Source organism: Quercus suber, unplaced genomic scaffold (genome assembly GCF_002906115.3).
Source record: "Quercus suber isolate HL8 unplaced genomic scaffold, Cork oak 2.0 scaffold_46, whole genome shotgun sequence".
NCBI lineage: Eukaryota > Viridiplantae > Streptophyta > Magnoliopsida > Fagales > Fagaceae > Quercus > Quercus suber.
This window is the reverse complement of record NW_027069511.1, coordinates 1,501,876-1,553,818: the sequence shown is the minus strand read 5'-3', so window position 1 is coordinate 1,553,818 and position 51,943 is coordinate 1,501,876. Positions and strand designations below refer to the sequence as shown.

The window sequence follows — 51,943 nt, the reverse complement described above, 5'->3', positions numbered from 1 at the left end:
CCCTTAAAAATACAAAAAAATAGAGTAAGGCTTAAATGTACGAAAAACAACATAAAAAAATAATTATAAAAAAAAAGGAGGAAACAAATATAAACCAAATACTGGAGAAGTGAAAATGTGGAGTACTGCTTATTTTGGAACCCAAAAAAAAAAAAAAAAAATCCGGTCCAAACAAGGTAAACTCCTTAAATAATAATATAGATGGTCATTGTTTTGGGGTTGATGATTTTTCTGAAAAAAGAAGTAATAGAGATAAGTCCATAATTTTTTTTGAATTATTTTTTTCAAAATTTATAGAGAGATAAGTCAAGAAGTAGAAAGGTGTTTAGGATAAATATAAATATTTATGTGTTTTGAAAGACTAATTTAAGATTATATAAGTGAATTGATGATGTGTCACCATCTTAACCATTTATTTTAAAAGAAATGTTAAGATTTTAAAAACTCTACATGGTAGGAAAGGTAGAAGATTTGAATCCTATTTTGATATGATATAATATAAAATTAAAAATAGAATGTATGATGTATTATTAAAGTGAAATTTTTTTTTTTGAAAACTTATTATTAAAGTGATTATATAAATTAAATAAAGAAGCTTTTTGGTAATTCAAAATAAATTTTTGGGAAAATTACACTTTACCACTCTAAACTATGCACTAAATTACATTTTACACCATAAACTATTAGACTGTACACATTGCACCCTAAACTATCACACTTATCACACTTTGCGCCCTCGTTTTATTTTTGCTATTATATTTAACTGAATCTTGCTGCATGTGATAAGCATATGCTTATTGCTTAAGTAAAACAAATTTAAAAGACTAAAATACCCTTTTTCAAAATCAGTTAAAACAAAATTCAAAATTTTCCACTCTCCCTTTGCAAGACCCAAGATATTTCTGTGACATGCGCAGATCAATAAAGCGACAAGGTTTAAGTCATTAATTATAAGAACATAATCAGAACTAATAAAAACAGTCATATATACCATCCATGAACCACCCTGCATTAGAAGAAATGTAGATCTTTGAGATTGTAAGATTGAGGTCTGTCAACACCTGTGCCACTTCAGGGAGGCCATGCTTGTTCACGCTATCAACCTACACCACATCACACAAGAGACCATGTTAATTAGCTTCGTGCATCGTACAGAGAGAGATTCTTCCTTTTCTTTTAAACTCATATACCTTGACTACTGTGCAATCATCCATAGTTTCATTGTCAATGTGAGACAGAAGTAGACGTGAAAAATTTTAGGTTTTGTCTTAATTGATTTTGAAGAAGAGCATTTCAGTATTTTAACTTTGTTTCATCTAAGTGAAGTATGTGCTTATAACATGTAGAAAAATTTTGTTGAATATAACAGAAAAAATAATATCAAGTGCAAAATATGATAAGTATAATAGTTTAAGGTGCAAAGTGTACAGTCTAATAATTTAAAGTGCAAAATATAATCTAATGCATAATTTAAGATAATAAAATGTAATTTTCCCTCAATTTTTTGCATGCGTCACTCCTCTTTTACTCTTTGGTTAATTTAAGCTTTTTTTTTTTTTTTTTTGGCCCAAAAGCCAAACGAAGACTCCAGCATTATCAAAATCACCTAAAATATCTTCAATTTTTTTTTTCCTGCTGTTGATAATCTAAAATATACTTCTTCAATTGTCCTAAAATTATTAGAAACCTTCCCTCTTTGCGGTTAATTCCCACAAAGGGAGAAATACAGAAGGGATAGAAGAAAAACGAAAAGCAAAATACTTTTTTCTAGGTTTGTCCACTGAAAGAGCATTTATGTACTTAAAATACAGCCTTTAAAACGATGAACATGTTGGCGAATTGGAATCATTAGCCTGCAGCTAGCTAAGATAGATAGGACAATTATCACTCTACAAGTAAAAAATCTTCTCCCCTAGCAAAAACAATCAGTACACCACCTGAATATCAAACGTCCTTCTTGGCCCATGGTCCCATATGATATCACACTCAATTAATTCATAGGTGAACGGTGAGGCACACCCTTTCTCCGGTTCAAAGCCACCGCAACCTCCGCCGTTGGCGAGCATTTCATCTGGAACGAAACTCGAGGCACCAAGTTTAAGCTGCTGCGTTTCTTTTTCACGAATTCAGTAGTGGTGGCAGTACAAGCTAGTGTCTTGGAACTCACTGCACCACCACAACGACTTGCATTTGCAGTACTTCTAGACCCGAAGAGAGAAACGCCCGAGTCAAGGACCGAGTCAGGGGTCGTTTGAACATCTTCTTCATTCCCCGAAACTGTAAGGCTCCGATCACTTCTCGCTTTGGCTGGTGAAATTGGTAAGAATTCACAGTTTCCACTACTGTTAGTGGTCACTAGCTGATGATGAACCTGTAACATATATTTATATATATATATATATATAGTGAAAAATAAGGATGACCCAGATGGTAAAATCGAGTTAAAATGGTGAAAATTTTGACTGGGAAAATGGAACCTTGCAATAGAGAGAGCAGAAGTAGTAAGGATCTTGAAGGCTACGGTCGCATGTAATGCAAAAGTTGCCTGAGCCTCTGAAGGGGCGGGACATTGGCCTTTGGTTCAAAAATACCACTTTTGCACTGTTTGTTGTGTATGGCTGAACAATTAAACAAAACCGAAGAACTAAAATTTCACAGCAAGAAAAGAAGAAAGTAAAACTACTCGGTATTTTTTAAGTTCATACTTACTTGAACAAGGGAACAATTCATCAATTTTTGAGCATCACTCAACCTTATAACATCATGATAAACATACCTTCTTATCTGAGACCAAAAAAGAAAATGATGAATTTTAAGTAAAATTAATGTGGTGCAAATTTGTACCTACAAATTTTAGTATTGGTGAATCTATGTGTTGGTTTAAGTATGGACCTGTAAGAGACGATGAGAGCGGTGAGAAGGCACGCAATGGGGGCAGATGCTGATGGAACAGTCCAAGCAAAAGATGTTCTTCTCATTCTTCTTTGCAAACTCGTGAATTATACACGGGTTAAAGAACTTGTCTCGCAGAAGAATCTCAAGCCACTGAGGAATTAAACTTACACCAACCTGAAAACCAAAAGAGTAAAATTGGTCCATGTAATTCTTTTGCTACAAGAGATAAGAAAGTTCAAAACTCAAATAGTGAGCTCACCATGTCTTTGAAGTAACTGAGAATTAAAAAGGGGTTGGGTATATATGTCAGTAATTATTAAGCCTGGAAATCAAAGCCAAAGGTCACTCCAAGGAGAGAGAGTGACAGAATGAATGTAAAGGAGAGAGGATGGCGTGGTGCAAGAAGAAAGAGTGCAAGTTAAGGAAAAGAGAGAGCAGTCAGCTGCAATAGCAATTGGAATTACTATTACTAGCAAAGGAGAGCAATAGCGGAGACTGAAGAGGTTGGGCCTCATTTAAAGCAGAGGGAACAAAGGCTCAACATTGTTCCAAGAGTAATGTACTTGTAGGCTTTTGAAACATCAAAATCAAATCTTTTCGCCGTTTTTGATCTAACCCTACTTTCCTACAACTTTTGAAAAGTCTGAACCCATCTTTAATACACTGCACGGAACAAAGTATGGATGGTGGTATCTTATATTTTTAACGTGATCATACTGTGCTAGACTGCCAAATGCCAGTGGCTGTCTAAAAGGCCCCTACCCCCTCTAAGACCCAAAACTACGGTGACTTTTTCTCGATTCTCGGTGAAAACAGAAAAACTTTTGGTAATTCTCATTGGTTAGAGCATCTCCGGTAGGCGAATAAATGTTCGACCCAATCTACGAACACGACACAAATTTAACACGGGTTTTTTAGGTTAGGGTTGAGTCTTAATGGGTTTGGGTCATAAACGGGTCGATTCGAAAGCGACACGATAAGAAACGGGTCAACTCATGTAACTTGTAATAAACACGTTTGACACGCTAATTTATTTGTGTCAACTCGAAATGACTTACTTAACACAACCTGTTTAACTCATATAACAAATAAAATTTTATTTTATTTTAAATTTGTCAAATACCTTTTATATCCAACATATATTTTAAATTTAAAAAGAAAAGTGAATAATTACAAAAATTTACAAAAGATATAATTAGAAATTGAAACTTTACAGACCTTAGAACTACTAATACTTTTTTTTTTGTGGCATAGAACTTACACAAATGAAATTTGATGAGCTTGTAGAAGATGTTATGAATTTGGACATCAACAAAGAATCTATGGATGATAATCGTGGTCATAGTCAGGATTAGTCTACTGTTTGGTCAAATTCTTTCAATATTGATACTTAGCATTTGGCGAGTTCCAAGAATATTATATTTTGTTGAACTATGTTATTTTATTTTGTGAAACTTTGTTATTTTGAATTTGGGTTGAAGTGTATGCACTTCTTTTGGAGTGTAAAGAATTTATTTATAGAATTATAGATGAATGTTATATTTTTGTTGAATTATATTATTTTGAATGTGAGTTGAAGATTTGAAGTGTATGCACTGCTTTTTGGGATGTAAAAATAATTATTTATAGATAGATGTTATATTTAATATTATGCAGGTTGAAATGGGTTGTGTTACATTCGTGTCAACTCAAGACGACTTGTTTATTAAGCGTGTCAAATGGGTTGGGTTAAGTCAATCTGCCTTATTAACAGGTCGGGTTAGAGTTAAAGGATCATGACACGATTATTAACTGGGCCGAATTAGGGTTGAGTCATTTAGTCGAATACCTCTACCTCGACACGACCCGAATTTGACACATTAACCCGAATTGACACCCCTAATCTCCGGCAGAGACCTTAAATTTTATCAAATGAATAGTCATATTTATCTTTTACCTATTTACTTTTTAAAATATACTTTTCAATAGATTCTCTATCTTATTTAAATATTTTTTATTATTTATTCTTTTTTAATCATCATTTTTAATTTTTTTAACAACTATATTTTTCAATGAGAAGTGTTATGTTTACAACAAAATTTACGTGGAAAGTAATTACTAGTTCTAATTTGAACTCACTACTAAAATTATTTTTTTACTCACTAATATTAACTAATAACAATCTGTTACTTAAAATTTATTATGAAAATATTGTAGTATTATTTTTCAATTAGGATTTTTTTATTTTTATATTATTTTTCTTTCTTTCATTTCATTTTCATCCATACACGTTTTATTTATTTTTTTTCTTTTTCTTGTTTTTCTCCTCCACACAAGTGTCCAGAGTCCACTCCTATCTCTATCCCCCCTTCTTTTATTTTCTTTTTCACCTCAAGAACATTCCAACAACCACATTTACTTCACATCACAGAGAGAGAGAGAGAGAGAGAGAGAGAGAGAGAGTGTTGGTCGTCTGTCGCCCCACCGCTAGTGGGGATCGAGGTCGCTGAAAGGACAAAGTCAGTGGAGATCAGCATTCACCATGCAACACTACCACATCCGCCGCTCATCCTCCTCTCCACCACCAGGCTGGGTCAAATCACCTTTTTTATTTATTTTTTTATTTTTTATATTTGCTTGTTCTGATTCAACTTAATTTTAAGAATTGGATTTTATTTTGTGTTTGGATTATTTGAGAAATTGAGAGAATAAGAGAAAAAAAGAAATCTGGAGGAGAGAGAGAGAGAATTGATATAATAGTAGCTGGTATAATTTTTTAAGCAGAAAAATTGATTTGGAGTTGTTATAGTGTTCTCTAGATTAAGAGAACTATTGTAGCAACTCCAAAAAAAATTGGAAAAGTTTTGTGTCTAGAGATGTTATTGGAGCGTGAACAGTGAGCTTTTTTGGAGAACAAGTAGAGATAGAGCATCTATTGGAGATGCTCTTAACAACTTTTATTATTATTATTTTAGTGTAGGCGATATGACATTTTTTTTTCTTCGATGTGATACCAATTTAAACCAGTCATTCATGTCCTGAAGAAGGAGAAAGAATATCATATTTCGGTAATACCAATTCAGCATTTGTTTTGGTATTTCCTACCCAATAAATAAGTGACACCTGTTTCAAAAAACTATATCAGACTATTCCAATAAATTAATCACAATCTTTTATACTATCGGGAAGATAAATTAATCATTTATTGGAGTAGTCTAATGTGATTTTTTGAAACATGTGTCACTTATTTATTGGGTAGGAAATATCAAAACAGATGCTAAACCGGTATTACCGAAACATAGTATACTTTCTTCTGAAGAAGATGAATGAGATGGGATAATAACTAAAGTAAAACTTTTCGATGCATTATTTTAAGTGCAATATATTAAGTTTTTCAATTGAATTCACACTCTTAGTTATTATTGATTAATAAAAAAACAAATAGTATTATTTTTTTAAAAATAAAAATAAATTCAATTCAATTTGAAATCTATTTAATAAGGCTATTTGGAGGCAAACCAATCAAGGCAACATCTTCAATTGATGGAGTTAGAAAACTACTCCCTCCGTCCCAATTTGTTTGTCCTATTTGAAAAGTCAAACTTGTTAAGAGATCATCATTTATGTCTTGTTTGCCTTATAAAAATGTATAAGTTTACAAAACTACCTTTAAATAAATTTACTAGCTTTTTAAAAAAGAGTTATTCTTAATGAGGCAACTAAAAAGGTGCCACAATTAAATTGATTTTTTAAAATATTAGTTAGTTTTCTTCTCAAATAGTTTTGAAAATAAAGTAGGGGTATAATAGGAACATTAGTAAACTAATAATTTTTATTTTTAGAAATAAGACAATATTTTGGGACATCCCAAAATAGAATAAAGGACAAACAAACTGGAACGAAGGTAGTATTTAATAAGGCCATTTTAATTTGTTTGTTACAGGCAACCAAGATAGAGATAAGGCTCTTAGTAGTAAGGGTTAATGGTAACATCATGCTTCAACATTAGAATCACCTCATAAATCTGTAACTTAACTCACTTTTCTTTAAGGTCATGTTTGATACATTGACTGAAAATTACATTAAGAAATAATTTTTATTATTAGAAATAAAAGATTTTGTAATGAAATAATTATTCATTTTCATAAGTTTAGTTGTTATGTGTGAAAAGTATGTAAAAGAATGATACATATGGAACGTTTGTATATTTTTGAAATATATTGATTTAAATTTTTTTTTATACAAGATAAAAATTTAAAATTCTACTTTACCTTATTCTAAGTGTATATGTGTGTAAAGTTCTATTTTGGAGACTTAAATATCGATCCTTGCCCTCTACATCACATAAGTACTTATATTTGTAAAGTGATTGTCGTGCCAAGAGTTCACAATGGTGATTTTAAATGTTATTACACGTATTAGGATTAAGTATTGCTCAAATTTTTTTTTTTTTTTTTTTTGAGAAGGAAGTATTCCTCAATTTAAAAAATAATTATTCATTATAATAAAGATGCAATAATGTAAAAAAATTATTATTATACCTGAATAACCGTTCCATTACCGTAGTATCAAACATGCAAGGTAGGTATGCATTAAAATCGCCCTACACTTATCTTCCAAAAAAAAAAATCACCCTACACTTCCTATTAGAAAGGTCCTGGGCCATGGCTTGGGCCAGATTACATAATCCCAATAGTAAAATAAGGAAAGTTGGGGATTTCCTCAAGAAAACGTTTAGAGAAAAGCATGCCCTGGGGCAACACTTGAAAAAGAAGAAGAATAAGAAGATCGTTCGCCATCTACTTCACAACGAGCAAGTATAAATGTAGAGAACATTTTCTGCTCACCATATCAGCCCTTAATAACTTGGGTTGCATTGCTAAATTTTCATACAAACACAATAATAATGAAAATAACATAAGAAATTGAATAAAATACTTCAAAATATTATTTATATGAGAAACAATACACAACACTATTTAGACTAAAGAGTGAGACTCGCTCTCTTTAAAGAGATTCAAGCATTTGGTTGGCTAAACTTTTTATCTTCCCCATGATACAACAACCCAACAAATGTCATATGACTAAAATATCCTCTGCACAATGTATTGAAACCTAAAGCTCCATAAAAAAGTACACCATTCTTTAACAAGAATCTCTCTATTGTTTAGTGTATTAAAATGCTTGTAATGGCTGTAACTTGGAAGTGAGTCTATTTATAGGCTCAATGTGCCTCACAAATTTGATTACCCAATTCAATCTGATTGATAGGTCCATTATTTTGATGTAGTTATAAGATTAATTGTTGGATATAATGTTGATGGGCTGGAGTTAGACAATTTAGTGGATCAGATAAGGAGTTTCTAAATAAATAAATAGGTCCAAACGACTAATCCATTAAGCATGTTAATGGCTCTTCATTTTCAGTAATAAAAACTAAGTACAAATTCAGGCACAAATTTATTACCCAAATCAATATGATTAATAGATTTATTATTCTGATGTAGTGAGAGTTATAAGATTAATTGTTGGATATAATGCTAACGGGTTAGAGTTACACAACTTAGTGAATCAGATAAGAAGTTTCTAAAGAAATAAATAAGCCCAAACAACAAATCCATTAAGTGGGTTAATAGCTTGTATGAACATTTTTTTTTTTATACAAAATAGAAATTCTACTCTAACTTATTCTAAGTGTATATGTGTGTGAAGCTCCCTTCTAGAGATTTAAACTCCGGCCCTTGTCTACCACACCTCACAAGCATTTATATTTGTGGAGTGATTACCGCACTAAGGGTGTATGGTGGTTTGTATGAACATAAGTGTATGAGTGTATGACTATTAATTTGAAATGAATATATTTCTATAATTTATGTTGTAGAAGCCTTAAAAAAAAAAAAAAAAATCGTATAAAGCATTTTTTAGATATTTGTGGAGAATAGTGTCATTATTAATTGAAGTATTTGACTAACGAGTCTTGTGGGGGGATGAACTTGGACATGGTCCGAGGATTCAGGCTGAGTGGTGGGTTACACCCAAGGAATGAGCCCGGCCCAAGTTACAATTATAGAAAGAATAGTTTTCTCTTCACAAAAGGTAAACCGTAGTTACCATCATGAAAATCCGAGGTAACTGCTCCCCCTACTACTCTTAACCGAGGTGATGTAAATTGTCTGCTCCTCAAGGTACTTAGGGAATCTTGGGAAATGTCCCTCTTTCTCGGTTATGATCTCCTACCTTATAAGCTCGCAACGAGGGACATGGATAGGAAAATGCAGAACCCAATGAAGCAATCACTTTTGCATTAATAAGATCCCTTACCTAATGTTAGTCATATTCAATGCTAAATGGCTGGCCTGAATAGTAGAAGCACCTCCAAAAGTCCTCCCTCACAATCAAAAGATAGTAGTGTAAAGGGATCGATGGGACAAGTATCCCTTAAATCTAGCTGGAGGAATATGGAAGGGGGGAAGATGGTTATAAAAGGAGAAGGGGGCAACAGATTGAGGGGTTGAGGAAATTAGAGAGAAAAAGTCTAGACAAGAACAAGAGAGGGAAGGATAAACTAGAGAGTTTTTAATCATAGTTTTTAACCTTTGAATCTCTCCCATGTACCTCGGGAACATTGTTCACTCATATATGAAAGCTTGATTTAGTAATTTTTCATCTTTAACTTACTGCTTAAACCTTTCATTGTGGATTTCTTCCCATCTTTAGAAATTAATTGTGTAGATCAAATATCATCATCACCATTTGTGTGCTAGGTGTTTTTGACCCCCACAAGTCTATTAAAGAAGAAATTTAACCAAAAAAAAAAGTTTATTAAAGAAGAAAGCTTTTATTGACATCATAAATCTCAACTTCCAAAATTTTCAAATCAGTTAATATTTTATTATAATCTTTGAAAATCTGAACGGGCAAAGAATCGAAAGAGGGTCATTTTCCCTGTTTTGATCGGTATATTTCATGGTTTTTAAGGTTTTGACAAACTAGATTAGGATCCGATTCCTAGTTGAACCGACTAGTTCGATTTTTAAAACCATGGTTATAATCTTTCAAATATTCAAACATAGAAATGGTTTCATAGTATTGGAAACGAAAGATTCACTCTTCCTTGCACCTTTTCAAATGGAGTCGGTTCTTCCAACTTTTACTCAAGTAGTTGTTCTTAAATTTTTGCCATAACTCCTTAGCATTTGTTAATTTGTTTTCTATATTACAAAATACTTTTAATTCTTGGTCAAACACCAACAGATAATGCCACTTATTGATTGATCTTCTCCTATTACTTCTCTTATATCTCTTTAGGTTTGTCTTTCAAAGCAAAATCTAACTCTTGTTGGATAGTCAATTCTTAAATTTACATTGTCACATGTTGAAGTTGTTTGTTCCATTAACTTTCTTTACCTCAAATTTAATTTGGTATTAAAGACAATAGCAAAATTTTGGTAGAGGATTCACAGTACATCTCTTCCCCCGTTACTCAAATCCATGAACCAAAACACAAAATCTCTAAAGAGACATATCTCAATGTCTAGAAAGTGAATCTTGACACTCACACCAATTTGTTGAAACAAGAAGCTTCAAAATAGCATTTCTACATTAAATTGATTTCTTAACGCTATTATTGTTGGGTGCACTGCACCATGAGTCCAGCCCACATGCTTTTTCAAGAGCTCATTTAATGAGCATGTCACTCTTGTCTTCCATGACTTGTGAGAAGTCTAACTTCCCTTACACGCTGAAGAAAAAAGAAAAGAAAGATGCAAAGGCGATTCGGCCTAAGGAGCAGAAGAAAGAGTTTTTGGTTAAAGCAAAGTCAAAGTAAGTGGCTTGCATTTATTGTAATTTGATGTCAAGAGTGTGAAAGGAAGAAAAGAAGGAAAAGATGAAGAAATAAATAGAGAGGCTATTCGGCCATTTGAAGATGTAGGGAAGAGAAAAGAGAAGTCCCAGCAAGTGAGACAACGGAGTGCAGTCTTGAAGAACTGCATGAAGTTTTGAAGAACTGCGTGAGTCAGAGCAAGTAAAAGAGGAGAAAAATAGAGGGAGTAAGAGAAAATAGTGAGAGATAGCAATGAGAAAGAGAGCAGTGAGTGAAAAGATTTTTTTTTTTTTTTTAATTTTTTATTCATTCCAAATAACATATGAACAAAAAATATTAGAAAGAAAAAGAGATAAAACCACATATAAGAGAAGAACATCGATAATTAATGTAGCTCGGCTTTAAACCTATGTCTATGAGTTACAATAAATTAATAATGAAGAAAATTTTCATTAAGAAATAAGAAGGATTACTCTAGTAAAAATGTAAAGTACAGACACTTCACAAAATTCAAATCCTAATTTCACCCAAAAGCTATTTCTCACAAATAACAAAGGTTACGGCTTTCGGAATATAAGTATATAACAAGAGCTAACTATTTTTTTTTTTTTTTTTTTTTTTTTGAAGGCAACTAAAAATTTTTATTTAACACAAAGGTTATCTAGTGGGTGAAGTGCCGCGCCAAGTTTGTATACAACATACAGGTCGCTTTTGGCATTCAAGCTGCAACACCAGTAGTTTCACAGGAAAGCAAAGGACTTCACGAACATTCTAGCTAAGGAAGGATATTCTCAACATGGGCCCTTTGTTACTCATTTTGATCATCGTAGATAAAAGTTTTCAGCGGATGACTGTTTGTGGAAATTAGGCTTTTTTCTACTCGTTTTGTTCAGTTGAAAAAAATCCTTGTCTCTAGGGACGGAGGAGGACTTAAGTTAAAGGGGGAAAAGTATATACCAAAAAAAATAAAAGTATGAAAATAAACATCAATTTAATTAGTATTAATAAACTGTTAACAAAAACAAAAAATCCAAAATCATTATTTATAAATTACAATGCAATCATTTAAGAAAAGAGAACTTGACGATGCGTTTTTTATGCGTGTGTCTAGCAAAATTATTTTGTTTTAAAATTTTTTGAATAAGTCAGGTTGTTTGTTTTGGATAAATTGATTAATTGGACTCATTTTCATGAGCTTGTTAATTTTATTTTAAATTTTAAATCTATGAATTTTTATGATATTTATAAGGATCAATGATAATGATATTGTTAAGGGATAGTCAAAATGTAATTTTGTTAAACTAAATTGTTANTTTTTTTTTTTTTTAATTTTTTATTCAAGTTGTATTTTTAAGTATTGTAATCTCTATTTAATATGGTGAAATTATTTAAAGTTTATTCCGTAGTTTTTCTCTTCAAAGATAAAGAGTTTACACGTAAATTTTTGTATTATTGTGTGGTTGTACTTCCGCTATATTTGCTGAAATTTACTCACAATTATATAGAATTTTTCCCAACAGCTATATGCTTGTGAAAGATCTCACAAATAAACAATATGAACAAAAAATATTAGAAAGAAAAAGAGATAAAACCACATATAAGAGAAGAACATCGATAATTAATGTAGCTCGGCTTTAAACCTATGTCTATGAGTTACAATAAATTAATAATGAAGAAAATTTTCATTAAGAAATAAGAAGGATTACTCTAGTAAAAATGTAAAGTACAGACACTTCACAAAATTCAAATCCTAATTTCACCCAAAAGCTATTTCTCACAAATAACAAAGGTTACGGCTTTCGGAATATAAGTATATAACAAGAGCTAACTATTTTTTTTTTTTTTTTTTTTTTTTTGAAGGCAACTAAAAATTTTTATTTAACACAAAGGTTATCTAGTGGGTGAAGTGCCGCGCCAAGTTTGTATACAACATACAGGTCGCTTTTGGCATTCAAGCTGCAACACCAGTAGTTTCACAGGAAAGCAAAGGACTTCACGAACATTCTAGCTAAGGAAGGATATTCTCAACATGGGCCCTTTGTTACTCATTTTGATCATCGTAGATAAAAGTTTTCAGCGGATGACTGTTTGTGGAAATTAGGCTTTTTTCTACTCGTTTTGTTCAGTTGAAAAAAATCCTTGTCTCTAGGGACGGAGGAGGACTTAAGTTAAAGGGGGAAAAGTATATACCAAAAAAAATAAAAGTATGAAAATAAACATCAATTTAATTAGTATAATAAACTGTTAACAAAAACAAAAAATCCAAAATCATTATTTATAAATTACAATGCAATCATTTAAGAAAAGAGAACTTGACGATGCGTTTTTATGCGTGTGTCTAGCAAAATTATTTTGTTTTAAAATTTTTTGAATAAGTCAGGTTGTTTGTTTTGGATAATTGATTAATTGGACTTCATTTTCATGAGCTTGTTAATTTTATTTTAAATTTTAAATCTATGAAATTTTATGATATTTATAAGGATCAATGATAATGATATTGTTAAGGGATAGTCAAAATGTAATTTTGTTAAACTAAATTGTTAACAATAAAATATATATTAGTATTTAAAAAAAAAAAGGGGTTGGGGGGAGGGGGATTGCCCAGTCAATGACTAGCTTGCCTCGTAGACAGACTAACTTGCCTCACAGACAACATGAAGACAATGCCAAGTACATAAAACGCCGGATTTTCGTTTTTGGGTAAGACATAAAACGTCGAATTTGTTGTTGAGTGGAGGCCGCTGTTTTATTATGTCCAATCCATCTAGCTCCTACTTTATTCTCAATTTGATTTCTCTATTGTTGAATTTTTGAATTAAGCCATTCGTTCCTTCGCCCAAAAAAGAAAAAGAAAAAAGAAAATATGTAAGCCATTTGTTACTTGGTAGGGATGATAGAAAATAGTAATATTATTGTTTTAAGTCGGATTTATAATATATTATATAACCAAAGTACAACTACAAAAGGGCCTAAGTTTTGTAGTTGTAAACTGAGGTTATAAACAGCGGATACTAAACACACACAACCAATGTAGGATAAACATCCTTATTTTTTTGAATAAACAGTAATACATATTAGAACACACATAAAAATAGTAATACTAGTGTTTTAAACTGGGTTTATAATATATTACATAATCAGAGTACAATTACAAAATGACTTAACTTTTGTAGTTGTAAACTGAGTTATAAACAGCGGACACTAGACACACACAACCAATGTGAGATAAACATTCCTCTTTTTTTTTTTTTAAAGTAAAAAATAATACATATTAGAACATACACGATGATAGAAAAGTAAGAGCACTAATAGGAGGAAAGAAAATGCATGAGAATTAAAAAATAAAAAGAAAAAGGAAAGAAGAGATTAATATTGAGTATTTGATAGGAGGGATAAAAAAAAATGTAGAGAAAACAAAGCATCTTATATTTATTATCGTGTGCGTTTGGATAGGGAGGCAAGTCACGGCACGTTTCAGCACTTGCGTTTTCTCTTTTTTTTTTTTTTTCCCTGCTGCAGTTGTTGACTTCGGGGGACAAAAGTTACTGTGCGTGCACTGTGCACGCACTGTTCATGCACTGTTCACGCAATATTTAATATTAAAAGTGGGTCCTACAACACTATTTACACATTTAAAAATTATTTTGCTACAGTGTTTTCAGCAACAATCAGTTTTTATCAACTTTCAGCAACAATAAGTGCTATCCAAACGGACCCATCATATGTATTAAATTGTTTTAAAAGATTGGAGTAGAATATTGTAAGGACTAGATTTGTACCCTTAGCCTAATTTAAATGGAAATAGATGATGGCCCAACAAGCTCAAAACAATATATTTGTTAGAGTATGGGTTTCATAGGTAAAAGACTTAGTAATTATGTCTAGGTCACAATGGATTGGATTTGTGCAAATAGGTAAGAAAATACAATTTGAAAGGAGTAATTCTCCTCAGTCAAGTCCGAGGATGAGAAGTTCTTATATTTATTCAAGTTTATTCAAAGTACAGAGTAAGAGAGTCAATATCGTACTGGAGGCTGTACCGGTTTGGCCAGCGGTACGATATATTTCGGATACCGGTCAATACCAGTGTACCATTTCGGGTTTACCGTAATTTTTTATATTTATAAAAAATATATATATATATATATATATATATGTGTGTGTGTGTATATATATTATAATAAATATAAAAGTTTAGCATAAAATATTTCCTCAATTTAGAATTAATTATTCATGATTTTAGACTTTAGTATCAATTAAAAGAAAAAAAAAACACAATATAAAAAATAGAAAGCTTAAAAGTTACCATTGCATACTAAGAAAACAAATAATACTAACAAGTTAATGCAAATAAGTTACCATTCTGCCCTAACAAAAATTCAAAAATTACAAAACTTAAAAAAAAAAAAAAAAAAACTTTTTTCTATACCGGCCGGTATTGCCTGAAATTAGCCGATATGGCCGGTATTTTTTCTGGTACGAAACAGGGGGGGTTATATGTACCTGTTTGCTTGCCGGTACGGTATATACTAGCGGTACCGGCCAGTATGATACGGAATCGACTCCCTTGGTACAAAGAGTTCTTCTTTTCTCTCCTAGATTCCATGCGTCCTTTTTCATGGAGGCCATCCCTTGTTATAATCTTCTTCTTTTTGACCTCAGCCTTTCACTTGTTGATTATATAGATGATTTCCTGGATGCCTGTCCCATCAGAACCCTCCTGTAAACTTTATGTGTAGTTGTAAAACTAGATATCACTGTTCAGGCGTCATTTCCACATAAATGCAGTCAGTTGGTTAAGTGCAGAACATTTAATGTGGTGGCAGCAGCCTTCTTCTCAGATATATTTTAGACTTTAGTATCAATTAAAAGAAAAAAAAAACACAATATAAAAAATAGAAAGCTTAAAAGTTACCATTGCATACTAAGAAAACAAATAATACTAACAAGTTAATGCAAATAAGTTACCATTCTGCCCTAACAAAAATTCAAAAATTACAAAACTTAAAAAAAAAAAAAAAAAAACTTTTTTCTATACCGGCCGGTATTGCCTGAAATTAGCCGATATGGCCGGTATTTTTTCTGGTACGAAACAGGGGGGGTTATATGTACCTGTTTGCTTGCCGGTACGGTATATACTAGCGGTACCGGCCAGTATGATACGGAATCGACTCCCTTGGTACAAAGAGTTCTTCTTTTCTCTCCTAGATTCCATGCGTCCTTTTTCATGGAGGCCATCCCTTGTTATAATCTTCTTCTTTTTGACCTCAGCCTTTCACTTGTTGATTATATAGATGATTTCCTGGATGCCTGTCCCATCAGAACCCTCCTGTAAACTTTATGTGTAGTTGTAAAACTAGATATCACTGTTCAGGCGTCATTTCCACATAAATGCAGTCAGTTGGTTAAGTGCAGAACATTTAATGTGGTGGCAGCAGCCTTCTTCTCAGATATTTCTTAGTTTACTATTGACTCTTTTCTCTAAAACTTGTTCTCAAAAGTATGGTTGCCTCTTACGGTATTCTCTAGGCGACTGGGAGCCAACCTTCCACAATGCTTCCTGAGGACGTTTGGCTCCTCGGGAGACACCAGTTATTCGTTGTTATTTGTCCTTGTCCTCATCCTCGGCCCATTAACCCACATATTTATCTTACTGTTTGATCATCCCCGGGCTCCTCTACATCCTCGAGCACGGCCTACGGCCTAATATCCCTACTCAGTTCTTTTATCCCCACAAATATTATCAAATCATCGATGTAAGACATTTTCTATATAAAAAAATAAATACATCTATATGTTAGACATTTTGTATATTTTCTTTTACATTTCTTCTTATTTTGGAAGATTAAAAATGATAGACTCAACATAGAAAAATTAGTCGGTATTGTGAGTTTCAGTTAACTCCATTGGTAAAGTCTTTAATGGTCGAATAAGACATTTAAGATTCAATCCTAGGCTACACAAAAAACTAATTGATGTATTGATCTGATGATAAATAATTATTAAGAGTGAATGCCATAGGTTGAAATTCTCTTTAAAAAAATGTCATTATCCCAGATCTAAAAAAAGAAAAAAGAAAAAAGTTGGTTCTGTACAATGTAAGAAAAAATTTAACATAATATAAATTTTTTTTTTTTGGTCTAAATATGAAACTCGATAATTATGATAGTTTTTTTTTTTATTTTTTTTTTTTATATAGAATAGTTATGATAGTTATTGTAAGGACTCAGTTTGGATTGACCCTGAGTTTTGATGGGTTTTCAGCCCAACAAGCCCAAACAATAAATTTATAGAGAGTGAGTTAAAGGTTTAGGTGCTGGCCGTCGATCACCATGCATGAACTTTCTTTATAAAAAATACTAAGAGTTTCTTTACAAATGGGGGGATGCTCCTCGGCCCATGGCCGATGAGACCATTTTCTTCTTTCTTTTTTCCCCCCTCCTTTCTTACTTTACTTGCTTTTCTTATATAGTTTCCATCTGCCTATCTCCTTATTCCATCTGTTGATCATCCATTTGCCTTTCTTCTGGCCGTCCGTCCCATCAGAGGCCTTATCAGCACTCAAGTGGTTCACTCTGATCAACGTTGCCCTGCCAAGGGGTTATATCCCCATTAATGCGGCCAGAGGGGTTAGGTGAATGCATTAAGTGCGAATGTGACAGCTTGCTCTGGGCTTGTCCCCTCCCAAAAGTTATCCTTAGAACGCCGAGGACGAACATGTCCTCGGCGTGGGTCACAACAGAGGTTTTGCCTGACTTAGCCTTGGCTAGTCAGTCCTCCTCGGCGTTGTCCTTGGGCCTACTATCCGATGGGCCGAGGCTATCAGGCCCACGGGCCCCACAATAGTCCCTCAAAACCCTGCTGCATGTTCCCTCGGGCGGGGAGGAGGGTTTTGACACCTGCGGGCTCTCTAGACGAGTCGCCCCACTTCGGTTCGTGTTGATGCTGGCGGCTTTTTGACTGCCCAATGCGCGTTTTTAGCGTTTCAAGACTTAATGGGTGCCTACATTAAATTCTGGCGGCACCACGTTTCCCACTTTCAACGGCATGAACTTTTGCCTTTATGAGCAAGCGGTTACATTTGGGGAACTTAAGGGGGAGTATAAATACCTGTTTGGATCGCCTGGTTTCATCATTTTCGCACTTACAATTATTGACGCGTATGATTTGAATCTGGTTGGACTTGTACACTATCTGAAGAGTATCGTCATACTTTTGTAAGTCTTCTTTTTCTAGCGGCCCCAAATTTCCCTGATTTTACTCCTTCTTTTCTTCTTTTAGAACTTTTAGTTGTCTTTGGGGAATGGGTAAGTTTAAGAAGTTGGTTGAGTCCGACGAGATGATGAACAAATTCATTGTCGATTATGGAATACCCAATAATGTGAGTTTGAAGTACTGTGAAGAAGAGGAGTGGTACCTTAAGAGGAGAGAGGGTGAAGTTGTGATCCCAATATTCGCTTTTGTAGAGGGAGGGATGAGAATCCCTATGAGGCCGGTGACCCTCAATTATCTTAGGCATTTTCGCCTGTCTCCTACCCAGTGTGCCGCGAATGTGTTTAGGATATTAGGGTGCGTAGATATCTTGAATGAGAAAATGGGGCTGAGACTAACTCACCATGATGTGAACTGGTGCTATAACCTTCATCACCTGAGGGGTAAGACGTATTATATGAAGACAAGGGACGATAGGATCGTCTCATCCAGTGTCTTCCTGATTCCAACAGGGGGTTGACTCAAGATTTTCTTATAGTGTGGGGAGAGTGGCACAACGACTTTCATTGCCCAACAGTAGAAGGGGAGCCAGGTAGGATATCCGAAGTAGGAGACAATTTAGGTTTCAGTATTTTCAAGTTTTATAACTGTATATTCGATTTGGTTGACTAACCATAGGAGTTTCACTTTTCTTACCACAGATCCGCACGCCTTTGCACGTCATTTCCATCTGGTTAACAAAGCGGATTTGGAGACCGTTCTTAGGTCGGACCTTTTCCTAAACGAAACTGATAACCAAGTCAGAGCTGCTCATCACATCCTCGGATGCGACCCAGCTCAGAAATCATTCACAGTCCCGAAGCACGTAATTAGAGCTCGTGACCCTCGGCTTACGCAGATCACCGTGGTGGAAAACGGTTTTGCATTTACTGAGGGGTCTTATATACCCGAAGGCATTCCGCTAGCAAGTCCCTCCTCATCCCAGCAGGTAACGGTGGCCGAGAAAGGACTATCTAAGAAGGCAAGGGAGGTGGTTGAACTGAGTTCCTCCGAGGACGAATATAGTGTGTTTGACCTAGCTGATCAATCCGAGGATCCTCCTGGTGACCTAGGAGACCCCCATTTGTCCGAAGCCGATCTCCAGTCCCGAAGAGTTGGTACTCAAGCCGAGATGGGTTTAAAAAGAAAGCCCCAAACCAATCTTCTTGACTTACTCGAAGGCGGTTCAAAGAAGGGTGGACCAGAAGAGTCGCAGCCCCAGTCTCCAGCACCTCCGCCCTAGATTTTAACTGTGCAAACTAGGTCGTCTTCTGCTCCCACAGTAACAGACCCTCCTACCGAGTCTCATGACCCGAAAAGGAAAAGACTTTCCAAGGGTAAGGAGCCAATGGATGGGAGCAAATCCCATTCCCCGCCCGAGGAGGGTAAGTTTCGCAGGCCTCCGAAGCAACTGAAGCTCGGTGATCAACGGAAGAGTAAGAAGGCCAGCCAGCAGTCCGAGATTCAGGCCTGGCTGCCTGCTGCCATGCTTCATGATCAGCCCCTGATGGATAACGCGTCGATGCGAGAATCTCAAGGAGCCGAGGGGGCTCTTGTAGCCGAGGCCCTGGAGAAATCTCTTCTTCTTCCCACTGACATGGCCGAGCTAAGAAATATGACTGGAGTAGAGGTCGTCCTCGACCTTAAGAAGTATCTAGGAATGGTGGGTCCTTTGGCACCTATTCATTTTATTCAAAGTTTGTCGCTTAGTACCTTTCTTTCTCTTTACGGAGTTACTCGTTTTTATCGGCAGGCTATCCAGGCTCTTTTCAGGTTAGGTGAGGAGGTCGATGACCATAGCAATGCCTTAGCGCAAGAGCGTGACAAGTTCTTGGAGGCTGCTAATACTCTTAAGAGATCTGAGGCCGACCTAAAAAAGGCGACCGATGATCTGACAGAAATGACGAAGGCCAGGGATACTGCTGTCTCTGACCTAGCCGTGGCCAGGAAGCAAGCTGAGGATCAAACTAATCGCTTGCAAGACGTTGAGGGTCAATTACAAACTGTCAAAGAGAACATTACCTATATGAAGGAACAGTTGACCAAGGCAATCCATGAAAAAGGTGTTGCCGAGTATGCCAGGGACGAGGCTGTGAGAGCCAAAGACGAGGCGGTATTTGCGAAAATAGACGCTGAGCAAGTCCAATCTATAAGACCTTTGACAACCAACCAATGAAATTCAGCCACTCGTCAAAGAAGGGATATTATAGTCATTTCATTATTGGAACATTATTACGTGGAAAACTCCCATTTCAAGTGGTTTAGGCATGAGAAAAAGTTTAGAACGGCCTGTTTGGTACATGTGTCTAAAAACTAAAAATTATTGTTTGAAAATATTTGTGGAAATATGTGTGGGTAAAAAAGTATATGAAAATACATGTAATGTTGTTTAAAAATTAAAAATTGTTGTTTGAAAACACAAACCAAACACCTATATTTTTCACAATTTCTTGCCACAATTGACGTAACAGAGTGTGATTGGTGAAAATAAATAGTGGGTTTATATGAAAATAATGGTTAACCACTTTTAGTCTACCACATCAGAGTTATGACAAAAAAATTGTGAAATAATCTAGATCCTAAGACTAGGGGTGTGCATGGGTCGCATTAAGGAGATTTTTTGACCCAACCTATGATGGTGAGTTAAAAAAAATATTCAACTCAATCTAACCTATCACATAAGTCCAACTCAATCCAACCCAACCCACATGGGTCGAGTTAAACTCATGGGTTGAACATTTTTTATTATTATTATTAAATTGAGTAGAAAAAAAATATCACACCTACCACTTGAGTTGATAAACAAAATATACATTAATATATAAACTAATATTCTAACTCAGTTATACATTAATATATAAACTAATATATATTAATATTGACTTTTATATAAGATAGGAGGAATAGCTGATTATTTAAAAAAAAATTATTAATTATATAACTTACTCTTATTTTACCACGTTAGAATTGTGATTAGAAAAATTGTTGAATAATTGGTAGTTCTAACCTACTCTACACTAGTTACAATTCCTCCAATGTGGGCCTACTAGTCTAACACCTCAATTTAAAATCAAACTCAGCTACAAGAGTCAGCAAAATAGAAATACTAAAGCCCCGTTTGGTTGAGTATTTTAAATATATGTTTTTAGTTTTTAAACAACATTACATGTATTTTCACACACTTTTTTATTTACATGTACTTCAAAAAAATACAAACAACATTACTCAAACTCCTCTATTAAATGGACCCTAACTAACCCAGCCTAATAAATTAGTGAATAAAATATGTTACTTTAATTATTAATTTTATAACATTTTCACGATATTCTCTTAAGGTCTGTTTAAATATTGCATATTGTCGAAAATTGAAAATTTATTACTGAAAATATTGTAGCAAATAATTTTTAAACTATAAATAATGCCCATGGGACCCAATTTTAAATTTACTTTTGCATTTTTCAGTACTTGCTTATTCGTAAACAGTGCACGGGACTCAGGAAAAAACGCAAAAAGCCTACTGCACACTTGATAAATTCTATTAAAAAAATTGTTATTGTTTTTAATTTGAACTTATTACTTAAATTACTTTTTTTATTATAAGTAACAACCTATCATTTAAAATTTGTTATAAAAATGTTATAAAATTGTGGTGAATATAACATATTTCAAACAATAATACTAGATGATTTCACAATAAATCTTAAATGATATATTGATGCTAATTTCAATTGAGTTACCATTTAAATTACTTTTTCATAGATTTGGCTTACCTTTAATATTTTTTAAAAAATAAATTTTTTTTTATTATTTTAACTAAAGATTGTCACATTACCTATTAATTAAATAAAATGTGAGCAACAGAAATTACTACTATTCACCTGCTTTTAGAATTTATTCATTATTATTGAAATTGTGGCATTTCTCATCAAGCTAACTCTGTCTCCGAAAGAGACCAGCTGGTCCACAGCCACAATTGTAGCAAATACTGCATGACTCTCTCTCCACTCTGGAGTCTGGACCCGTTATATAACGTATTGAAGTGTCAGACAGTGAGAGAGAGAAAGAGAGAGCATAGGAGTTCCCTCAACTTTGGTTTGGCAAAATCGCCCTTTTATTCATATCTGCCTCGGACCCTCCGAAAGATTTATATATTACCAAAAAAAAAAAAAAAAAAATCCTTAGAAAAAAAACATTAGCGTTTATCTGTCTCTCCTACAGCTGTTGATCTTGTTTCTCCTCCCATGGTCTCTATATACTCTGTTTGTCACATTCTTCTTCTCTTCTCAGTCTCACATATGTGCTAAACATCCTTCCTTTTTTTCTTTCTTTCTGCTTGCAAGTATTGTTTTTTATTATTGGGTTTTGGGTGGAGGGTTTGAATGGCCAATGCATCTGGGTTCTTTACTCCTTCAGTTCCCAGCTTGAGAAGGAGGATTCAACCTCCAATAGGGATTTTCGGATCTGGGTATCGCTCCCCCGAGGGATTCTCCACGAGGGTATTTTGTTCCAGCACCACTGAAGGCGCTGACAAGCTTGCTTCTGGTGCTTCCTCTTCTGAATCTCGGGTACCCAGGTATGTTTCATTTTTTTTTTTTAAAAAATTTCTTCTGTATTTTGGTGATTGATCACTGATTCTTCAGTTTCTTATGCAAATGGAATGGATTAGTTAAGTTTGTCAATTGGGATATGTGTAAGGAGTAGTGGTTGGGTTTTGATTGTTGATCTCTATTTGAAAGCCTCATAACATCATTGAGTAGTAGAAGGTAATAAAGAGTATGACTTCGGGTGGATAGAATAGAATGGTGGAAAAGAATACATTTGGCTGACACTGATTAGTTTGAGGGACCATTGCTGAACAATATTGGGACAAGGATTTCATTTGTGTAATTTCGGTTTTGCTAGAATAAAATTTTTGAACTTTGTTTATGATTACTGGGGTAGAGTTCATGGGTGATTTGCTCTTGCATGGGCACTTTACTGTGTAAAGTTGAAAGAGACTTTTTGCAGAGTGAATAGAATCTATCTAGAGGGGGTATGTAAGTGTAACTTTATTAAATTGTGATGTTAAGATCTTGAGTGGTAGTATTTAAAGTATTAAAGTTTTTTTGCTTTCATTCATTGGAAAATGTGGCAGTAGCTTCCCATGATTCTTATTAGCCAGAAAATTTGTTCTAACATACCTGCCACCAGGAGAGCTCTGCAAAAATCCATTGCAGTCTATACTGGCCAAAACATTGATATTTTTGGGTTATCATAACATGCAAGTTGTAGGAGCATTTTTTGAAAGCTAGTAACAGCCTTTGACTGGTTATTGGTTACAAATTTTGCCTACTGAGTGAACCTCATTTTGGAATGAATGTCTTAAGATGAGTTTCATACCATAGAAGTTTCAATTGTTAGTTATTTGAGGCATCGGACAGGCATGTGAGAAGCAATATACTCTTTATATTTTGTGTTGGATGGAAGAACTCCGTTACAATTGTTCACAGTTAAAATTAAATTAAGCAAGCAGCCCAAAGGTATAAAGTTTCTAGTTGACACAATTTTGCAAACAAGAACAGACCATTTTAGACAAAGTTTCTCAGGTGTATAGTTCCTCTGTGTATCAGTGAAGCCTTTTTGTGGTGATGTTTAATCTTTGGGAAGACGAAACACAATTTGTATCAAATTGGAGAGGCATTTTTGCAGTGAAAAAGCTCAAAAAGATAGTTGGCAATTTGGCATTACCATGTATAAGCTTCCAGGCTTGTCTGCATTGCTTTTATTTCTAACAGAAGTTGGAGTTCATTAGAATAGTCATTGAGAAGGTGATGGAGTAGTTCCAAGCTGAAACCAGAGTCAAGATGCTGCTTTCATTGTCTTTACTTTAAAGATAGTAGAAATCATAATGGTGCTATGTTGGCCTGGTTTATTGACATCATAGGCATCTAAAAGTTTCTGTCAAAAGATTTTAGTAGTCTGTTCCTCTTTCAGCATTCCATGTGAAGAGCATTTTAGTATTTGCTAGAACCATTGTTGGATGGTATCTCAATAGCCCTTGCTGTATTGCACAGGATCAAACTAATTCCAAGGTTGCTTCTAACATGTATATGTGTGTGTGTGTGTGTGTGTGTGTGTGTCTATCTCCTCTCTCTCTCTCTCTCTCTCTCACACACACACACACACACACACACACATGGGAGACTGCAGAATATTAAAGTATTGGTTTTGTGTGTGCTCTTGTACTTAACCAGGTATCCTTAGTTGAACTCATGTAATTTTCATATTTTTCAGTTAGTCTCCTCTCTCTTTCTCCCTTTTTCTCTCGCATGGGAGACCGTAGAAAACAGAAGGAACGATTTTGTGCATGCTCTTGTACTTAGACATGTATCTTTAGATGAATTGATGGAAGTTTCTTAGTGTTCTGAAGCAGTAAACAAATAGGGTTAGGACTTCTGCTTTGCTATCAAATTGCTTAAAAAGGTAAAATTGATTTGGTGGTCTAAACTAGCATATAAGCCAAGTGCAGAGTTTTCATACACAAAATAATTGATTAAAGTATGCCCGAAGTAATTACTCTTTGACAGGACTTTGTTACACTGCTAAGAACTAGCATATAAGCCAAGTGCAGAGTTTTCATACACAAGATAATTGATTAAAAGTATGCCCAAAGTAATTACTCTTTGACAGGACTTTGTTACACTGCTAAGATTTGTCACAAAATGGTAGACATATCCCATATCGATGTGATAAAGTAATAACAGAGATTGATAAATGCAGGCAAATCAGAGGATTATCGATGCAGTTGCTACACGGTTAGAGGTCCCACCAGAACGAGTCATATCAAATTTAGCAAATTATGGTAACACAAGTGCTGCTTCCATTCCATTGGCATTAGATGAAGCTGTTAGAAGCGGCAGGGTGAAGGTAGGCCATACTATAGCAGCTGCAGGCTTCGGAGCAGGTGTTACGTGGGGTTCTGCTATTCTCAGGTGGGGATAAAACCTCACTTAAACGGCCAATCATCCATACAGAAGACAAGATTTTGATATGAAGTGCAGTGCAGCTTTCTAAATCTTGCTTCCCATTCCATTTTTATCACAGATATTCTGGGGGGAGTTTTTCTAGTGTCATATTTTCCATTGTCCCCCCTTGTGTTTTTGTATTTTGTTAAATTTTAGCTTTGATTGACACCCTCAATAAATTTGATTCTTTTCCGTAAAGTTCAATAATCAACTTATTTTTATCATCTTCACTGTCTTCAATATGCGCGCTATCTGAAATCACAGCTTTTCTTACCAATGAGTTACAATATCTGAAATCCACACAAATAAATGAAAAACACCATAAAGTTACCAGAAGCAAAACAAAATCTTCTTGTTACTTGTTACCAATTGAGATACAAGTAGTATAATTCTCCCTGCTGTTACATCCGCAGTAAATATCGTGAAATAAAAGTAAATTAAAACAAAAAGGTAAGTAAAAAAAAAAAAAAAAACAACAATAAATTACATATACAGAGAAGAAATAAAAACAGAATCTATCATAGTATCATCTAATTAATTAAAAGTCACTGAACGGCCACTCCTTGAAGCCTAGACTTAATTCTCTGCAAAGTACCTTCAACTGCAATATCAAATGCATCCTTCTTGGTCCTTAAATCCACCGAACTCCCATGTCTTCTGTACATAACTCTTGGCATTAACTCCAACACCTTCTCCCTCATCCTCCAAACTCTATCTCTAGGTATACTCATCAACACGTCCAAAATCTTCAGCCCCTTATATACCACCTCTTCTTTTGGTATAAACACCGAGAACTCCTCGTACTCCTCCTCCGGCATGTGCCACTTGTACTGCATTTTCGCCGACAATTCCTCGAAGAAAACCGGAATACAACCGGCCAGAATGCTATCAAACGTGGACCTCCTCGTCGGTGTGTCCCCTGGTGGCTGCAAACAAAAGCTCGCTTCTAACATTGGCTTCATGTACCTAATTGGGTCGTGCTCGCATATCCCATTTGAGCAATCCACAATTTCACATAACTTCACGTACCCATTACTATACTTAGCATTACTATTTGTATCATTCCCACATTCGTCTCTAATACTCCGCCGAATATTCCGGGTGGCCGCGACGCCGCCACCACCGGCGAAAAGCATCAGTGTCGACCTTCTCGACCGCCTCACGCGGCGTATCCACGACTCCAACAACGAGAGGTTTGGTGGGTGAAACGATGTCGGATAAGGCACCGCACGTTCTTGCCAAGGCCAAGCTCGAGCCTCAAACGTCAGCACCGTAACGTTATAGAACTCAGGGAGTTCGAGGAACGAAGTACCCCAAACAGGAGGGTCTTTGTACAAAGGTTGCGACAAGTCCCACGCGGGTCGAGCCATGACTAAGAAATGGTCGTGGCCTTTGTGTCGAGCCCAAACGTTGGGACTGTCTTGTTCCTTAACGAAATCGAACAACTCGAGGCCGTGTTCCGCGCTGGAATTAACGTCAGGGCCGTAGAGATAACGGAGAGAGTCGATGCCACCGTAGTAAGGGAGATAAACGGCGTTAGCGGAGTTGGGATCAGGTGTGAGACAAGGGTACTCGAGCATCCGACGATGGAAGATGAGTTCGAGCATCAACGGGTCTGTGCGGAACCAACTGTGGGACTTGGAATGAGTCCTTTGGCCGAGGCCACGGTTTGGAAGGTAAGGACAGAAATCATCGAAGAGTGGGTATTCTGAACAGTTTGATAATAGATCGGTGTTGAAACGCGAGGGGAGGCGTCTGATGTGGATCCAACGGTCAGTACAATCTGGGTCTTTTGGGTTTGTGTTGATTTGTTGGGAAATTGTAGATTTGAGGAGAAAGAATAAAAGGGTAGTGAGAATTGTGGGAATGGAGGCCATGGGGGTGTTGAAGAAGGTGTTTGGGGTTAAGATTTGGGAAATTTGGATATGAGAGAGAGAGAGAGAGGGCCACTCAGGCCATGATGGTTTTGGTTTTGGTTTTGGATCTTTGTTTATTTTTTGGGTGGCACAGTAATATCAAATATGTATTTTTCTGTTCTTTTGTTTTGTTTTGTTTATTCACAATTGCGAATGGCCATGTCTTTTTTAACCTTCTTTCTGTTGAGAATGAGAGGGGGAGACAGGGAGAGAGATACTTGTGGATGAACTGGAAAAAGTTAGAACTTTTTGGGGGGAGAGAGAGAGAATTTTAACTGTGGAAATGGGGTGGACTAGTGGGATTTAACCCAACTTTGTCGGTGGAAGATGGCAACGGCTCGTGGGGGCTCCACTATCCACCCAATGCGGCGGCGTTTCTTACTTTTTTTAGCTCTCTCTTTAAACTTTTAATTTTTTTTTTAACCGTTAAATATTATTTTTGGGTTTTTTTATTATAAAATTTTTAATCTTTTGAGAAAAGAAAAGTTAAGTAAATTTTGTTTTGGGACATTGTGAGGTTGGTCCAGTTGGAGGCATTTTTTTTATAGTACGTTGTGTGGGGTCAGTGTGGTGCATATGCTTGTAAGCTTGTTGACTATATTGAGGTGTTGTGTTTGTTAAAGTGTATTTAATAATGTACTGAACCAGTCGGCGATCTCACGTCGCATCAATCACGCTTGGGATTTTTTTTTTTTTTTTCTACACGAGACAAGTATGTGAACTTTTACAAACGGGATTTAACATTTAATGATGTGTAATTTCTTTCACTTCTATTTAATGAAATTCAAGTTTTTCTTATCAAATAAATAAAAAAGGTCACGTCCGGAATCCTCGTTGGATCACAATAATGTATTTTCTTTTACGTGGTGTGGGACAATTGGACCAATAAAAGTTGTTTCACTGGAGGAGCACTAATTGTCACGATCAGAAGTTGGACAGGGACTATAAGGTGTTTAACAAAGACATATCGGCCCAAGGCAAAGCTGGGCTCAATACTATTCGAAAGGGCCGAGCCTGCAACCGTTTTATTAGCTCCATTTCGGCATCACTGACTGGCCCTTGTTAACCAAAACTGCGATTGCTCAGCTAGAAAGATTGAGCCCCTATAACTATCCCTGGTACATAACTTGACAAATAGGTTGGATCAATGGGGTTTTGAGGATATTTTGGTCATTTTTTGGGTTTTAGNCTCTAGTCTGTGATTTTATACTGCTAAGAGTTAAAAATCTATACAAACCCTCAGGAGCTGGTCTATTGATTGAGAGAGGCCAGAGGAGATTGTCAGTTTGCTTCATGCATCTGGAGTCTTTATATGCATGGTCTGGCTGCGTATAGTCTACACAGTGGGGATGTTGACATCTTAGCATTTGGCATATTTTAAGGCTGAACTTAAGGTATAGGTTACTAAAAAGCAGAAGCCTGAATATATTCTTCATCTTCTTTGATCAAGTTAGAGGCCAACTTTAATATGCTTGCTAGAAATCTTTTTCAGCTAAATGGAACAGGAAATGTCTTTCTCTTTGCACTCATTTCATACTGAAGAGTCTTGTGTAATTAGCTTTAAATTTTACAAGCATTCCATGGTGAAGAGTTTTATGTCATTATCTTCTTATTATTCTTCAAGTTATTTTCTTTGTATGCTTTGTTTATGTGGATGTTCTTTCTAAATTTAGGCCCAACCGTGTCTCTTTGACTGATATAAACGTTTTAGCCTCAGGTGATTGATTTTTTGTCATATTTCAGCAAAGATCCTTGTTGGAAAATATAGGCTATATTCATGACCTTCTACTTCTTTCCCATATTTGAGTGTCTGCTCTGCTGGTTGAATTTCATCCTCAATGACATGGCAAATTTAATTCTAATTGTCACCCTGGAGCTTAAGGGTCCAGTTTGTATCTTTTGAAAATTATCATTCTCAGTCTATTTACCATCTACTTACTAATAAGTTTAAGGCATTCTGTGTTCTGGCGATTGTATTTGTGCTATGTTTCATAAGACCAGTCCAGTCAGAGGCACCCTCAGTTTGATATTTCATTTGGTTCAATGGAAAGTCAATGAGGAAATGACAATTTGACTGATCTATTCTCCTGTTCCCACCCTGAATAATATACAGGCTGGTCAGTCAAGGCTGCAAGTTAGTTGGATGCGGCTCAGCAGTACCTACTCTGAAGGTTTCCAATGATGATCTTGCAAAATTAGTTGATACTTCTGATGAATGGATTTCTGTTCGGACTGGGATTCGTAATCGACGAGTTCTATCAGGTCAGTTCTTGCAGTCAGTTCATGATGTGCTACCCTATTTCAGGTATTTAAAAAGGTAAGTAAAAAAAAAAAAAAAAACAACAATAAATTACATATACAGAGAAGAAATAAAAACAGAATCTATCATAGTATCATCTAATTAATTAAAAGTCACTGAACGGCCACTCCTTGAAGCCTAGACTTAATTCTCTGCAAAGTACCTTCAACTGCAATATCAAATGCATCCTTCTTGGTCCTTAAATCCACCGAACTCCCATGTCTTCTGTACATAACTCTTGGCATTAACTCCAACACCTTCTCCCTCATCCTCCAAACTCTATCTCTAGGTATACTCATCAACACGTCCAAAATCTTCAGCCCCTTATATACCACCTCTTCTTTTGGTATAAACACCGAGAACTCCTCGTACTCCTCCTCCGGCATGTGCCACTTGTACTGCATTTTCGCCGACAATTCCTCGAAGAAAACCGGAATACAACCGGCCAGAATGCTATCAAACGTGGACCTCCTCGTCGGTGTGTCCCCTGGTGGCTGCAAACAAAAGCTCGCTTCTAACATTGGCTTCATGTACCTAATTGGGTCGTGCTCGCATATCCCATTTGAGCAATCCACAATTTCACATAACTTCACGTACCCATTACTATACTTAGCATTACTATTTGTATCATTCCCACATTCGTCTCTAATACTCCGCCGAATATTCCGGGTGGCCGCGACGCCGCCACCACCGGCGAAAAGCATCAGTGTCGACCTTCTCGACCGCCTCACGCGGCGTATCCACGACTCCAACAACGAGAGGTTTGGTGGGTGAAACGATGTCGGATAAGGCACCGCACGTTCTTGCCAAGGCCAAGCTCGAGCCTCAAACGTCAGCACCGTAACGTTATAGAACTCAGGGAGTTCGAGGAACGAAGTACCCCAAACAGGAGGGTCTTTGTACAAAGGTTGCGACAAGTCCCACGCGGGTCGAGCCATGACTAAGAAATGGTCGTGGCCTTTGTGTCGAGCCCAAACGTTGGGACTGTCTTGTTCCTTAACGAAATCGAACAACTCGAGGCCGTGTTCCGCGCTGGAATTAACGTCAGGGCCGTAGAGATAACGGAGAGAGTCGATGCCACCGTAGTAAGGGAGATAAACGGCGTTAGCGGAGTTGGGATCAGGTGTGAGACAAGGGTACTCGAGCATCCGACGATGGAAGATGAGTTCGAGCATCAACGGGTCTGTGCGGAACCAACTGTGGGACTTGGAATGAGTCCTTTGGCCGAGGCCACGGTTTGGAAGGTAAGGACAGAAATCATCGAAGAGTGGGTATTCTGAACAGTTTGATAATAGATCGGTGTTGAAACGCGAGGGGAGGCGTCTGATGTGGATCCAACGGTCAGTACAATCTGGGTCTTTTGGGTTTGTGTTGATTTGTTGGGAAATTGTAGATTTGAGGAGAAAGAAGAAAAGGGTAGTGAGAATTGTGGGAATGGAGGCCATGGGGGTGTTGAAGAAGGTGTTTGGGGTTAAGATTTGGGAAATTTGGATATGAGAGAGAGAGAGAGAGAGAGAGAGAGAGAGAGGGCCACTCAGGCCATGATGGTTTTGGTTTTGGTTTTGGATCTTTGTTTATTTTTTGGGTGGCACAGTAATATCAAATATGTATTTTTCTGTTCTTTTGTTTTGTTTTGTTTATTCACAATTGCGAATGGCCATGTCTTTTTTAACCTTCTTTCTGTTGAGAATGAGAGGGGGAGACAGGGAGAGAGATACTTGTGGATGAACTGGAAAAAGTTAGAACTTTTTGGGGGGAGAGAGAGAGAATTTTAACTGTGGAAATGGGGTGGACTAGTGGGATTTAACCCAACTTTGTCGGTGGAAGATGGCAACGGCTCGTGGGGGCTCCACTATCCACCCAATGCGGCGGCGTTTCTTACTTTTTTTAGCTCTCTCTTTAAACTTTTAATTTTTTTTTTAACCGTTAAATATTATTTTTGGGTTTTTTTATTATAAAATTTTTAATCTTTTGAGAAAAGAAAAGTTAAGTAAATTTTGTTTTGGGACATTGTGAGGTTGGTCCAGTTGGAGGCATTTTTTTTATAGTACGTTGTGTGGGGTCAGTGTGGTGCATATGCTTGTAAGCTTGTTGACTATATTGAGGTGTTGTGTTTGTTAAAGTGTATTTAATAATGTACTGAACCAGTCGGCGATCTCACGTCGCATCAATCACGCTTGGGATTTTTTTTTTTTTTTTCTACACGAGACAAGTATGTGAACTTTTACAAACGGGATTTAACATTTAATGATGTGTAATTTCTTTCACTTCTATTTAATGAAATTCAAGTTTTTCTTATCAAATAAATAAAAAAGGTCACGTCCGGAATCCTCGTTGGATCACAATAATGTATTTTCTTTTACGTGGTGTGGGACAATTGGACCAATAAAAGTTGTTTCACTGGAGGAGCACTAATTGTCACGATCAGAAGTTGGACAGGGACTATAAGGTGTTTAACAAAGACATATCGGCCCAAGGCAAAGCTGGGCTCAATAATTGTGGATGAACTGGAAAAAGTTAGAACTTTTTGGGGGGAGAGAGAGAGAATTTTAACTGTGGAAATGGGGTGGACTAGTGGGATTTAACCCAACTTTGTCGGTGGAAGATGGCAACGGCTCGTGGGGGCTCCACTATCCACCCAATGCGGCGGCGTTTCTTACTTTTTTTAGCTCTCTCTTTAAACTTTTAATTTTTTTTTTAACCGTTAAATATTATTTTTGGGTTTTTTTATTATAAAATTTTTAATCTTTTGAGAAAAGAAAAGTTAAGTAAATTTTGTTTTGGGACATTGTGAGGTTGGTCCAGTTGGAGGCATTTTTTTTATAGTACGTTGTGTGGGGTCAGTGTGGTGCATATGCTTGTAAGCTTGTTGACTATATTGAGGTGTTGTGTTTGTTAAAGTGTATTTAATAATGTACTGAACCAGTCGGCGATCTCACGTCGCATCAATCACGCTTGGGATTTTTTTTTTTTTTTTCTACACGAGACAAGTATGTGAACTTTTACAAACGGGATTTAACATTTAATGATGTGTAATTTCTTTCACTTCTATTTAATGAAATTCAAGTTTTTCTTATCAAATAAATAAAAAAGGTCACGTCCGGAATCCTCGTTGGATCACAATAATGTATTTTCTTTTACGTGGTGTGGGACAATTGGACCAATAAAAGTTGTTTCACTGGAGGAGCACTAATTGTCACGATCAGAAGTTGGACAGGGACTATAAGGTGTTTAACAAAGACATATCGGCCCAAGGCAAAGCTGGGCTCAATACTATTCGAAAGGGCCGAGCCTGCAACCGTTTTATTAGCTCCATTTCGGCATCACTGACTGGCCCTTGTTAACCAAAACTGCGATTGCTCAGCTAGAAAGATTGAGCCCCTATAACTATCCCTGGTACATAACTTGACAAATAGGTTGGATCAATGGGGTTTTGAGGATATTTTGGTCATTTTTTGGGTTTTAGGGGTATTTTGGTCATTTTTTGGGTTTTAGGAGTATTTTGGTCATTTTTAGGTTTCAAGAGTATTTTGATCATTTTTTTTTTCGGTTTTAGGGACATTTTGATCATTTTTAGATTTTGAGGGTATTTTGGTCATTTTTTTTTTGGTTTTAGGGGTATTTTTGTCATTTTCTGGGTTTCAGGGGTATTTTGGTCATTTTTAGGATTTTGAGGGTAATTTGGTCATTTTTTGGATTTTATGGGTATTTTGGTCATTTTTTGGGTTTTGAGGGTATTTTGGTCATTTTTAGGTTTCGGGAATATTTTGGTCATTTTTTAGGTTTCAGAGGTATTTTGGTTATTTTTAGGTTTTGAGGGTATTTTGGTCATTTTTTAGGTTTCGAGGGTATTTTGGTCATTTTTGGGGTTTGGGGGGGGTATTTTGGTAATTTTTTGGGTTTTGGGAATATTTTGGTCTTTTTTTTGGGTTTCAGGGGCACTTTGGTCATTTTTTCATGTTTCAAGGGTATTTTGGTAATTTTTAGGTTTTTGGGGGGTATTTTGGTAATTTTTTAGGTTTCGGGAGGTATTTTGGAATTTTTTTGGGTTTTTGGGGTATTTTGGTAATTTTGTAAGTTTTAAGGTTATTTTGGTCATTTTTAGGTTTATGTGTTATTTTGGTCATTTTTTAGGTTGAGGGGGTATTTTAGTAATTTTAGTGGTTTTGGAGTTGGGTGATTTGTAGAAATGATACTTGGATAATAATTGGGTCTAATGGGTTACCCAATTAAAACCCAATAAACATTAGTGTTAATTGAGTTTAATTGGGTTAATACCCATTTAACCCAACTAATAATTGGGCGAGTTTAGGTCTCTTTTAAGTGGGCAGGTTTAGGTGGGCAAATGTGTTTGGATTGATTTTGCCACCCCTGTTTGGGGTAAAAAAAAAGAAAAAGGATCATCCTAAATAGGTTGCAAAATATATGACTTTTACCGTCTTTGAGGGTTAGGTCATCCTGGTATCATTTCTACTTTTCACATACGAAAAAATAAATGAAAAAGAGACTTGATAATATCTTCTTTTTAATAAAAAATAAGAGAAAAAATATATATAAAAAATTAAAATAAAAAGCTAAATAATATTTAAATTCTTGAACTTATACAATTAAACTGAGTCGATCTTTTGAAGAAAAAAAAATCTACGAGTCTTTGTGAAAGAACTTAGAAAATAAGGAAATATATAAAGTTAGAGGTGAAAGTGTGAAATACATTTGCACAAAGTTTTTTTTTTTTTTTTAAGCCAAAATAATTTCATTTGAGAAAAATGAGTCAACCCACGTGACTTGCTAGTCGACTTGACCGAACTTCTTGTTTCAACAAGCTGAGTATGAGTTGACATGATTTTTTTCCACAAGTCAAAAAATCTTTATACATACCTATATTTTTTTTCTTTGAGAGCAAGCAAGCTATTGGCTCCAGGTCTAATTTTACTAGGAGTATCTATACAACCACAAAGATCTGTTGAAAGGATTACCCTCGAATGATGAGGGAAGTGAACAACTCCGGTATTGTCTTGGTTAGCACATAAAGGGTTGACGTAAGATTTTGTACAAAGTGCAAATCCACTTATCTCGGCATTTATTATTGACACCTATTTTCAATCCCATCTAATTATACTCGAGATGTGATTTGCTATGTGACATAGAAGGATTGAAGGGGTATTAGTTGCATAAGCAAAAAAATGGATGATAATGTAAGTACTAAATTGTTCTCTTTTTAATATTTGGACTAAAATCGTACTTGCACTAAATTATAGGGACCAAATGCGAAATTTACCAATAAATAAAGTTTAATTCCAATTCAATTTTAATTTCATGCATTTCTATTAGGGTTTGAGCGTGATGCATGAAACTTGGGACTTCTAAGTTTATAATTTATCTTTCAAATTCATTGAGTACACCACTTAGGTGTCCTCAAAAGATTGGATCTAATCAACAATAATAGGTGAATTGTGTTTGGACCAAACTTATACTGGACTCATATACTGCATTCCTTATCAACCCTCAACTCAAAATGGTTAACATTGGGTTGATACCCACATTAGGTTTAAATATTTACTAGCTTGGGCAACGTTAGGTTTGAACTTTTAAATGAAGGATAATGGCCCAATACTGATATATACTGATGAAGTGTAAATTCGCCAGTTAAGTAAGTTCGTCAATAGAGTAAGCTCGTCAGTTGGGTTGGTCAGATGGAAGCAATCCTCAACCTGCGCGACCGTACTCTTAAAGGTGGCCACTGGTGTGGTGCCTGCCACAATGCCTCCGATGCTAAAGTCAGTATAAGAAACTCCCTTGGGAATAAACAGTATATATTTGAACAGAATGAAAGAGATCTCTTAGTGTCTAGATGTGTATGTACCTTTTACTTGGCAATGTGTAGGCTTTATATATGCTTTTCATAGTCTTCTAGTCGTTAGAGTAGTTATGGAGGTCTTAATGCTCCTCTTGGTAACGTTTGGTGCTGTGTAATGGGGCTTTAATGTGCTCCAACGGTCCATACGATTGGCTTTGTAACCGTCTGGGGTGTTTATGGGCGGTATTGAATGAGGCGCTTGTCATCGTCAGTGGAGTGGACATTCGTCACTGCAAATTGTTCTCGTCTGTACAATTGGTCTCGTCAGTACTTGATTTCATCAGTCCCATCATACACTTTAGAGGGATACTAAATTTTTGGTAAAAGTACAACAAAAACCCCAATAGTTATATGAGTAAGACACATTATAAACTTTTAAATGAGACACTTTAAAGTTTAAACCCTAGACTTTTATGAATGTACATTCAGGGTGGAACCAGGAATTTTTGTTTGGGGGGCTAAGTTACAGCATTAATATATTTATCAAGACAACCCTTACACAAGCACATACGCGCGCGCACACACACACACACATTTTTATTATATATAAACATATATATACATATACTTTTTTATTTGGTAAGTTATATATATACACACACCCAACAAAAAAAACTTAATATTTTCAATCAAAATTATGTTTGATGGCAATCTTTCATAAAATAAAATTCTTTTTTACCATTTTTATAGTGAAATTCTTAAAAAGTTTCATTTTCAATACAAATCATCAAGTTGTAAAAAAATCTTTTATTTGAACTAATGAAATTTTTAAAAACATGAATGATCCAAAATTTAGAGGAATAAGTTAACCTTCGAACATATTTGAAGTTATCTTACTCTAACTCATTATGCAGTAACTAAAGAGACATTTCATGTGTAGTTTTAGTAACAAGAATTTTTTTAATGACTCAGTAATTTGTTAATCGCCACATAATGGGTTGAAAAAAGATAAATTCAAACATGTTTGGTGATTTTATCAAATATTTAATAGATATAAGAGCACATTTCACAATAAAATATAGAATTGCGAAAAATATAGTTATATTTCTATAATTATTAGACCAATTATTTTTTTTAAGAGTATCATTAGACTAATTCAAATATTTGGAGAGGCCAATTTTAATTTTTGTAGGTGGGATTTGTTTGGAGGTTTTTAGATTAATAATACATTTATAAATGACTGGGATTTAAAGTCTCTCATTTAAAAGTATAGGATTCCCTGTATACTAATGATCAAACAATATATATATATGTAAGGTCAGGATCTGTAGCCCAAACCCAAAACAATGAATTTGTAGAGAGTGGGTGAAAGAGCTGGATTAGTTGTGAATTTAGCAACTGTTAACTATAGTAATGGGGAATGAACCAACGTAAAAACACACTTAAAAGCTAAACAAAAGGATGTCCGAAGAGGAATATTATTGATTGAACAGTGAATACAGTTCTTAGAGTTATAGTAAAATCTTTCTTCCTCTCTTATTATCTTTTTTCCGATCCCCTTTCTTTAGAGACCTTTCTTGTTTATATAGCCTTCTTCTAAACCATCTTCATCGTCCACTTGTTCTTTATCTACGTATCCACTTGAGTATATGTCACGTCAAATACCTTCTTTAGCTCTCCTTGAGTGGTGGTAGCTGAGATTACACTGTTCAGGGGTCTTCTCCACATAAATGTGGCTAGGAAAGTTGCTGCAGTGCATTAAACACGGTAGTAGCAGCTTTTTCTTTTAGATATTTATCCGTTTTTATCATCTCCAGACATGCCTAAAACTTATCTTTCTCATTGAAGTCATTAGGAAGATCACTCGAACTTTCTAGATATTTGCTTGATCGAGACTTTTTGTATCCGAGGAGAATGAACTCTTCGGACTACTGGTGCTCTCTTCGGACTATATTCCTCGTTCATTTCCAGGTATATCTTTTTCACACGGATTCCTTCTTAACTATTTTCTTCCCTTCGGACACACAGTAATCTTCAAGTAGGGTCCTAGGCCCGATATATAAGGTTGGGCTTTTACCCTTCACAATATATATATATATATATTTTTAAATTTTACTTTCCCATGTCGTCTATATTTTTAGCAATAATTCACTTCAGCTTGAAAAGCTTTTTTTGATTTCGGAAAAGAAAGAAAAGTCTTCACTGTTGGCTAATTATAATTTTCCTTTTTGCTAAGCCGAAAGCAAAATTCAATAACGCAACACAAAAAATAGCCACTGTACAATATGGCTAGCAGGAGCCTTCTAGAACAAGAATGTAGATTAACAGTACCAGAGTAATTCTCCTTTAGAACCATTTATACAACTGGTGGGCCTTACAGTATGCACTAATCTCGTAACACAACAGAACTTACAAGTTGAGTCACAACCTGAGAATAGGGACTTTCAAGCCCTTAAGGCCCATAACCTCTTCCAGAACTAGTAAGCTCCCAGGATGGTAATACCTTAAGATCTGTCAGCATCTCAAGATTCTCAACACACATAACAGATGGGTTAATCTTCACAACTTCAACATAATTGTATTGTCTACATATGTCCAGGCATCCTAAGATTGATCCACAACCCATATTGTATCCATCTAATGCTTCAATTTAGAAGACTGGTTCTAAGACCGCAACTTTTTTCCTGCAACAACTCCAATTAGGTAGATTTTGATTAGTTGCCTATCACAGTCGTGGCAAAGATATGGTAAAAAAAATTGTGGTCCTTTGATTTTTTATTTCAACTAACTGTATGCATATGGGCCAACCCATGCTATGATTGCTCCAAAGAGAATGTCATTTCCTTGGCCCATATCCACACTGTCTTGTGAACAAGATTACGCAAAGAGAGGCAGAGAGTTTGTGGTTTAAAAGCTAACACACAATGGGGTTTAAACTTTACCCCCAAAATTTTGTGGAGTATACTTGTATCTTTTCCTTGATCCCTAGAATTTCATCTATACATCTAGACTCTAGTCTTCAAAATTTCCAGGCGTCCAAGCCTTTTCTTTTGCCATCGGAAGCTACACCTACACGGGCCCAACTCACACAACAGGCCCAAGTTGTCAAATACTCAAATCCCACCACTCTCTCAATCCCTGCGCTGCTTTCCCTCCAAAAACCTTCACTGACTCTCTCATCCACTCTTCTTAGCCAAAGAAGATCAAGAAACAAACAAACAAACAAAGAAACACCATTCACTCACACTGTCACACATCTCTCTGTTTCTCCAAGATGCTGAAGGCTCTTTTCGCCCGCAAGAAAAGCTCGCGTCCCTTCAAAGACTACCACTCCGAGTGGTTCAACACCCTCAAGAACACGCTCTTACCCCTCATCCGAAGCTCAATCTCCGACTCAGTCCCAAGCCTCTCCACCCACGTTGAAATGCTCCACCAACACTTCCAATCCTACTACGAAGCCCTCGACCTCGCCGCCTCCCACGATGTCTCTCAGCTCCTCTTTCCCTATTGGCGCAACTCTCTCGAGAAGCCTTTTCTTTGGCTTGGCGACCTCCATCCCTACCTCTTCATCAACCTTCTTCGCTCATTCCTTGAGGACACTGAAGAAGAAGAAGAGACAGACGATGAATTCAATGCTGATGTGGTTCGAGAGAATTATAAGTACTTATTCGATAAACCGTGGGAGGTTGCAATGGCATGGAAGAACCCGAGTAGAAACTTGACGACCCGGGTTGATCAAATTGAGTGTGGACTAAGGCTGATGGTGCCGGCATTGGTGGACAGGGTGAGGAATGCGCAGGCGGGGCTGGTGGAGCGTGTGGCGGAGGATTGGGTCTGGTACCAGGGGAGGAAAGAGGCGGCTAGACCGGTCATTGTGGAGGCGGTGGAGGCCGAGATGGAGGAGATGGTGAGCGTGTTCTTGGATGCTAATAGGATGAGGAGGAGCGTCCTTGCAGAGATTATCAGCGCCACCAGTGTGTATCAGGGGGCTCTGTTTCTTCAAGGGCTAGCCCAATTTCTTGTTGGGTTGAGGGACCCTCAATTGCTCGCCCAATTTGAAAGTTGCCAGATGCCTCTCAATAAACCAAGCCGCATTGCCCTTTGATCCTCATATTTATTTTGTGTTCTTGGTCTGAAGTGTGGGATTTATTGAACTTTCTTGCATTTCTTGGAGCATTTTTCTTCTATATATGAAGCTCTTGGGCAAGATTCTCTGTTATGTAGTTCAATTCCATTTGTTGAAATTCCATTTATTGTTGTAAAGCATGCACTTTTTTGCTATGATTTTTTTGACTTGCCCGGGAACAATTTTATTGGCATAGTATAACCTTTTTCTTGATCTGTAATAGTTCTTTGGGAGGTCTTGCTTCAATCATCTTGAGTACTGGTTGTAAATTCTCAAGGGAAGTGGAAAATTTTATGTCGTCTTAATCTAAATAAGCAATTTTGTTTTGTTTTGTTTTCTCTCTTTTGTTTTCTTTTCTGTTTTTGGTTGAAGTTGCTAAACACTGTTGTTGATCAGATTTGGTGAATCCTGAAATTTATTAGTTTCATTTCCTCTTGTTATGGTGAGTAGATGTGAGTGTTAAAGCGGCTTGAATCAGCCAATAATTTTGGTCCCTTTCCTTTGATTGTTGAGGCATCCTACACTACCCACAAAAAGGTTAGCAAAATGGAAGTTTAGAAAAGTAACTGTGATCTTGTTTTGTAAGTGTAGTTTTCACGCCTTCATGTTGATTAATAAAGAGGATCAGGCATAAATTATAGATTGTGTTTGATATTGATATCAGGCAATCATTAGAATCCTCTTATGCAAAAGCCTACCCATTATGACATGGCCCATCTTAACCAAAAACTCATGTCCGCACCTTTAGGTTTCCTTAGTAATAAAGTGATCACATTCCAGCAGCCTCATGTCACTAAGAATATGATCAGCTAATCTAAAAAAAAAAAATTGAAACAACGGCAATGAGCTTTGAGCCCAATAAGTGATAATTCATACACCATTATCTAGGAATAACAAAAGGTATTCGGTTCATATAGATAAACTATCAGCAAGGGTGTCCAAAAAAAAATTATTAAGACAATAAATTTAATGATCTCAAAGTAAAAATTTAGACCAAACAAGGAAAACAAGAAAGTTGTATGTACCTAGTGCAGAAAACCCACCGACCCGCCAAACCCGACCCGCCGGGTTGGGTCGGTTTTTAAGGCTTGGTGGGTTGGGTTGGGTTACAAAAATTTTTTTATAGCGGGTCGGGTTGGATTTGGGTCATAAAATTGCAAACCCGCCAAACCCGACCTGACCCACATTTAAAATATATTATATATTTAATAATTTTTTTAAAAAAACCAGCTATAGGGCACTTATATATATATATATATAAATAAAATATGTTATATATTATATAATTAATAAATTTTTAAAAATAACAAGTTCTTCCTATCCTATATAAAAGCCAATTAGTTCACACAAACCCTAATAAATTATTATTGTTGTTTAGTCATTAGTGTTGTTTGCCTTTAAAGAGTTACATTGATAATAATCTTTGGTTTTTTAATATATTTATATTTATATTTTTTTCTACTCAATTTAATAATAATAATAATAAATTTGTCAAACTCATAAGTTCAACCCGACCCATGTGGGTTGGGTTGGGTTGAATATTTTTTGACTCACCATGGTGGGTTGAGTCAAAAAATCCCCTCAACCCGACCCATGCATACCCCTACCTAATTTATTGCTCAATTTATAAGAATAGTATGAATATGCACAATATAAAATAAATAAATGTCATGTCCAGTGTATTGCTCCTTTAGGAAGAAGGGTACACTCCCATGTGTTGCCCCCCCCCCCCCCTTCCCCCTTTTTTTTTTTTTAAATTTTTATAAATCAAGACTTTATTTAACAACAGCAAAACAAAACAACAAGCTTCCTTCATGATAACATCATCAAAACAGGAAGGACAACTACCCATGTATTTCCCCCTTGGATAGGGACGTCATTGAAAATTAATAATCGTAATTAATATCACAATATATATGTATCCATATCCATAACACCAACTACATTATCTACACTAGCCTCTGAGCACGCGCTCACGCGCGTGCTCAGAGGCTCTTTTATTTTTTGGGTAAGGGTTAATATAGAGTATTTATTATAATTTGGGATTACTACATTCTTCAGTTACAAAAAAATCTAAGGGTGTGATGAAAAATTATTTCTCCACACGTGATACTCATCACACCCCTAGGGTTTTTTTTGTGATTGGAGAATGTAGTAATTTCAAATTATAATAAATACTCTAAATTAACCCTTACCAAAAAAATAGAAGAGCCTCTGAGCACATATAAGAGACAAACTGAGTTGTTATATTTCACAGTTGATATTTAACGTGACAGAGGCTACTAAAAATGTAGAACTATTAATTCAGAGGCTTAGCAACCTCTGAGTTGTTATTAAAAAAGTAGAACTCAAGGTTGCTACATACCTAAATAAAATGAAAAAATTATTTCACCCACAAACGCTTAACACTCATCAGTTTTTTTTTTTTTTGGTGATTGGAAAATATATTAATTTGAAATTATAATTTATGAAAAGAAATATGAAGGAATCAAATATTCGGCTTCATGCTTCTCAATTAATGACCTAATAATCCATTTTCAAAAAAAAGAAGAAAAGAGTCAATAATTTGTGGGTTTTTTTTTTTTCCCTCAATTCCAATAAGAAAAGAGTAAAAAGGATAAGAATGAAGAGAATCTAACAGGATTGTGTTTTTTATTTTAAATTTCATATAGGGGGAGAAGAGTGAGTAAGTATGGATGATATAGAAATTAGTGATTTCTTTGGGAAAGGATAAAGCAATAGAAACTGGTTAAAGTTTAAACACTTGAAATTTTTTGAGGTGGTTGCTGCTTAGTGGTTAGGCATGGAGAGTTATTGAGATGTCTGGATGAGTGCTAAAAATTATAGCCTAATTTTAAGGAGTTGATAGAACGTTGCTTAGTGGTTAGGCATGGAGAGCATTTTGGAGATGTACGGATGAGTGCTAAAAATTTGTAGCCTAATTTTAAGGAGTTAATAGAACGTGAGGGTCTAAGAGATAGAAGACGTGATAGAGAGAATAAATTTTTTAAAAATTATCTATTTAAAATTATGAATTTTTTAAAAAGGTTTAAAATTTAAACATGGATAGAAGAAACAGTTTTTTCAAATTTATCTCAAATTTTGGAGTTCTAAATTATTAATTTTACATGTTTAAGCTGTCTACACTTCCTAAACAGTTGAATTTGAGGGTACTTTGAGCAAATTTAGCAGTTTTAAATTAGTAATTTTACATGTATAACCTTATTAGCACTTAATACCTAAACTGCTCTAATCTCTTTTTTTTTTTTCAGAATAAAAAAGGGAGTTAACGTGTGAAATTTACATTTAAAAAAAAGAAAAGAAAAAAAAAAGGGTGTTAACATTTCAAAATTAAATTTAAAAAAGAAAAAGAAAAAGAAAAAAAAAAGACTTAATGTGATACATAAAAAAAATAAATAAATAAAAAAGAAAAAGAAAAAAAGAAGTAGAACTCAAGCTTGCTACATACTTAAATAAAAAAATAAAAAAATTTAACGTCAAAAACATATACAATGATGGTAAAAAAAATAAACTTTCTTAAAAAGAAAAAAAAATTCGAAGAAGGAAGAAAAAAAAAAGTGAGGATGGAGAAGGAAATAGTAAGTGATCATTTATATTTTGATCATTAATATTTTGATAATAAGAATCAATATACATATAAGCAATATATGGAAACTAAAGAAAACTAAAGAAAACGAAAAATCAATTAGAATATATGGTTGCTTTTTATTTTATTTTTCCTTGTTTTCAAAGTTGGGTACTTTTGAAGTTTGAATGTTGAAACTTGAAACCAACTGCTGAGATTATGGTAACTATTTTTATTTCAATTCAAAATTTTTAAATAAAATGTAAATAAAGGCTACTAAAGGAGTTAAAGGAAGCCATACTGTTTAACTGCTCAGGAATGATTTTGAATGCTTCTTTTGTAGCATAAAACAGCCCAGTCTTTGAATCACAATACCTACAACATGAAATTACAATTTATTAAGAAGTACAGTGGTAGAGTATATGAAAGAACCATTCATTTCAAAATTATATATAAAAAAAATAATAATAAGAGTTAACGTGATTGATACACATAAAAAAGGAAAAAAAAAAAGTAGAACTCAAAGAAACTCAATCATAAACAAAACAAAAGAAAACAAAGAAGAACTTGTAAAATATAAATCCTGAAAATTTGTTGGCGCCTTGACAGTAAATGTCTTTAATCTAAAAAAAAGAAAGGAAGATGTAAAGCTAAACTAAATGTCTTCAATCTGAAGAAGAATGAGAGATAGAAAGTGAAATAGAAAAGTGAAATGGAAACTGCAAAGCATACGTGAGTTTGTGGGTCTTAAAGTGTAAGAGTTTTAATTTACATATTTATCCCCAGTAGTTGAAAACTTGTAAGTGGGTATGATGAGGATATTTTAGGCACAAAAAATGTGGAATCCAAACAGGGGAAGCTCCTTAAATAGTAGTATAGATTATGGCATGTGTATTGCCCCATGCACAAGAAAAAATATTTTTTATCAAATAATATCACGTCATTTATATTAAAACCTAATAAATGAGAGACATGTGTATAAAAATAACTACCTATTAACACATGTCTTTTATTTGTTAGTGGGGTAGTTATTTTTTACTAACATGTTTCATATTTATTGAATTTTGATATTGCTTACATATATAGTATCATTTGATACCAAATACCTTCTCCATTCACAGTCACAGGGTCAATGTGGTAATCTCATGGCAAAAGGTACAATCAAAAGTTGCATACAAATACAATCAAATGAATTTCACAAATCCAATAGCTTGAAGATATAGATGAAAGTGTCACATGGATTAATGGTACAATATGTAAAGAGAATGCTAGCGAGTTGGGGATACTCAAGAAACATGGAAATTTATAAAAAAAATAGACACTTTCTTCAATGAATAAAGGTGAGGGGAGTAGTGTGTATGGACTACCGCTTACCTCAATGCGCATACTAAATAAGCAAACTATATCTTGCACTAGTTTCTTCACCAAGATCCTTGGGTCAAAGAAACATAATATTTCTAATGGGGAATTATTCCTCTCCTACACCAATAGTTATGTGTGTACAATTCTTTTAGCTGATATCTAGCCCTTGTACTATTTGTCTAGAACAATGCACTTAAATCTCATATACTCAAGCCCTAGGGCTATGTTCTTTAGGAATATTGGACATTTGGGCTACCCACAAGAGCGCCTATTACGGCTAGCCCAAAACCAAAAACCCAAATGCCAAAATATAGAATTATTGACAATGGTAATATGAATACCCTTGGTGTTATTATAAGGATTTTACTGCCTGAATTTTAAGATGTAAATCATTGCTTTCCCATTTATTTTTACAAAAGATGACTAGAACAACATAAGTGTGACTGTGTGAGATCGGATCCATTTGGTAATTATTGGCATATGTAATCAAGGGGAGTCCGTCTAACACCTTGACAGAGGTTGCATCAGTAACTGATGTCATGATTTAGGTCTGCACTCAGGAACAAAAAGTATCACGTTGCTTATATATCTGACAAATAGCATTAGCAGATATACTGGGGAAAGCTTTGACTACAGGATACCCATTCCCAACACACCATTATTGCAAAAGGAAGATTGTAATCAAAATAGCATTGATGCCTTAGTGAGTGACGGTAAGTCAGGTTTGAGAGAAATTTCTTTTGGTTCAAATTCATCATTGTTATTGGAGGCAAATAAATGTGCCAACACGCTTGCTAAGAGGGGGGCTTACTCCCATAGGATTTTGTTGTTTTCTTAGACCCCCCAGCGGATGTTGCATTTTTACTTACTGGACTCTGTTGGGATGGTTTATGAGTGTTTTGTAATTGCTGTTTAGTTTAATACATTTCCCTTTCTACCAAAAAAAAAAAAAAAACAGTGGATTTCTAGTTATAATTTCCTTCTAAAATTAGCATACAAGCATGCAATAAGATATGGTGTCATCGAGTCCAAATCTTCTGTCTCATTCTCTCTGTCTCATTCTATACTCCACCAATAAAAATATGCTACATGTCTCTCTATTAAATTAACTTCTACCATTATGCCTTTCCTAATTTCAATTACCTAAAATAAACAAAAGTAAACAAAAACCCAACCCATCCCCACCACTACCAACACTACCAGAGCCGGTGCCATCAACCAAACAACCAAACTATTCCCCCACCTCTACCACCATCCTTCTCTAGCACCAGCCGCCGGCACTATCAACGTTTTCGGTCATAGCAAGCCACCATCCCCTGTTCTGGACTACCACTGCCGGCGCCATCAACGTCACTGGTCATGAACTCCACCATCACCTGGTTTGCACCACCGCCTCACTATTTTCAAATCCAGACCACCGTCACACTACCACCCAAAAATAAAATCCAAATCCAACAACACAACAATAGTGCGAGTGTGAAAGAACCGTCCAAATCAAAGAAACCAAACCCACAAATCAAAAACAACAAGAGCAAGTGAAGGCTCCGATTTGCGTAACACCCACAAATCCCTTTTTCTCATCAATAAAGCTATAGACCTACAATTTTAATTAATTTTTCCGTTGAGCTCAGTTTTCCTTTAGTTACACAAGAACGTGAAGGCCTTTGTTCAAGTATTGTCTTTGGCTGAAGAAAATGCTATGTGGGTTATATTGGTAGTTCATATAGTGAGATGATGGTTGGTGGGTTTGAGAGAGATGGTGAGATTGGTTTGGATTTAAAGAACAGTGAAGCGGTGTTAGTGTTGATTTTGAAAATCAGTGAAGTGGTGGTGCAGACCAGGTGATGGTGGCTTGCCATGACCGGAAACGTTGATAGTGCCGACGGCTAGTGCCAGAGAAGGATGGTGGTAGAGGTGGGGGAATAGTTTGGTTGTTTGGTTGATGGCACCGGCGCTGGTAGTGTTGGTAGTGGTGGGGATGGGTTGGGTTTTTATTTACTTTTGTTTATTTTAGGTAATTGAAATTAGGAAAGGCATGATGGTAGGAGTTAATTTAATAGATATACATGTAGCATATTTTTATTGGTGGAGTATAGAGTGAAACAGAGAGAATAGGACAGAAGATTTGAACTCGATGTCATCTTGATGCAACCCAAAAAATTGGAACACATAATTACGTAAGTGATAATACGGTCTGCATGTCACTACACTGGCTACAAAAAAACCTCAATTAATTCCTTAATCATGAGGTCCAAGATTCTGGTTTATTCCTCATGCTCATACTTTATTTCTGTTGTTACGGAGTAATCATTGACATCACTTGACCATGCAATAATCACCCATCGGGCATGCATATCAAAGCTTAATCTATAAACAATATTCTTGACTTGTACACAAGGTTTAGACAAAAGTTCTTCCAAAAAAAAAGATTTGTTAGACAAATGAAGTCTAAACATCATTTAGAAGATTGCTTTTTAGTTGACAATTCACTGTCATGTCGATCTCTTAGTCTAGAAAATAAGTTACCAATATATATGAGCTTTAATAAAATTTGTATTTAAAACAATAGATTAGAGAAATATCTGAAAGTAGTTTTTACTTTTCAATCCCCCCCCTGTTTGCTTGTTGAGAGTAGCTAGCGTTCAATTTATAAGTTAGGTTTTGATTTCGTTTTAGATTCTTGCCCTGATTGCCTAAGAAACTCTGCGCTTGTTGTATTGATATAATTGAATGCGGTTTAGACCCCTTAGGTAATTTACAGCTTAATTATTAATTATGTTATCAATTTATCTCAATTATGTGATTTGCAAAATAATTATTTATCACTATAGACTGAATAAAATAATAATAATAATAATAATAAAGCAATAACGACACGCAAATTTGGTGCTAAACTAGACAACCGATGAAGAACTCTTCAAAGGAAAAACTACTACGAGGATACCTACCCCAAATATGAAAATTTACTATAAAAGGACTTTTACAATTTAGAACAAAACCTTTGTATTTATACTTTATAGACCTAGTAAACTACTCACCGATATGATGCACAATAACTTTAGAGCTTTGAACTTCTTCTTATATGGATCTATTCAAAAACAATACGTCTACATCAACGAATATATCAAAACCTCTAGCGTACTCCAAGGCACTTCCTTGAAGATTTAATCTATAGTAAACTCACTAGAATAAAACTATGTGGTTTCAAACTCTTAAACAACCTTTTGGTATCACAAGATGAGTGTACAAAGAACAAAAAAATTTTCTATGATGCACAAAAAAGAAAAGTTATAATGTGTTCTCTCTGAATAGCACAAGTTGTGGCTTGCTTTTCTTTGTTTAGTCTCAAGAAGAAAGGCAAATGAGACTTGTTTAGCTCTAATATAGCTGTCTTTCTTGCTTTTAAAAATTGCGCAACAATATGGTTTATATAGGAACACCAAATAGGGTTATAACGTAGTAGAAATCTATTTTCCAACTTAATTTGAATATATATCGCAAAATTCTTGCTTGATCTTCGCTTGAGCAAGTCCCAACCGGCTCTTAGGTTTAACACTTCTTTTTCAACTTCAAATGATTATATCTCACTTATTTAAATTCAAATTAGGTCAAAGTTATGTCCATTTTGAAGTTTTGAATGCCTAATTTCCGTTGAACAAATTTCACTTAGAAATTCATTATGATATATATGGACAAAAGATCATTAATTCTTTATCTTGAGAATATCGAAACTTAGTAGTCTTTGAATAGTTTTTTGGCTTGGACTGCACCCACTTTTAAAATAAATAAAATACACCAATAAACTTGAAATTTATAATAAGCAAATGTCTTACAATGAACTGATGCTAAATTAAACCTACCAGATGTTCCTTAACATTACAAAGATGATACCGACTTTTATATTTTCTAGGATGGATAAGTGAGGGTTATAGAATTCCAACGCATTAGATTAGTAAATTAAGTCGTGCTCAACACACTTTTAATTAAGAAAGAGTAATGTTACAAATACAAAAAAATTATTAATAATTAAGTTGACAAATTTTTGTTAATTCTCATTCAAATTCACTGCTAATACATGCATATCATTTTTTCATTTATTATTAACAATCTACTATATCTATATCAATGGGTATGAAATTTTTTGTACTTATAAACTTTCCCTCCGAGTAAACATCACCGAAACAAAGTACTGACATGTTCAATAATCAATAATTAATTTTAATATAGGGGAGCATCTGAGCAATGTTCTTTTCCAACCTCAAGCGTAGTGCCTTTCATCGGACTATGTGCTTTCCGAGGTTCTCCGTAACGACAGCCCAGCCACCGCTTTTTTAATTTAGATAATTTGTTGTTCGTACCAATAACAGCCCAGTCAACTGAACTTATCGTTTAATATTCCTTGATCCCACGTTGGAACACGAAGTCAGGCAATAATACTTTACAACATCAATCCCAACTCATCTTATAATTGACTCATTTGTGTTTCAAGGATGCAGCACTCATCGATCCCAAATTAAAATAATAACCAAAATTCATGGATCATCTGCAGACCAACATGGACGAGTGAAGACCTCCACCAGATAAATTTGTTATCCTTTTTTTTTTTTTTTTTTTTTTTCATAAAGCATATTTCCACCCTTTAATATTGTTAACAATATAAAGTGAGAGAGAATGACTGAATAGTTTGTATATTGATATGTGTAAAACAATGTACAAAAGAGAGTCTTATATAGGCTAGGTATGTGTGCAGTACAAGTAACATGAGTACAGTACAAGTAATATACTGGGCTAAGCCCAATGGGCTAATCTAGCCTAATCTATACACTAACATCCCCCCTCAAACTCGAGGTGGCAAGGAGGAAGCCAACTGGAGTTTGGATATAAGATCTTGAAGACGACTAGACGGGTGAGACTTGGTGAAGATATCAGCAGGTTGGTCAGCAGATGAGATGGAGAACAACTTGAGATTGCCTTTCTTGAGATGCTGACGAGTGATGTGGCAGTCGATCTCAATGTGCTTGATGCGTTCATGGAAGACATCATTATGAGCAATGTAGATAGCACTACGATTGTCACAATAAAGAGGAGTAGCAGTGGGCTGTGGAGCATCCATGTCAGCCAAGAGCCAGCAAAGCCAGACAAGCTCACATGTGGTGTCAGCAAGGGCACGATACTCAGCCTCAGTACTGGAACAGGAAACAACATCATGCTTTTTACTACGCCACGAGACAAGAGAAGTAGCCAATAGGAAACAGAAACCTGTGATAGAGCATCGATTAGTCGGATCACCTGCCCTGTCCACATCGGAATAAGCATGAAACTCAAGAGAAGACCGAGAGGAGTAGTGTAGACCATGATAAAGTGTGCTCTTGACATATCGGAGAATCTGAAGAACAGCAGCATAGTAGACGGAACGAGGGGCATCCATGAACTTACTAACAATACCCACGGCATGTAAAATATCTGGACGAGTAACAGTGAGATAGATTAGACTCAACCAACTGACGATAGCGAGTAGCATCAGATATATGTTCACCATCCAAGGGTGTGAGCTTTGCATTGTATTCCAAAGGAGTGGAAATAGTCTTCTTGTCAATGATACCGGCTTTGGAGAGAAGATCAGAAGCATATTTAGCTTGGGAAAGATAGTATCCATCAGAGGATGAGATAACCTAAAGCCCAAGAAAATAGCTGAGAGTGCCTAAATCTTTCATTTCAAAATGCTGACTAAAGAAGTGTTGAAGAGAGCGGATACATGCCGAATCATCTCCAGTAATAATCATATCATCAACATAGAGAAGAATAAGAGTGGTACCAGTAGAGGATCTTGGGACGAAGAGAGTAATGTCATGAGGACTCGAAGTGAAACCCTGCTGAGCAACAACTGAGCTAAACTTTTCAAACCAAACTCGAGGAGTCTACTTGAGGCCATAAAGAGCACGACGAAGGCGACAAACTTGACTGCCTGAGTGTGGATAGCCAGGGGGTGGTTGCATGTACACTTCTTCTTGAAGGTCTCCATTGAGGAAAACATTCTTCACATCCATTTGATAAAGAGGCCAACGGCGAACAGCAGCCACAACAATGAGACATCTAACAGATGTAAGGCGAGCAACAGGAGCAAATGTTTCCTCATAGTCAATGCCATACTCCTGGGTAAAGCCCTTGGCAACTAGGCGAGCCTTATATCGTTCAACAGATCCATCAGCCTTGGTCTTGATCTTGTAAACCCAGCTATAACCTACTACAGACTGACCAGGAGGCAAATCAACCATATCTCAAGTGTGATTTTTATGAAGGGCATCTAGTTCATCATTCATAGTTTGTTGCCAAAGAGGGTCAGTATGGGCCTTACGATAGGTGTGAGGTTCATAAAGGGTGGCAAGGGCAAAAGAGCAGTGATAATTAGTGAGATAAAAGGGAGGAATGCTTACCCGAGTGAAACGACGAAGTTCAGGACCATCAGGAGACTCAGGAGAGGGTGATGCCACAGGATCCAAGACAGGCGGGTCATATGTCAGGGACAGAACCGGAGATGAGTTGTCTGGAGAGGCAGCCGATGTTGAAGAATCCTCCACAAGTTCAGGATAGAGAGGGAGGAAAAGATCAGTAAAAATGGGAGACTCAGAGAAAGAGGATGTAGGAAACTGCTGAAGACTCGTGAAAAGACGATGTTCCCAAAACTCAACATGACAGGAGACACAAAGACGATGAGAAATGGGATCATAGCAGCAAAACCCCTTTTGAGATACACCATAACCAAGGAAACAACAGAGACGAGCAGGATGTTGGAGCTTTGTTCGTTCATGAGGAGGAAGAGAGACAAAGCAAGCACAACCAAAAACCCGAAGAAAGGAGTAGTCGGAAGTTTGACCATAGAGAAGCTCAAATGGTGATTTGTTGTGTGTAGTTGGTGAAGGGATACGATTAATGGTGTATACAGCAGTGAGTGCAGCCTCACCCCAAAAGCGCTCAGGAAGAGAGACAGAAATAAGAAGGGTGCGGATAACATCAAGAATATGACAATGTTTTCGTTCTGCAAGACCATTTTGTTGAGAGGTGTAAGGACAAGACCGCTGAGTAAGTGTACCATGATTGTCTAAAAAGGATAGGAAAGATTTATCATTATATTCTTGAGCATTATCTGATCGAAAAACTTTGACGATGCGATTGAACTGTGTTTCAATTATTTTATGAAATGTTTGGTAAATAGACATAGGTTCAGGCCTATGGTGAAGTAGATAAATCCAAGTATATCGAGAAAAATCATCCACAAATATGACAAAATATCTAGATCCCCCTAGTAGAAACAGGTGCAGGACCCCAAATATCAGAATGTATAAGATCAAAAGGTGCAGAAGAAAATGAGTCACTATTATTAAAGGGCAATTTTGTTTGTTTGCCAAAATGACAAGAAGTACAATCAAATTTTTGAAACTGAACTGAACCTAAATGACCTTGAGAAGCTAACAACTGAAGACGAGATAAGGATGGATGACAAAGACGAGCATGCCATAGATCAGGTAAGGAGGTGGCAGTGGTAGCAGTTGCAGAAACAACTTGTGAAGGAACCTTCAAGTCATGAACCTCAAACATGCGACCAACTTTATGGCCTGTCCCAAGCACTTGACACGTCCGGGGATCCTGCACATCCACACCATGATTAGTAAATAGAAGATCTACGCCTAATTCACAAAGTTGACCAACAGAAAGTAAATTGAGGGATAACTTTGGGATATGAAAAGTGTCACTAAGGGATAAATAAGGAGAAGAGATTGGTCCTTTATGACTATCAGGTATAGGAGTTCCATTAGCAGTGTAAATGGTGATTGGATGTTCTAAGGGTGCCTTATCAGAAAATTGGGATTCATCATGAGTCATATGGTTACAACATGCAGTTTCA

General features: G+C 35.7%; 5 protein-coding genes across 5 annotated transcripts; 2 read left to right on the top strand and 3 right to left on the bottom strand.

Moving 5' to 3' along the window:
- Positions 1–1,990: 1,990 nt before the first annotated feature.
- Positions 1,991–2,380, bottom strand: LOC111998362 (protein RGF1 INDUCIBLE TRANSCRIPTION FACTOR 1). The gene has a single exon (XM_024030462.2). It carries the CDS (start codon positions 2,378–2,380, stop codon positions 1,991–1,993), a length of 390 nt encoding a protein of 129 aa, XP_023886230.2.
- Positions 2,381–21,903: 19,523 nt separating this feature from the next.
- Positions 21,904–29,191, top strand: LOC112020335 (beta-ketoacyl-[acyl-carrier-protein] synthase III, chloroplastic). Its single transcript, XM_065771629.1, has 2 exons — positions 21,904–22,523; positions 28,984–29,191. The coding sequence occupies exons 1-2, from the start codon at positions 22,330–22,332 to the stop codon at positions 29,189–29,191; spliced, it is 402 nt and encodes a 133-aa protein (XP_065627701.1). The 5' UTR covers positions 21,904–22,329.
- On the bottom strand, positions 25,282–27,118 carry LOC112020334 (probable xyloglucan galactosyltransferase GT19). The gene has a single exon (XM_024052893.2). It carries the CDS (start codon positions 26,829–26,831, stop codon positions 25,500–25,502), a length of 1,332 nt encoding a protein of 443 aa, XP_023908661.2. The 5' UTR covers positions 26,832–27,118; the 3' UTR covers positions 25,282–25,499.
- A 2-nt stretch (positions 29,192–29,193) lies between the features above and the next one.
- On the bottom strand, positions 29,194–30,918 carry LOC136066772 (probable xyloglucan galactosyltransferase GT19). Its single transcript, XM_065771609.1, has one exon. It carries the CDS (start codon positions 30,612–30,614, stop codon positions 29,283–29,285), a length of 1,332 nt encoding a protein of 443 aa, XP_065627681.1. The 5' UTR covers positions 30,615–30,918; the 3' UTR covers positions 29,194–29,282.
- Positions 30,919–37,994: 7,076 nt separating this feature from the next.
- Positions 37,995–39,071, top strand: LOC112020336 (protein INAPERTURATE POLLEN1). Its single transcript, XM_024052895.2, has one exon. The coding sequence runs from the start codon at positions 38,241–38,243 to the stop codon at positions 39,069–39,071; it is 831 nt and encodes a 276-aa protein (XP_023908663.1). The 5' UTR covers positions 37,995–38,240.
- The last annotated feature ends 12,872 nt before the right edge of the window (positions 39,072–51,943 follow it).

Coding starts and splice junctions, on each gene's coding strand:
- LOC111998362 (XM_024030462.2), bottom strand. CDS start 2,380: ATGTTACAGGTTCATCATCAGCTAGTGACCACTAACAGTAGTGGAAAC.
- LOC112020335 (XM_065771629.1), top strand. CDS start 22,330: ATGGCCAATGCATCTGGGTTCTTTACTCCTTCAGTTCCCAGCTTGAGA. Junction 22,524..28,983: donor TCTGAATCTCGGGTACCCAG/GTATGTTTCATT, acceptor AATAATATACAG/GCTGGTCAGTCAAGGCTGCA.
- LOC112020334 (XM_024052893.2), bottom strand. CDS start 26,831: ATGGCCTCCATTCCCACAATTCTCACTACCCTTTTATTCTTTCTCCTC.
- LOC136066772 (XM_065771609.1), bottom strand. CDS start 30,614: ATGGCCTCCATTCCCACAATTCTCACTACCCTTTTCTTCTTTCTCCTC.
- LOC112020336 (XM_024052895.2), top strand. CDS start 38,241: ATGCTGAAGGCTCTTTTCGCCCGCAAGAAAAGCTCGCGTCCCTTCAAA.